The sequence below is a fragment of the Lolium perenne genome, chromosome 2 (assembly GCF_019359855.2).
Source record: "Lolium perenne isolate Kyuss_39 chromosome 2, Kyuss_2.0, whole genome shotgun sequence".
Taxonomy (NCBI): Eukaryota; Viridiplantae; Streptophyta; class Magnoliopsida; order Poales; family Poaceae; genus Lolium; species Lolium perenne.
The window spans coordinates 246,928,012-246,999,112 of record NC_067245.2 but is presented as its reverse complement, the minus strand read 5'-3'; the positions used below and the strand labels follow the sequence as shown (position 1 = coordinate 246,999,112).

The window sequence follows — 71,101 nt, the reverse complement described above, 5'->3', positions numbered from 1 at the left end:
TAAACGATAACAAAGATAATTTCTGGAGTGACATGCCATCATAACCTTGATCATACTATTGTAAGCACATGTAATGAATGCAGCGATCCAAACAATGGTAAATGACATGAGTAAACAAATGAATCATAAAGCAAAGACTTTTTATGAATAGTACTTCAAGACAAGCATCAATAAGTCTTGCATAAGAGTTAACTCATAAAGCAATAATTCAAAGTAAAGGTATTGAAGCAACACAAAGGAAGATTAAGTTCCAGCGGTTGCTTTCAACTTGTAACATGTATATCTCATGGATAGTTGTCAATGCAAAGTAATATAACATGTGCAATATGCAAGTATGTAGGAATCAATGCACAGTTCACACAAGTGTTTGCTTCTTGAGGTGGAGAGAAATAGGTGAACTGACTCAACATAAAAGTAAAAGAAAGGTCCTTCAAAGAGGAAAGCATCGATTGCTATATTTGTGCTAGAGCTTTGATTTTGAAAACAAGAAACAATTTTGTCAACGGTAGTAATAAAGCATATGTGTTATGTAAATTATATCCTACAAGTTGCAAGCCACATGCATAGTATACTAATAGTGCCCGCACCTTGTCCTAATTAGCTCGGATTACCGGGATTATCATCGCAATACACATGTTTCAACCAAGTGTCACAAAGGGGTACCTCTATGCCGCCTGTACAAAGGTCTAAGGAGAAAGCTCGCATTGGATTTCTCGCTATTGATTATTCTCAACTTAGACATCCATACCGGGACAACATAGACAACAGATAATGGACTCCTCTTTTATGCATAAGCATGTAGCAACAATTAATTTTCTCATATGAGATTGAGGATATATGTCCAAAACTGAAACTTCCACCATGATTCATGGCTTTAGTTAGCGGCCCAATGTTCTTCTCTAACAATATGCATGCTCTAACAATTAAATGAGTGGTAAATCGCCCTTACTTCAGACAAGATGAACATGCATAGCAACTCACATGATATTCAACAAAGAGTAGTTAATGGCGTCCCCAGGAACATGGTTATCGCACAACAAGCAACTTAATAAGAGATAAAGTGCATAAGTACATATTCAATACCACAATAGTTTTTAAGCTATTTGTCCCATGAGCTATATATTGTCAAGGTGAAGAATGGAAATTTTAAAGGTAGCACTCAAGCAATTTACTTTGGAATGGCGGAGAAATACCATGCAGTAGGTAGGTATGGTGGACACAAATGGCATAGTGGTTGGCTCAAGGATTTTGGATGCATGAGAAGTATTCCCTCTCGATACAAGGTTTAGGCTAGCAAGGTTATTTAAAACAAACACAAGGATGAACCGGTGCAGCAAAACTCACATAAAAGACATATTGTAAACGTTATAAGACTCTACACCGTCTTCCTTGTTGTTCAAACTCAATACTAGAAATTATCTAGACCTTAGAGAGACCAAATATGCAAACCAAATTTTAGCAAGCTCTATGTATTTCTTCATTAATAGGTGCAAAGTATATGATGCAAGAGCTTAAACATGAGCACAACAATTGCCAAGTATCACATTATCCAAGACATTTTAGCAATTACGACATGTAGCACTTCCCGTTTCCAACCATATAACAATTAACGAAGCAGTTTCAACCTTCGCCATGAAATTAAAAGCTAAGAACACATGTGTTCATATGAACCAGCGGAGCGTGTGTCTCTCCCACACAAGCATTTATTCAAATAAAAACAAAAACAAACAGACGCTCCAAGCAAAGTACATAAGATGTGACCGAATAAAAATATAGTTTCAAGAGAAGAAACCTGATAAATTGTTGATGAAGAAGGGGATGCCTTGGGCATCCCCAAGCTTAGACGCTTGAGTCTTCTTGAAATATGCAGGGGTGAACCACCGGGGCATCCCCAAGCTTAGAGCTTTCACTCTTCTTGATCATAGTATATCATCCTCCTCTCTTGACCCTTGAAAACTTCCTCCACACCAAACTCGAAACAAACTCATTAGAGGGTTAGTGCATAATCAAAAATTCACATGTTCAGAGGTGACACAATCATTCTTAACACTTCTGGACATTGCTCAAAACTACTGGAAGGTAATGGAACAAAGAAATCCATCCAACATAGCAAAAGAGGCAATGCGAAATAAAAGGCAGAATCTGTCAAAACAGAACAGTCCGTAAAGACGAATTTTAAAGAGGCACCAGACTTGCTTAAATGAAAATGCTCAAATTGAATGAAAGTTGCGTACATATCTGAGGATCACTCACGTAAATTGGCATAATTTTCTGAGTTACCTACAGAGAATTAGGCCCAGATTCGTGACAGCAAAGAAATCTGTTTCTGCGCAGTAATCTAAATCTAGTATCAACTCTACTATCAAAGACTTTACTTGGCACAACAATGCAATAAAATAAAGATAAGGAGAGGTTGCTACAGTAGTAAAAACTTTCAAGACACAAATATAAAACAAAACTACTGTAGCAAAATAAACACATGGGTTATCTCCCAAGAAGTTCTTTCTTTATAGCCATTAAGATAGGCTCAGCAGTTTTAATGATGCACTCGCAAGAAATAGTATTTGAAGCAAAAGAGAGCATCAAGAGGCAAATTCAAAACAACTTTAAGCCTAACATGCTTCCTATGAAAAGGAATCTTGTAAATAAACAAGTTCATGAGGAGCAAAGTAACAAGCATAGGAAGATAGAACAAGTGTAGCTTCAAAAATTTCAGCACATAGAGAGGTGTTTTAGTAACATGAAAATTTCTACAACCATCTTTTCCTCTCTCATAATAACTTTCAGTAGTATCATGAGCAAACTCAACAATATAACTATCACATAAAGCATTCTTATCATGAGTCTCATGCATAAAATTATTACTACTCCCAACATAAGCATAGTTATTCTTATTAATTGTAGTAGGAGCAAATTCAACAAAGTAGCTATCATTATTATTCTCATCAAGTGTAGGAGGCATAGTATAATCATAATAAAATTCACTCTCCATAGTAGGTGGCACCAAAAGACCACTATCATTATAATCATCATAAATAGGAGGCAAAGTATCATCAAAGAAAATTTTCTCCTTAATGCTTGGGGGACTAAAAAGATCATGCTCATCAAAACCAGCTTCCCCAAGCTTAGAATTTTCCATATCATTAGCAACAATGGTGTTCAAAGCGTTCATACTAATATGTTCCATGGGTTTTTTAATTTTCGGATCAAACCATCCATGTCTTAAATCAGGAAATAGAATAAGAAGCTCATTGTTGTCCATTATGCCTAACTAGTGTAAACAAGAAACAAAAAGATGCAATTGCAGGATCTAAATGAAATAGCTTCGAGCACACACACAACAGCGCCAGAAAAGTACTTTACCTGGGACCGGAGTATGAGAGCCTTTTACCTTTCCTCCCCGGCAACGGCGCCAGAAAAGTGCTTGATGTCTACGGGTGCTTCTATTCTTGTAGACAGTGTTGGGCCTCCAAGAGCAGAGGTTTGTAGAACAGCAGCAAGTTTCCCTTAAGTGGATCACCCAAGGTTTATCGAACTCAGGGAGGAAGAGGTCAAAGATATCCCTCTCATGCAACCCTGCAACCACAAAGCAAGAAGTCTCTTGTGTCCCCAACACACCTAATAGGTGCACTAGTTCGGCGAAGAGATAGTGAAATACAGGTGGTATGAATAAATATGAGCAGTAGCAACGGCACTTAAAAGTGCTTTCTTGTCCGGGACTGGCGTGTGGTTGATGGTGGTGATATTGTAGACAAGTACAGATGCGATAGAACGAGAAACAAGCAGCGATAGCAGTATTTAGGAACAAGGCCTAGGGATCATGCTTTCACTAGTGGACACTCTCAACATTGATCACATAACAGAATAAATAGATAGATGCTGGACTCTACACTCTCTTGTTGGATGATGAACACCACTAACTGTGTAGGATTACACGAACCCTCAATGCCGGAGTTAACAAGCTCCACAATATTCGATGTTCATATTTAAATAACCTTACAGTGCATGACAGATCAACATAACCAAACCAAGTACTAACATAGCATGCACACTGTCACCTTCACACTACGAAAGGAGGAATAGATCACATCAAAACTATCATAGCAATAGTTAACTTCATAATCTACAAGAGATCACAATCATAGCCTACGCCAAGTACTGCACGATGCACACACTGTCACCATTACACCGTGCAGGAGGAATAAACTACTTTAATAACATCACTAGAGTAGCACACAGATAAATTGTGATACAAAACACATTGCAATCATAAAGAGATATAAATAAGCACTTCACTATGCCATTCATAACAGTGAATAAGTATTCTGTGAAATATAGCCTAAGAGACCCACACGGTGCACACACTGTCACCTTTACACACGTGGGACAAGGAGTCTTCGGAGATCACATAAGTAAAATCCACTTGACTAGCATAATGACATCTAGATTGCAAGCATCATCATATGAATCTCAATCATGTAAGGCAGCTCATGAGATTATTGTATTGAAGCACATAGGAGAGAGATTAACCACATAGCTACCGGTACAGCCCCGAGCCTTGATGGAGAACTACTCCCTCCTCATGGGAGACAGCAGCGGTGATGAAGATGGCGGTGGTGTCGATGGAGGAGCCTTCCGGGGGCACTTCCCCGTCCCGGCGGCGTGCCGGAACAGAGACTCCTGTCCCCCAGATCTTGGCTTCGCGATGGCGGCGGCTCTGGAAGGTTTCTCGTACCGTGGCTTTTCCGTATCGATATTTTAGGTCAGGGACCTTTATATAGGCGAAGAGGCGGAGTCGGAGGGGCGATGAGGCGGTGACACACTAGGGGGGCGCGGCCAAGGCCTGGGCCGCGCCACCCTATCATCTGGTGGCCCTGTGGCCCACCTCTGGTCCTTCTCGGGTGTTCTGGAAGCTTCGTGGAATTTTAAGACTCTGGGCGTTGATTTCGTCCAATTCCGAGAATATTTCCTTACTAGGATTTCTGAAACCAAAAATAGCAGAAAACAGGAACTGGCACTTCGGCATCTCGTCAATAGGTTAGTTCCGGAAAACGCATAAATATGACATAAAGTATGCATAAAACATGTAGATATCATCAATAATGTGGCATGGAACATAAGAAATTATCGATACGTCGGAGACGTATCAAGGTTCCCCACGGCCGTGCGGCAGAAGTTCGCTGGAGGAGTTGGCTCCAGCGGTGAGCGGCGGCGCGAGAGCTCGAGGGGCAGTGCTCGTCAGAAAGGAGAAAGTGAGAGATAAGACGGCGAAGGAGAGATATAGGTGGTGTTGTGTCGGCAGAGGATCGCTGGGGGAAATTCCTTCAGGAGTGAGCAGTGGCGCGGGAGCTCAGAGCGCGGTTCTCTGCAAAGGCAAGAATGGCGAAAGTGGGAGTGAGATGGGGACGACGCCGAACCGTCGCCCCTATATACGCGGGGAACTTACTGGGCCAGAAACCACTCAGCCCACGTCTCTTCAGCTGATGGGCTGCCACGTGGCACCGCAGTACACGCCGTTTTGGAGTGACCACACCAAGGGTCACACGGATCAGGTGCGGCACATTAAATATGCGCGGGAGACGAGGGATTTGACCCCCTGACACTGCGGTGTCAGTTACAGTGCGCATGTCACTGACAAGCACAGTTATCGAGATATTCTTGACTTCGTCGAGGATAACTTAATGACAAAGGAACCGTCGAAAAGAAGTCGGAAAGCCTCTGATGAGTTCGGTTGTTCGGAATGGGTTCGGTAAAGCGCCGGCTAAGTATAACTTAAAACCGGAATGATTAATCCGGTACGTTCGGAATGGGAACCTGGCATGGTCCGTCGGATGAATCAGCCGGACCACACCAGCTTCGGGGACTAGTGTCGGGGGGATGGCCCCCGGTAGGCCAAGACTATGGCAAATATGCCATAACATATCATTCATATACCAGATTATAGATTAATCGGGATCGTGAGAGTTAGGCTTAACTGTGTTAAGTTAGTACGGTCCGGTATACCAGGAGGGGTATGCCGGAGTGCCGGACTACATAAGAGATTGAGATACAAAGGCAAAGATGCCGGAGCTCAAAGGTAAAGATACCGAAGATCCAGCATAGGCTCAAGTGTAGCATGTCGGCATTCCAGTCAAAGATTTCGTCAAGGACCAAAGGACAAGATGAGCCAAGCACTTCAGCTTTAATCGAATCCCTGATGCCAAAGCTAAAGATGACGTAAAAGAAATCGGACGAGGTCATCAGCCTCTGATTAAAGACAGAAGCATCGTCACTGGAGCCAAAGAAGCTTTATAAAGTAGCTTAGCTCATCAAAGATGCCATTAGGGTTTCTTCCCTTGTAAGCCACCTCTCCCCTATATAAGGAGAGGAGGCACACCCCTGTGCGGGACGGTTCATTTGACAATCGATCTAGGGTTCGGTAGAGGTTCTCACCTTGTAGTCTGTACATATTCAACCTCTGGCCCTTGGCCAAGTTCCTGAGAATCAATACAATCTTGAGTGCAATCTCTCTATCCCTCTTAACCTTCCTCTCACCGGATCCTCAAGCGTACATCCGGACCCAACTTAAGCCTACCCATGGCATCTGTTGTTCCACCACGACGACAAAGGCTGATGGTATCATCAGAAACTACAATGATCCTCTCCTCAGCAATGAAATCACTGCTGCCATCATGTTCTTGATGCATGAGAAACATGATCTCGTCTAGTGCAGTAATTTTTCCCTCACTGACACTGTACTATCATTTTGTCTCTTAACTTTCTTTTTTTCCTTTCTTTTTGTCCTTCTTCCATTGTTCGCAGTGCCACTAGATGTGTCCCTTCTCATGGCAGTGATGTTACACAAAATCGGCATACTTGCTTTTTGATTTGCTTCTACTTCTTCCTTCTCCCTTACTCGGACCTATATTGTTGCTTCTCCCCGTAACTGAGTTAGCAACACTTCTGAGTGTGAGGAAGAGTCGTCTTTATCGGCAAATTTTCTAGACGGCTCATTTAGTACCATGGTCTTCACAAGTTTCCAAGTGACAACATCATTAGGTGCTAAATTGCATACATTGACCTTAAAGGTCTCGAAAGTGTCCAATAATGAGCCAAGAAGCAGCAAGGCTCTCACTTCATCTTCAAATGTGATTCCCATTGAAGATTGCAGATTAATTAATAATGCCCTAAAATTCATTCACATGATCTGCAATTGGAGTGCCCTCCTTGTACCTCAAACACATCAATTTCTTGACCAAGAACATATTGTTGGCACCTTCTTTGCGAGCATACAACTCCTCTGATCAAGATCATCCTTATGTAATGCTACATGTTGTGTTTGTTGGGATCCGATGAATATTGTATACTATGTTGAGGCCGATTATATATTCATGTCATATGTTATTTGTGATCTTGCATGCTCTCCGTTGCTAGTAGATACTCTGGCCAAGTAGATGCTTGTGACTCCAAGAGGGAGTATTATGCTCGATAGTAGGTTCATGACTCTAGTTTTCTGGAAGAGTGACAATAACTTCTAACATTGTAGATGTGTTGTTGCTACTAGGGAGAAAACAACAATTTTTTATCCGAGGGAAATTCTATTGTTTACTTTACACACATTGCTTAATGCGATAATATGTTGCTTGAAACTTAATACTGGAAGAGGTTCGACGATAACCGGAAGGTGGATTATTAGTCATAGACGTAATTGGATTACGGTCTATGTATTATGTTGTAATACCCAAACGAATCTCATAGTAATCATCTTGTCATGTATGGTCGATATTCTGTCAATTGCCCAGCTGTAATTTGTTCACCCAGCATGTTATTTATCTTTATGGAGAGACACCTCTAGTGAACTGTGGACCTCGGTCCTTTCCTTTACATTGATAAATTCAACCACTGCAATCCTGTCCTGTTTACTTACTGCAAGCTCTGTTCTCTTTAAACTGCAAACATCTCTTTCCACTCGATACGTTTAATCCCTTGTGTTTAGCGAAACCGGTGAGATTGACAACCTCACTGTAAGTTGGGGCATAGTATTTTGGTTGTGTTGTGTGCAGGTTCCACATTGTTGCTCACGCCGGCAGTACGCCCTACCAATAGTCAGCTAGCAACACCTTCAGAAGTCACGCCTTTCTCTTACTGGTCGATTAAACATTGGTTTCTTACTTAGGGAAAACTTGTTGTTGTGCTCATCACACCTTCCTCTTGGGGCCACGCTGGGGACGAAGTCTCCTGTCGTCAGCGCGGGCGCGGCCATCTCGAGCTTCGCTGCGATGACGGGGATGTCGTCGTCCTCCGCATACTCGCCGGGGTCAAACCGCGGCGGCGGGGCGAGGCGCTTGAGCTCGAGTCCTAGGAGAAGGTGAGGCGGCGCGGGGGCGGGGCGCTGAAGCTCGAGCAGCGTGGCGCGCTGGAGCTCGATGCCTCCAGGTGGTAGGAGCTGGAGCGGCACAACGGTGGATCCCGCGACCTCGACGCCTCGATCTCGCGGTAGTCCTGCGACTCCCGCCGCGTGAATGCGCGCGGCATCTTCATCCCCTGGTGCTTCCAGCGGAACGACCCGCGGATGCGGGCGGCGTCGGAGGCTCGCTGCTGGTGCTCGAGCTCCTTGGCGGTCAGCTTGCGCGCGGGGGCGGATCCAGCGCCACCCACCCTCCCTCCGTCGTGCCCTCCTCGACCTCCGCCGGACACCATGCCGCATGGATTGCTCGCCGGCGCGCGCGGATTTCTCGTCGGCGGGAGCGGAGCGGGCGGAGAGACGGATGGGGTTCGACCCCCATCCGCGGCCGCCGACCGCCATATATAGCAGCTCGCTGAGGGTTTGGGTCGCGGGCTGGAAAATTTATCCGGGCCAGACCATCGATGCGGTGTCTGGCCTGGCCAAAAAAGGGCGAAAACCCCATATTGGCCCAACATGTCATATGCGGGCCAATATGGAGGATCTGCTAGAGATGCTCTAAGTGATCATCGGCTTGCAGCAACATGAAACAACCACAACATCCGACTACGAAAGAGTCTCTAACAGTAACCGTATGCAAAACCCTATTGTCGGCACCATGGTAATGATGGTTGATGTGCACAATGGTACTAACAAGCGACGATGCACACGCAACCATTGGATGCCAAGCTGGAGCCGCATTGCTCGTGCATGGAGATCGACGGTGTCGAACTCGAGCCACTTCTAATGATTTCGTATTTTGGATGTTAGTTCCTCATGCAGACTTTGATTGGGGTGTTTTTCAGGTCATTGGATTCGTATGGACAAGGGATTCAGCACCATGGCATTGCATATGCAACGACCGATGAAAAAAAACATTTCTCTGCACTCCATATAACTTACCTATGGTGCCCGCGACTCCTAAAGATGGAGCATCATGATGAATTTTATATTCATAAAGTAAGTTCAAAATACTATATAAATGTATTCATGCATCTCTGCTAGTCTTCTACACCATATTAGAGCATTGTCGGACATGCATCTACATGCCATGTCGTTGTGTCGGGTGGCACGCCTCGTAGCTGCATCACCAAGAGTGAGAGGAGGCCACAACACACATCCAATGAAATCCATGGTTTTCGGGTGTGAACGTATCACCGCGTCTGAACATCCCTAGAGAATCGATACACCCTTGCGCTTGCCGTCACCGACAACCACACCTCTACGCCCTACCGCGTGCCAGTATGCTTTCCCAACACACCGTTCTCCGATCGACGTGATGTAGATGTATCCACACGATGTTGGCATCCATCAACAACGGTGAGGAAACACTAAATGATTAATCTCTCAGACTCCTCTGGCAAAGACAGTAGTCTAGCCACGATGGACGCCACGCCAAAAGAAGACCCACCGCTGCCATCAGCCGCTGGATTTGCCCACCAGGGACCCCTTGTGGCAATAAGGAGGAGATGTCCTTGATCTTAGTCTAGACAACTCCAATAAGAGGCCGCCCCGAGCAATCAATTTTTTTTCTTTATTCTTATGGCACAATTTCACCTCTCATGTCTCCACCAACTATGATTGCACACAACTTTTAAAGCACGACTACAATGATTTTATACTTAGTTACACAAGGACTCTCGTTTCCGGTATAAATTGCTCGAGGACTAGAAGGTGAATCCACTTGAACCCAAGTGTTGAATCCATGCATCAAACTATCCACTCCCATAGTGAGGTAGCTTAAAGCATCTCTAACAGAAGGAGTAAAATGACTTACAATCCCAAAAATCTGATGAACACCCAAAAAAGAGCAAAAACAGTGACTCCCTAAAAAGCGCCCAATCCTTCAAAAGAAATTGGAGGGTGAAGAAACACTTAGTTGGCTCCCTCCAAATATTCTCCATTTGTCCCTCTCAAAAACGCATTCGACGACTCAAGAAAGCCTAACTTCCAATTCGGAAATTTCAGCACCATATCGGTCGTGTTCTCCATACTTAGGCATGGCTAGGTCTGTCACTCCTCTTGCCCTCTAGGTACACCGCGACGTGTGTCTCGTCCTTTGGCACACGCACCCACGGTTGCGCCTCGCCGCGCGATTAGGGTGGTGGACTAAGAGGTCGCGAGCGGGATGGTGACCGATGTTAATCTAGCGAGAGGTCAAGGTGCGGCCCGAGCGGGTGTCATGGAGGGTGAGACATGAAGGCACACAATTGGAATGGGAGGCGCGAAGACAGACGGGTAGAGCGGAGTATGGGAGAAGAAAGGAGCAAAGGATTGAGGGAGAATGGCAGGCTCAGCAGGTTAGTTGTTTTTGGAGCCAAATTTAGTAAGTCAAAAACCTATCTCAACCTTTTGTGTTCCATTTTGCAATTTTTTGGAAGTCAAATATTTCCTTGTACATAAGATGCTCTCAGTTGGTAGCCTCGGAGAAATGTCTTCCTCCGGTGTATCATTTTGCTATGTATCATCGCATTTTATTCCACTTAAACATGCATTCTCCAGTTCATATTAATTGGCTCAACTTTATCTAGATATAATTTGTCGACTAGATATATCTGTATATAAGTAAAACTGAATCAACTAATATGAACCAGAGTGAGCACACAGTAATTCATGAAAACTCAATAAAACTTGATGAAACCTTAGAGCACGAAATCGACGTCTAAAACATGCACGAAACTCTCATGCACAGGAGAATCGTCGTGTTCCGCTGGTAGTTAAAGTCGGATAAATGCTCAGTTTAGAGTTTTTTTTACATGACATGATGTTGAGTTGAGAGCTTTGCAAAATAGGCCCTCAGCCCTCGGTTTTCCCCTTCCATCCTCTTCTTTACTCGGTCAATCTCCACCACCATGGATTGGCTCCTGACTACCGGCTTGTCGGCCACCGCCGACGCATGGGGCGCCCACGCCGGCCTCGGCGAGGACGTAGACAGACTGCGCTCTACGCTGTCCCGCGTGCACGCGCTGGTTGAGCGAGGGGAGCAGTGGCGGTTCACCAGCCCAGGCATCGCCGATCTGCTCACCCAGCTCAAGGACGCCGCCTACGACGCCGAGGACCTCGCGGAGGAGCTCGCCACGAGCGAGAAGCAGTCAAGCCAGAGGCTCTTCCCTTCCGTGCGCAGCTTCCTGCGTGGACTGGTCACCGGCGCGGCGGATAGAGCCAGAGGCGTCAGGTCGCGTCTCGAGTACGCGTCCGCCGACCTGGAGCGGGCCGGCCATCGCCGCGCTGGACGCGCCCGGCGGCAAGGCGGCGGCGCGGCGCACGCTCCGGGAGACAAGCTCGTTCACGGGGAGGCCGGTGGTCCTTGGCAGAGACCGGGAGCGCGAGGATGTGGTGCGTCTACTTCTGAACCCAGTCCGTGCAGATAGTTCAGGCGGTGACGACTGCGGCAACGCGAAGCGACGGAAGAACCGTGACGGGAGATTTGCCAGTGCCGTTTGCGTGGGATGGGACGAGAGCGCGCAATTGGCCAGCTGGGTCGCCTACGGCTCCTCGCGCGGGACAGAGATCAGGTGACATGCAAGAGGCATGTCACGGATGAACAGTGCTGTGACATGCAACCATGTTCTGATCGTTGGATTGAAAATGGATGGCCAGATGAACATGAACAGTAGCCGCTACAGGATAAATCGACAGTGCGTCACTACAGTACATCTGCTACAGGGTCGTCTACAGTGCAACGCTACAGTGCTTGATCTTGTCTATCCATTTTCGATCCAACGGCCTGCAGCGCATGTTACGGTACTGTTCACCGGTGACATGCCCACAGCCCTCGCGCGGTGCTGGGAAGGAACTGCGCCCGCCGTCGCGAGGAAAAGGATCGCGCTGACCCGTTCGAGTACGGCAACGCTGGTAGCAATCGCGCTTTTGCGTGGGACCATATCGCGCAATTTATCCGTTGGGAAATTAATTGGCTGGAAGGGAAAGGAGGAAAAGCATTTTTAGTCCTTGGTTGCATGCTGTATCTGTGTTGGCTGGCGTCCGTTAGAGAAAGACCCCTGCCACGCCCACGTCCATACATACACACAAACAAAAAACCCAAAGACGTCCATACATGCCGGCCTCCCGAATTAAATCTCCATCTCTCCGTTTGGTTCAAGCCTTGATCCTGCTGTACGTTGCATGTTTAATTCTTGCCGAGTTTCACGACCCAGCCAGCCGGGGAAGGAGAATTAACGTTTCATTCCATCGCTACTTAATTAACGTTGCCACGCCTCCATCACCAAATCAATCAAGTTACGTACCAAAACTGCACCCTACTACCACGACTGTTGCATGCTTGAGGTGCAAATCAACGGAACCAACTCATACATTTTTGACGCATATTTAGCCCACGTTTGTGTCAAAACGAACGCTGCGATTATTTTGCGTCTAGCCGCTGGAGTGCGTTTTTTTGTCCGCGCAGACCCAAACGGACGTTTTCCCGTTGGAGATGCTCTTAGAACACATAGCACCTCCACGGAGGGAATTTAATACACACAAGCGCCCGGGTCTTTCTTTTTTATTCCCGTCCACAGCTACACGGGCTATGTACTCCTACAGTCCTACGTCCGCATGAATGCACCTCCTCGACCTCAAGCTTGCCATGATGAAAGACGTACCAACACCGAGTTTTTTTTTTCTTGCGAAATACGTACCCACACGAGCTATGTCACTGCTTTCATCGCGACCGTGTGCATCTCGCGCGCGTCTCGCTGACTAGTAAATTCGTACGTACCAATGAATGAATGGATCCAAAACAAAGAAAAATCGATCGCGCACCGCCAAACACGAAAAGCCGAGCTAGTGCTGCCGATCTGGGCAACACGCCAACACCTCCCCTGTTTTTCCCTGTTTGCCTGTGCTGGAAATCTAGCAAACATTGCTGCAAATCTGCTACACATAATAAGTATGTATATAACTAGCTAAACAGAGATGCTCGTTCTATCAGCAACAAATACGGACGAACCGTTACAACATTTCTTGTCTGCAACATGAGCTCACAGGAGGTGAGTGCCACCGGATCAGGAACCGGCCAGAGGCGAGCCGCGCGCGCCCGTATAAGAAGAATGATTTCACAGGACCCAACCGACCAAGAAAAACCAACCAATTTAAGGCTCCATTTCCACACCCTATACAGCAAAGACAAAAAAAAAAATTAATCAATCAGGTTGTAGCAAATGTGTGGACATTTTGATTGTTAAGTCAACAATCAGATCAAGCCCACATAAAAAAAAAAAATCAGTTCCTCAGGTTGACATTGATTAAGTCAACAAAAACAAAGCCTACACTAGAAGACACGTCTTTCTCTTATCTATAAAACATTTAGACCTTTTCTTAGACCTCACGCCAACATCCTGCCAACAGCCCAGGCGAGAAAAAACCAATAAATAATGTTGCTCTTCTCAGTTGGATACAAGAATAATGCGCTGGTAAAAATGTTGAAGTTGTACCGACAGAAAAATACCTCCAAGTAACACAGAAATCACATTTCGCTTTTAACAACAAAGACGTAACATCATAATCAAACAAATATGTTCGCCGTTGGAGACAGCACACAGAACACGGCTCACGGGGAGGGATCGATCACATTCAGTTATGTAAGCTAAAGGGATCACTGGAAAAAAGAATAGGCCATGATTCTTCTCAGGTTTAGGTAAACCACCACCACTCAGTTTTTCAGTGCAGCAAAACAGATTGAAAGGGAGGGATCGATCAGATTCAATTCTAAAATCTCTACCTCCTTGCCACTTCAAGTGAACTGCACCAGGTACATATCATGTTGAGGATGATGCTCTTCTCCCTAACGAGAATCTGGTGCAACAATGTTAATGAAGCCATTGCCCTGCAAAACAAGAGAATATGAGACTCGAAATTGGGAGTTTGTTCACAGACTAATATGATTTCGAAATCTGCAACAAAAAAAGCTTGACTAGAAGCTCCATTAAACATCCGACGGAAAGCATGATGCTTAATGTCAAAACTTAGTTCTTTGCATAGCACTACACGATGACGTGAGAAAAATAATATGAAGGGCATGATATTTCAAATATAACTACTAATGTAAAGGGGTCACATGAAAATTAGGCCACGATTCTCTTTTGTTTTAAGTAATACTCCCTCCGTCACGCAAAAGATGTCGGACGCGTAATACAAATGGTTTTTTATGAAAACCCCCTTGTTAGTTCCTTTCTTCTCCAACTAAATCCTGTTCTGTAAATTTCAAATACGGATCTTCTCTCACCGTCGACGTCCGCCGTCGTCCTCGACGTCCGGCGGCGCCGCGCTCGACGTCCGGCAGAGCCGCGCTCGATCTCGCGTCTTCCTCCCTGCTGCGGCACCGCAAGCACTCCTCTGCTCCGTTGGGACGTCATCTTTGCTGCGGAGCCCAAGCTCTTGTCCTGCCTGCGGCGCGCCGTCACGCCCGAGCTCGTCGTCATCCTCCCTTCGCCGCCCGAGCTCTTGTCCGAATTGCAGCGGCCGAGCTCGTCGTCGTCCTCCCTGCGGCCGCGCCCGAGCTTGCCGTCGTCTTCCCTGCGGCCGAGCCCGATCTTGCCGTCGACCTCCCTGCGGCGTGCCGTCACGCCCGAGCTCGTTGTCATCCTCCCTTCGGCGCCCGAGCTCTTGTCCGAATTGCAGCGGCCGAGCTCGTCGTCGTCCTCCCTGCGGCCGCGCCCGAGCTTGCCGTCGTCTTCCCTGCGGCCGCGCCCGATCTTGCCGTCGACCTCCCTGCGACGTGCCGTCACGCCCGAGCTCGTTGTCATCCTCCCTTCGGCGCCCGAGCTCTTGTCCGAATTGCAGCGGCCGAGCTCGTCGTCGTCCTTCCTGCAGCCGCGCCCGAGCTTTCCGTCGTCTTCCCTGCGGCCGCGCCCGAGCTTGCCGTCGTCCTCCCTGCGGCCGCACCCCAGGTCCTTCCGTGCGCCGCTGCGATTGCTCTGCTCGCGGCGCCTTACCCTCCTCCTTGCGCCGTCGCGCTGCTTGTCCTCATCTGCTTGGGCGCTCGCCGGCTGCGGCTCTGCTCCGCTGTCTCCTCCTCGGCAGCGCATCAGTGCAAGGGGCGCTGCTCATCCTCGGTAGCGCACAGGTGCAGGTGGAGCTCCTGCTGCTGGTGCGGCTCCCGTGCCTCAGGTGAGAACCAAAATTCAGTTGATCTGAGTGTTACCTGAAGAAGATTGACAGATACATTGAGTTAGCCATTCTAGAAGGAATGCAAATCTTGACAATTCTCGATCCAACAGATACAGTCTATGTATTTCTACAATTCTGACTATGTTCTTGAGCAAAGTAATTTTGTTTGAATCTTAAACAACACAATATTAATGGTAAGAGTTTCTTGTACCAAGGCTAAAGGTAGATTCTATAATTTCAAAGAACAAATCAATTGAAGCTGCGTTCCAGGTTGCTGTAAGTTGAGATCAATCAGCAGGGACTACTCCAATAGAAATGGACAAACAACTGCAATAGTACTCGTCTCTGATGTGGCAGCAAAATAATCAACAGGGAAGACAGATGAGTGGACAGATTGCATGTTAGAGGGATGAAAAAACAGAGCAAAATAATCAAACCTGTATGCATCTTGCATATTTTAGATGAAATCAAAATTGCATATCAGGTTCTTGCATATTTTAGATGAACTCAAAATTTCATATCAGGTTCTTGCATATTTTAGATGAACTCAAAATTTCATATCAGGTTCTTGCATATTTACTGCCTAAGCTTCCAAACATTGTCTTCTGGCTAGTGAATTCAGCTATTTTACTCGAGAAATTTATATGCCTTTGAAAGCACCAAAAATTTGCTTCGAAGTAAGGATCCACAGCTCAACTGCTGCTACAAGTACTAACCAAAACTACCAAAAATTACAGTACTAATAGGACTATACAGTATGTACCAATTTGTGGTTTCAGTTTAAACATCAGTGATCCCTTTTTAGCTCAGGATCCATGTGGTGAGTTACTGAATTTTATTCACCTACACCTAGCGTCCATTCACAAGTTTAATTCCCCATTTCCCAACCACAGGTAAGCATGGAAGCTAGCAGGATCCATGGGAGGAAGCTTGTCATCATGGCCTACTGAGAATACTCGTAGTGCTCACTTTGATAAGCAACAGTGTCACAGTCGAAAATATTAGTGCCTACTGAGAACAAAACAGTCCTTAAATCCCATTCAGTCTGGTGAGTACAAATATCTGTGGTTTCTATCTACTGTGATCACAACTAATTACTCCATGACACCAATCCAGTTTGACTGAATTAGGCCTGTAATATTGTGCAACATCCAAATCTATTCATGTAATGTTGTGCAACATCCAAACCTAATTTCTTTTGTTCGTTCATGTTGCTGGAGATAGATAGTGATCTACACTACTGCCACGGTGATGAGCTTGCATATGATGAGCAGGAGTATGTCCAAAACAGGATTGAACTAGTGCTATACTTGTTTATGCAGATTGACTTTCGTGCAAGAATATACAGGATGCCCAAAACTAAGAGCTGGAATGAAATCTCACCAGCCAGATCACAGACTGCTCGCAGGAGAAGACGCGGATCGAGATGTGAAGTTGTGGATGAGTCAGTGCTGCAGCAGAACAAGGCGTATTCCGGCCTGCCGGCCGTCGGCGGAGGCAGGCGCTCAAATCGGCTCCGCGTGGTCGTCGCGCCGCGCCACAGCCTCCATGGATGACGAAATCAGCTACGCATGGTCGTCGTGCCGCGCCGCAGCCTCCATGGACGCCCAAGGTGGAATCTTGGGTGGCTAAACTTTTAGCTCCTCGAGCTACACGGGAGAGGGCGCGGTGGCCGGCGAGGGAGCGGCGCGTGGGACAGCATGGTGGCCAGAAACGGAGCGGCGGCGAGCGGCGAGCGGCGTGGTGGCCAGAGAGGGAGCGGCGCAGGCGACGGCGGCGAGCGAGGTCAGCGGCGCGGACACGAAGCGGAGACGGTGGGGATTTGGGAAGGAGGGACTCTACTTTTGGTCGGGAATTCGTGGAGGGGTTTTTTGCAAAAACGGCGCCGCGACATCTTTTCCGTGACGGAGGGAGTACAAAGAACTCACTAGGTTCACCTACTATGTATAAAATGGCATAAAAAGATCAAAACTGGAAGTTTGACACAAGAACACTAAAGATAAGACAATTATGAAACTGGTTAATTGGTTGTCTGCCAGTTGAAGGATAGAATAGTATGCATCACCACATGTGCACTGTCTCCATACATGCCAGAGAGAATGAAAATAACCTAACCACCATGTTTTTAGAAGCAGCCTCACCTTTCTGTCATGAGAGCAATTCAGAAAAATAGATATCAACATAAGAATTTAGAGGATGGACACTAACACTAATCCATGTCTAGATTATGGAATTCAGTAAAATCACACCCAACTGCAGTTATGGTGACGTCCCAAATATCAAATGACCACAAATTTCAGAACTGATCGCCTCTATGTTCCGCATGCAGAGAGCTAGCCTAGCACAGAACATAGGTGATGAAACACACCTAATAACATACAGGAAACTCTCCGGTCGAGCACCACCATTAACGAGTACATCAAAAGGATCCTATATCATATATTTTGCCAACCATCACTAGCAAGAATGCAGAAATGGTAGCCAATTAAATTCACGATTTCTCGATCAACGCATCAAATAAAATGGACCACAGAGTGCATGCAGAACGGAAGGTGAGAGTGCTCACCGTCTAGTTCCGTATGCAGAATGCATAAGCAAATACTGTGGAGTGTTATTTGACGATGGCATATGCAAATAACGTGAAGTTTTATTCGACGGACAATGCATATGCAAATATTTTCTCTCGGTAATCTGCTTCTTATAAGATAAGATGGAGAAATATATATACATATGAACATAAGAATTGGGAGAGTGGACGATCAGATTAATAATCATTGTTCAGATTATGGAATTCCATGGAATAACACCTAGCTTCAACGACTGTCACGTCAAATATGAAACAATCACGAGTTTCAGAACTTGTCACCTTAATTCTACATATGCAGAAAGCTAACCAAGCACAGAACAGAGGCCATGAAACACACCTAATAAAGTAGGCCGAGTGCCATCATTAACGAGTGCCTCAAGAGGGTCTTATCATATATTTCGCCAACCATCCACTAGCGAAGCGAGAAGGCTGACTGCTGCACTGTAAAAACGCAGACGTGGCATCAAATTAAATTCATGATCTTCTCAATCGATCAGCAAATAAAAAGGATCGCACAAATGGGCGCGAGCCGGGATGGGACGATGGGGTGACCTTGACGATGACGGCGGTGGCGGACTTGTTGGAGCAGATCAAGACGGTGCTGCTCCAAGAAGCGACATTTCCACTCCTCTGGGTGCTGGGTAACGAATGGAGTTTGATTAAATTCGGGAGGGAGAGAGAAGACGATTTAGTAGATTTGGGATGTCTCCTACCTTGAGCGTGTGCCTGTAGACGGCCGCCGGGAAGCCGACGGTTGCATCAACGCCGGTGGGCGGTGGGTGGACCGGACGGAGCTGCGTCGTCCGCGACGCCGGGCCGGTAGGGTTTCACGGGTGCGCGAACGTCGAGTGTTGTGGCGTTAGCGAGGGAGTGGACCAGGAGAAGGGCTCGCCGGCGAGGCCGGTCGGCGGCGGCGGCGGCGTTGTGTGGGTGGATCGCATCCCCGTCAGGGTCAATCTGGAATATATGCCGTTTCAACATTTTTTTAGGGGAAAGTTTGAACTAGATTACCGCGCAGCCCAAAACTAAAATTGTGGCGCTGTATTAAATCCCAATCGATCCAATTAATTGCGATGTCTCAACTTTCCCTACTACGCTGGACTTCCCTTATAATTCCCTTATTTCCCGCTACTAGTTGAATGCCCGTGCGTTGCTACGGTCACATAAATTATTTTGTCATCATACATACTATTATGTCTTTGTGTTATGTCATCTAGCATAGTGCATGTCGTTTTATTCAACATATCAATGCAATCTTTGATACCGTTGCGCCACCCATTTGGGTCATCTCCCTGACCCGTCTCACCCTGATCATAATAAATTGCCAAATTTCTTTTCACCTTTTTTCTACTCTTGCATTGGCCATATTATATATCCTCTTACTCTACACCATGACATTATGCCATCATGTGTGTGTATTAGTATGTGCCTTTTTTAAAAAATCTACACCAAGATTAGCATTGAAGATTGTCCTCTTACTCTTCACCAAGATTGTTGGGTGAAGATTGACCAGAAATGTTGATGGTCCTCTTACTCTACATCGAGATCGACATTGAAAATTGAGCAGAAAAAATGAGGAAAATACAGAATATTGGGCAGGGAATCAATCATGATGAACACCAATGGACACATATTGGAAAAATCTATGGCCTGAAAACAGTCCTCAATTTTAGCCTTGATCAATGTGTGCATCATGGTCCTATACCAGTTGTGGTTGGCGAGAAATGATGCCAGGGACGAGGCTCAGGTTACTTCCCCACATGCGATCATACAGAAATCGTTGCATCTGCTGGAGGAGTGGCAAGGACTGAGACCGGCGCGTACGGCGGGTTCAACACAGGCGATGGAGCACTGGCTTCCCCCTGAGGAGGGCTGGACTAAACTTAATGCCGATGGTGCTTTGGCGAAGGATGGTTCGGGTGGGTGCGGCGTGGTCATGCGTGATCATGATGGCAGGTTCCTGACGGGAGTGAGCCATTTTTTCCACCTTATCTCCGATCCGGAGAGAGCTGAGCTATTGGCATGCAAGCAGGCGCTGGTGTTAGCGAGAGCAAAAGGTTTGTCAAGGGTGGTATTGGAGACTGATTGCCTTAGTGCGGTGGCAAAGATTGGAGGCAACGACATAGACAGGTCTATCCATGGACCTTTAGTCGAGGAAATAAAGTCGATGCTGGAGGACTTCGCCGGACACTCGGTTAGGCATGTGCGTCGTACTGGTAACAAAGTAGCGCATATTTTAGCTCGTTTTGGCTGCGAGAATAAGTGTTGTGAGGTATGGGAGCTTGATCCCCCAGACTTTCTTGTACCCGTATTAGCACCTGAGTGTGCCGTTTAATATATCGCAGCAAGTTATCTCAAAAAAAAATTAGCCTTGATGGTTTGAAAGTTATCATATTTCTAGTTAATTTCTATAATCTTTTACATAGTAGTTAACAAGAAATATCACCGGGTTGTATTGCTCTGTGGCACAGAGCAGGTGAGGCTTGCTACTCGTTGGTGTAGGAAGCTTCAGACCATCCAAACCATACTTGTCGTATACAAGTTAGATTAGTGTAGGAATCTACCTTCCAGCCCTCAAATGAATATGAATTAAATTAGGACGAAATTATAGGAAGGAGTAGCTCACGCAAGAAGGTACAACCAGAAGCACTTCGCCTTTCGATTCCACTGGTACCACATAGTAAATACACCTAAAATCAATATTCTTTTGAACCTAAAATCAAAGAAAGTGATCAGTAATCGTGAAGCTGAAACACAAGCTCTGATATCCACAGTGGCACAACACAAATCATGAGGTATTCCAATATACATGCATTCGAATGCATGATTTACCTGATGGATACAAACAATGCTGATTTTCTCATTAACTGCTATAATCGCTTACATATTTCTCTCTCGGGTAAGCGTTTGATGCCTATACAGATATGATACTATACATCGATTGTTTATGTACCCGATCGTCCAACTCAAGCAGTGTTGCGGCACGACCAAATCCACACACAACGCTGATGTAGTTAAAGCGGTTGCCACCAAGCGTCGGCGACAAGATCCGGTAAGGATTCATGACTACGATGTCGAGGCGATTCAGTGATTCACATACATGATGCCTGAGAGTCTGTACTTACGCTCATGCTGACAACAATGAAAGACAAAATTGTGATACAAATATGTACATTTATGTGAGAGAAGCGACACGAACCATAGAGCATGAAAGAGTCGGTGGCGGCTTGGCACACCGTCTGAGTTGTATTTTCTTACCGCTCCTTGTCGGCGGAAGATGCCACAATGTGTCACGGGCACGCCTCTAGGGATCACCCATCCATGTGGATGCAATATATCGTATTTCATCATATACCAGTCAAATGCTAGGCGAAAGAAAAATATGTATAAGATTTAGAGCTACCTAAAATCAGGCATCATGCACTTTGAGATTAAGAGCGCCCCGCGTGGTTCATTAGAGTTGGTCCACGCTAATAGGATTTTGGACCAGGTCTTATATAGAAATTTTCCGATCCATAACTTCCCAATTTGCGAGCGAGATTAAAATATCGATGCATGCAAAATAGAAACGCATGCAGCAAGAGAATATTTCTTTCCTTTTACGTCATGGAATAAAAGGCTGAGATGTTAATTACAGGTGATTTTTTAGCGCTAATAATTAAGATTTTTTATAATGGGCAAGAGATTATGGGAAAGGTTAAATTTTTTGGCAAGTATTTTAATGCTTGTGCAGATTTGATTGATATCACGCCTAAGATTGTTTCCTCATTATATAAAGGACGAGAGATTGTGGGAAACATTAATTTTTTTGGCAAGTATTTTAATTCTTATGCAGATTTGATTGGTATCGTCTGAGATTGTTTCCTAATTAGGTCCGACGAAAGCAGAGACCGTGAGATTGATTGGACGTACATGATGCTCTCAATGACGACCACCAAAGTGCGTTGAGTGTCAAACGACCAACTCCCATTTAATAGTAAAGATGTGTAGCCAGGCAGCATGTGTATGTATGCACAAATGAATTAGATAGGTGATGATATACTAATTCATACTCTGCAAACCGATGGACCTTCTCATCTGATCGACCTGGTCCATTTGAGACACAAAAACTGCAGTTTATTACGAGAAAGAAACTAAGCTAATAAGTCAACGCAAGTTTAATTATCCATAGTGCTCAAAATTTTGCCATCTCCTTTACTTCTTTTGCAACATCCAAACCACAGATCAAACAATATAGTAGTAGAATAAATGATCGTACTTCGTACATCATACGATCCAACCTTGCTCACAGGTCTAACCCAAAGAGAAACGCGAGCTAGGAGCAATGGTCACATACGTGCACATTTACCAAATAGTTACAACTTCCGAAGCCTGGAGCATTACACAAATGGATTTTACAACGTCAAGTACTACTGATTAGCTTAGTTTCTAATAAATCAAAGTGTCGGTGTCATGGCTACCCGAGTCCTCACCTAAACCCACGGAGTCAAAGAAAAAGAACCGCTGCCTGCCGGCCAGATCCGGCGGCCATGGCTACCTCCTGGGCCAGCTCCACTCTTCCCCTGAAATACATAAACGAAAAGACAGATTATTTTCGAGCTCAAGTTACATGAATCAGGAACTAGTCTGATTCAAAATTTCTAATTTACACAAGGAACTGATAAAGCTAGAAACAATTTTCAAGAAAGGCAATAGTTTCTTATTAATGATCGATTCTGCTTCCTATCTAGCACTTGTCAACAATTGCTTCTTTCTACTTGTTTACAAAGATCAGCAGGATTTTGTTTAATAAATAGAACTAGTCATTAAGCTACTGAGTAGCAAGGATGTCCGAACTTAATCAGCAAGGGAGTGCTCAAAATTTTGGCATTACCTTGCATGTTTTTTGGACATCGAAACCTACACACCAAATATCATACTTCAATTAAGACAATGGCGCATACAACACAACCCAAGTGACACAAACATATAATCAACAAAAACCTCCTCAACAACGGACAATACCGGGCAAAGCTAATGCACAGCGGCATGCAAGTTACATGCAACATAACATGCATCAGAACCATATATACCACAGAGTTCATTAAGGCGCTAGAAAGGAAGCCGACCAAGCTTGTCCCCAGGGTCTTCCAGCTCCCTTCCAAGTGATGGCCCGCAGCCACAGGTTCCAGCTGCAACACATGTCTCCCGTTTAGTCCTCGTTTTCCATGAACAAGGACAAAACATGATGGTCAGCTAGGACAGATTTAGCAAGAAGGAACAGATTTCGAAATTGGCCTAACATGTCAATAGAATTGCAAAACACCAATACAAACATGGCTTGATGGTGTCACAGATCATCATATCAAAAACAAGACTTGTGGAGGCTTGAATGTACTATGTCATCCATATCATAAAATCCACGGAGCCTAGTGTCATGGATACCCAAGGACTCACCTAAACCCACAGTGTCGAAAAAGGAGGCCACCGAAGCCTGCCAGCCAGATCCAGCAGCCATCGGTACCTCCTGACCAGCTCCAGCTCCACTTCTCCCCTGAATACAAAAACAAAAGCAAATTTATATTCGAGCTCTTGTTGCATGAAGCAGGATCTATTGTGCACAGAACATGACTAGTGGGCAAAGATGTTATGTCGAGCACATGCCTAATTAGCGAGAGAACTACCCAACAATCAACGCCATGGCAAAGCTGATGCATGGCAGCATGCAAGTTTCTGCAATCTCATCCCGGGACTGTTACATACAACACATGGCAAGTGGGCGAGTAAGAACTTAATTCTAAAAAGACTATACACATCACTAGTGCTAATTGACTATATACAGCAAACAACTTAGCAGAACCTACACTTCCACACATCATATATATAAAGATATTACCAGAAAACTCTATACACGGAAGAAATGAGGATAAAAATTTACCAACTGACTCTATCATCTTATCACACTCATCAAGGATGAAATGCCCCACATTCTTCAAAGAAAGGTCCTTCTCTCTAGCTAGAGCTACAATCCTTCCAGGTGTGCCCACCACAGCGATGGCAGCAAATTAATCATTAGTGTTTCTTAATGTCAACACCTCCATAGAATAGAGCAACCTTCAATCCAGAACATAAAAGCAATGAGATGATCAAGAAAAGGGAGAGAAATATACACCAAACAGAAGTGCAAAACCCCTGTTTTACAAACCTGGTAAGCCAGCTCTCTCGTGTGGTAGCGTGGCACAATACAACAAGCAGTCTTCTCCATCCCTGACTTTTGCTTGGGACATGACATCCCTCCAACCGGAAATGTCCTGCATATCAGCAACACAAGAACTTCATTACCACAAAGAAATCATAAGGCTTGACAAAGGCAAAGCTGAGAACCATATGAACAAACTTAATTTTGACTCTTGTCATATCAACTATCACACCAGGATGGAATACATTAAACAAATATCAGATCGATAAAAAAGTAACAATGCACATCATCATACAACAAAGAACCATGGTAGATACAATATTTTGTACAGGAAGGTATGCAAAAGCAAGAAAGACTATGCAAAGTGCAACACCGCAGCGATAGCACTAATACACACGCATGTGCATGAACCAGCTATTATATGGTCATAGCGAAATCATGAAGATGATACTTTGAGCAGCATAAGATAGGTGGTGGACATATATATATGCAGAATTGGAAAAATATTACATGTTTGTCCAAGTATTAGCAGAACAAGCACTACATTAATCAGCTAGTACAGTAAACCAGACATATTCTTTATCTATCCACTTAACTGGAACGACCAAACAACAATACAGCCTAAATATTTTGCATATGTCAGGAACAGAGGTGACAACATCAGGAACTCTAGCATAATCAAATAATAAGAATGAATCCAATATCAGGAAGCATTAACAAGTTGGTCAATTCCTAAAGTAACTGGGGCAATCAGCAGCATCACAGGAGACCAACATTTGTCGGGACAAATATGAAGAGAATATGTACAACAATATGCTCATGTGTGAGAGGTGCACAGAAACATGTCATCGTGGGGAAAAACTAGGTTAGTGCACGGCAAGAAGAGGGGGGGAAACAAGGTGAGGACCTTATTCTGTGGGCGTCATCCTGGTCGGCCGATCATGTCCAGGTCGCCGTCTCCTTGTGCGTGGTCGTCGACGTCCAGGCCCAGCTGCAGCTTCTGAGGAGGGCCTCTCCTTGGCCGTGCTGGCAATGGCAAGCACACACCAGCAGAGTAGCAGCTGGGGGAGGCCGGTCCAAATTTTCTGCACGGGACAGAGCATGAGCAATAGGAAGAAAATCGAGGTCAGGAAGCGGAGATGGGGACTTTTACCGTGGCGCTCTAGGTCGACGCGGAAGTTGTGGAGGAGGTCCAGCACCGTCTTGAGCCTCGAGCGGTGCTCATCGACGGCGGGTGCAGGGGGGATGTTTCTGCAGCGGGTGGGACAGGGGGGCGGAGGGGATTTGGTGGGTGCTGGCCCATCATCCGGCGTCGAGGGAGCTGGGTGGGCGGCGAGCTGCGGAGGGGCTGGTGCGGCCGGCGTTGAGGCGGCGGAGGGGCTGGTGCGGCCGGCGTTGAGGCGGCGGCGCGGGGAAGTTGGAGGAAGATGCGTTCAGTTTGGCCCAAATTGCTGATGAGACATGGCCCAACTCAATAATTTCGATGGCCCGATCCAAGTCGTGGTCTGCCTTTCCTTTCTTCATGTGAATTTTGGAATTTCAGATAGTGCGGGTTCTCTCAATTAGACATGCGCACGAATTTGCAGCTGGTCACATAACATAGGATAATACTATCTATCAAGAGAATCCTCCTCGAAAAAGGCTTTCGCCCCGCTATATTAATATAGCAAACGACTCGATACAACGAACGCGCTGGGGCCGCAGCACAACCAAGCCCAAAAGAAAAGAAAAAGAAAGGAAAGAAGAACTAATGCCGACACCGGCAGATCGACGAACACGATGATGACCCGCAACCGCTGCGCCCTCCGGAGAAGTACCACCACGCTCCTAGCACGCCGAGGCGCCGCATACCAAGCAGCACCTTCACCAAGGAGACGACGATGACGTCGCTGCTGCCCGGACTAGTCCTAGGGTTTCCCCCGGTATGCGGAGGGGATTTGAGGAGGAGGTACACCCGACGCCCTTCAAGAAGGCAGGGTGACACCCGCAGGCGTCACCGCGTCGATGTCGAGCATGCCGACAAGGATTTCTCCCGACCTCCACCCCGACCACCCCAGACGCTCCGACGTGCTCCACCTATCATGCCGCCCACCAGCACACGCCACCACGGTCTTGAAGCCATCCTCGCCGCCTAACTGTGGTCACCGGAGTAGGGCCTAGATGAAGAAAAGGGATGCATCGGGGACGGGGGTAGCAACACCGCAACCACGCGGGAGGGAACTGCCTCCACCGCTTTCGCGGTAGCCGACCGGACGAGGCTCCGAGGCAAACCAGGCCCGAACTGGCCCGGCCGGACCCAAGAGGGCCCGTAAAGCCCCGCTGCAACGCTGCAGCTGGCTGACCGGAGTGCCGCCGCCGCCCACCCACCGCGGCCCTGCCTTCTTGAAATGTTTTTGTTTTGTCGGTGAAAAGACATGCATGTGGAGTGGCTTCGCCTTGTTGGTTGCTTTGTCACTAGCCAAAAAAATCTTAGCATCAGTATCACGAATAAAAAATTAATTAATGTCAAGGATGAGAATTTAGTTATTATCAAAATTACAATCTTTACATCATACCGGAAGTTCCGCTTGAGCTAGTTGCAAATGGTTGAATAAACTCATGCTCCTTTTAGCTAGCCCGTAAAGTGGAGAAACTAGTTAGGCACTTTTAGGAAACAAAATCGTTCATTGAATTCACTAATAATTTAGTAAATTCAAAAGTTATAAACATGGATGGAGTTTAGAGATTTACCATATTAAAATATTAATTCATTGATAATTAAGATTCCGGATTTATGATGCAAAAAAACCCCAATTAGACGCCACCGACACCAATTCTCGTAAGAACTGGACATCTTTTTTGGGGGTTTCATATTCATGTGACCTATCATAACACAAACAAACAAGAAACTCACATGAAATTACCACTCTCAGCAGATAGCTAGGGTTACATGTTGTGGGTCCCATGGGACATCGTTTCGATTCAAGTTGCGTGAGGAATGGTCAAAACAATTACTCTCGTTCATGGGAGAGTGATATGGATATTTAAGTGTGGTGTAAAAAACCAACACACAACTTTGAAGTGGCACTTCGTTCGCAAACAGGACTATCGTGGGTGAAGATTCTGAACTCATAGTGTGTTACCCCCATTGTGAGGCAGTGACCGATCTCTTGTAAGTATTTGGCCTCTTATGGGGATTTTCATGTTCCAATGATCCATACTAACACAATAAAATAGGAAAGTTACATTGAATCACCACTTTCTATGAAAAGCTAATGGGTAATATGAAACTCACATGAAAACACCACTTTCGATGGATAGCTACAAGGTAGACATCCCGGGTCCCACGGAATAAAGTTTCCCCTGAGATTGCACAAGGAAGGTCAAAAATCTTATCCTTTTGATTGTGATCATGATATGAGTATAGAAGGGTGGTGTAAAAAAATACAGTACAAAACTCTGAAGTGACACTTCCTTCACACTTAATTAGGACTATAGGTCACGAAGATTGTTGACTTGTAGTGCAAAAAAGCTCACTCCGTAACCACTGACTCAACTCTTGTAAAGTGGTACCTGGTTCACAAACATGATTGCCCCGAACGAATATTATAGGTGCAAAACGCCCACTTCGAAGTCACTCACACAACTTCTGTAAGAACTAGGCCTCTTTTGGGGTTTTTTTCATGGTTCTGCGACCCATTATAACACAAAATAGGGAAGTCACGTGGAATCACCACTCTCGACTAAAAGCTAGGGTAAACGTCGCGGGGCATGCAAAATAGAGGAACACATGAAATCACGCCAAAAACCATCGAATACTATTCCCCCCCCCCCCCCCCCGTGGTATGTAGGGTCATAATATGAGTATACATGGGTGTTTTAAAGAGGAGAAGCCAAAACACAACTTTGATGTAGAAACCGATTGACAAATAGGATTATTTTGCGCACTAGTTCTGGATTAGTGGTGCATAACCTCACTTAGAGGCCACCGACCCTACTATCGTAAGAACTTGTTTTTTTTTGTTTGTCGTGTTCTTATGACCTATTCTAATAGTGCAACAAAAAAATTCACATGGAATCCCTTGTTTTGATGAGAATCTGGTGGGTAGATGTCATGGGGGCCCATGGAATAGGGTTTCACGTGATATCGCGACAACAACGGTGGTAAACCCGTCCAATTTGCAGGGTGTCCTAATATGTGTATATATGGATTCCTAGAATACACGCCAATTAATAAATAATATTTCGTTACCTCTCACCTTCGCCCGACACTGATGATAGCACCAACAAACGAAATATGGAGAGGAATCCCACCAATCAATGGTTTCCACCTCAAGCAACCAGAGTCCGACACTCTCCTTCCCTCCACAACCCCAACCCCATACTCCAAACTTGCCCTTTGATTGTAGCGAACATTTTCGGTGACTTGAGGAAATATATGTAGTAGGTCAACCGAAAGATTTATAATCTTTATGTATACAAGCATATGTAAGTAAGAGGATATATAAGACTTCCTACATAAATAAAAGGATAATGATCTGAAACAGTCGGAGGTTCACATATCTTCCAACCTTCGGCGTGTGCCCCGATGGCCCACTTTATCTCTTTCCTTGACATCTTGTTTTACTTTCTTCCTAACGTGAACACGACGCGTCTAACACTATATCGTCATCGGGCCATCGCACCGCCACCACGCCGGCTACCCTAGCCCCACTACTTGCCGGCTACCAACATCCCCCCCCCCCCCCCCCCCCCCCCCCCGCTTCTTCTCCCTCGTCTCCCCTTGATGGAACCTGCACCGCATCCTCCCCTACACCCGAACGGCCGCTAGAGCCCCGTGACTCCATGCTGGTTGGGCAACATCGCCTCACCACCCATGCCCAGATTCCTGCATCATCGCGTTGTGCTCCACCGTGTGTTGATTATTGCGTGACTCCGCTTTTCCACGCGCTTCCACATGGCGCCACCACATCGGACCTCCAATTCCTCGTCGTCAAAGTGCTCCTGCGCGCGCCTCCCGCAAAATCCCGCTCGGCGACGACGCTACTCATCGAGGTGCCCCGCCACCACGGCGCCGCTCCCCCACAATGCCCATCTCCCACCTCCGGTGCGGCCGTGGCTGCAAAGGATGGGGCGTTGCACGGTCAGGCCGCATGTGGTGCGATAGCAGTCTGACGCTGCTTCGAACGACATCAATCGATGCAAGGACCTCGCCGGAGATCTCATAATTTTTTTTGGTGATATTACAATAGAATAAATTCTTTGATATGATTGTTATGTTGTTTTGCTATGAGGTTTTGGACAATATCTCCGACGAAGGTCGGGTTGCTATGAGGTTAGCCAGACATGTTTGTCCAAGATGAATTGGCCATTTCCTTGGCCACCGACATGCCACAAAAGTAGAGGCTCAATCAAATTTTACTCCATGAATGAAGAACACTCATCAACCTTATATGTCGATCACGTCCTAGCTAGTAGCTAGCTAGCTCTCGTGGTACACAGCTTGATATAGCTAGTACTTGGCAATTGGCACCTAGGCGAGTGAGTCATTGAAGCAGAACGTAAACGCGAGGCACTAGCAGATGACGCACTAATCGCACGCCATGCAAGACGCCGGTTCTCTGTAATGTGATGCTCATGCTGAGCGTTCACCTGACTACCTGAGCGCGGGGCGGCTTCACGGTTGATCGTCAGCTGTCGAGCTGTTCGGCGTCTTTGGCGTCGGTAATTTCGTTTGACGTGGTAGAAAAGGAAATCCATGTGAGGTATCTCCTCCGTGATTAAGGCAAACCAATTAAACCAATGCAAATCTCATATCCTCCACCTCCCTCTCCATCCGATGGCTGCCGGCTCACCTCGAGCTCGTCACGCGGATCGTGCCCCCCATCCACCGCCTCTCCGCGTTCTCCGCTCGCCCCCATGCTCGCAGATGCCCGCGCTCCCTCCCTATAAGTTCCCTGCGTTGGTTTGCTCTTCATCCTCCACCAATGTCTTCTCATCCCTCCCCCACAAAACTCGTCTGCTTCCACCAATAGTCGCTGCACGGCATGGTGAGGCCGGATGGCCATGCATGCCGGCGGACATGACGCCTGCTGTGTGCCAGACATGGTGGCGAGGTCACACTGATGCTCGTCTCCCGGCGGCCGCAACCTGAGACATCTAGATCGCCCTAACAACTCAGTGGTTTTCTTGATCTAACTTGGCACAATTCTGTTTTGTCTAATAAACCATGTACTTGTGGTGCAGCGCTGGGAGATATGGTGCTAGATAGCTAGCTGCTGGGATTGGAACCGGAGGGTGAGATGCAGGCATGTTCCTGAATAAGATCACTTGCCAATCAACATTCAGGTTCTTGTCTTTGCCTTCTTATTCAATCCAATCCCAGCATTCATCTTCCAAAATGTCTGTATTAACAGTGAATCATGTCCCAGTTACGTAGCAGATGAGATTGCATCAATACCCTGAACAAAGCTTCATGAGTACGTCATCAATCAATCAAGAAATAAATATAAGAGGAAAAACTGTATAACTAATACTGTACTGAAACCTCGTTGTCTCCCTTTGTAAAAGTTTAAAGTAGTCAGTACATGTTCACTTGTGCACTTTTGTTTGACGATTAGAATCTGCGAATTCATCTATTTAAAAACTCTTATCATATATAGTCATGTTTTGGACTAGTTCTTGATCTCTGAACTTTGTCCTTTTAAAACCTTGCAACTCTGTAAGCTGGGCGACGTGTACAGCTAACTGAACAAAACTCTGATCTCTAAACCTTATCTCAGCGCTGCTGCCTGCTACCTTTCTACGCCGACGCAAAAAAAAAGTTTATCATACAATTGTATGATAAACTTAATGTTCAAAAAAAAAAAAGACCAGTCATGCGCATATACAATTATACATACATACGTACTGCGCACTAACATTTGTTCCTGTAGGTCCAGCCAAGTGCCAATGCATACCGCGGCCTCTCCTCTTTCTTCCCAATTTTCTCGCGTCATCCTGTGACGCCGATACTCACCTCGCCGGCATGACCTCCGCCGCCGACTCATCTCCCCCAGCCCCGGCACCTCCTCCACTCCGCCCCCGGTGTCCCGCCCACTCTCCACTCCGCATCAGATCCACCAATGCCACCCAAAGGCTCGCCGATTGGAAAGGCGGCGCCGGGCCATGGCGTCGCTACCGGAGGCGGCAACGCAAGCCTGGAGGATCGTCGTCGCGCCACGCTGCGAGGAGCATCTCCTCGGACGAGGGGACGCCGGTGTTAGTTGGTATCCACCTGGGCAGCTGCCGGCTTACTCTGCCGATGATGTGTGACGGCCGGGAGGCCGTGGACGCGATTCGATGGTCGGGTGGGGTGCGAGGTCGAGCCGGTCGTCCGCAAGGGCCAACAATGGCATTGCAAGGTACTGACTTTAGGCGGGCTCGATTGGCTTGCTGCTCGATGGAGACGTAGTTTGGTTTTTCTCTGTTCGTCAAGATTTAACTAATAATAGTTTCAAAAAAAAAGATTTAACTAATAATACTGCTTTGCAATTATCTAGCTCGGACCTTGTATGGATAGTGCCATCATAACTCTGATAATTAGTTTGTTTACTGCATTCCTCATAATTATGTAGTTTATTTATCATCACAGCTGATATGTGTAGTTGCCCAGTGGTCACGTTCACGTCCTGCCATTTCACCGTTACATGCAATAGAAATCATGGCCTCTAGGCATATTTAAAAGTATGAAAGATAGTTCAGTTATATGTGCATGCTGCAGTTTTAATTAATACTAAAATACCCTTCTCATTCAGGGATGCCTTGCTGACCATAAGGAGCTCCTTTGTGCCCTTGTTGGTAATTAATCTTTCGAAATACACTCTTCTGCGTATATATATCTAGGCATTTTCTTATGCCTCAACTTCATGATTTGAATTTAAACTAGGCATTGCGACGACAAAGGCTGCCGATGGAGCACAAGGGTTTTCCCAAACTGCTCTCATGACAGAAAGGTGAGTCTGCTTCTAAAGACAAGGTTTTTAGGTTATTTTCATTCTCTGTGTCGTGACTCGTGTGTATGGAGATAATGTACTTGTGATGACGCATACTATTTTATCCTTCAACTTGCACATAGCTGATGAGTTTCATAATTGTCTTATCTTTACTTGTGTTGTGTCTGACTGCTACTTTTGATCACTTTATGCAATTCTATATAGATTAGGTGAATCTTGTGAGCTCTTTGTATTACCTATATCAAAACTGAATCATTGGCTAATTTTCATGTGACCCCTTTACCTTCGTAGGTATATTTTAAATATCATGCCCTTCATTTTTTTTTTCATGTAATCGTGTTGTGCAATGCAAAGAACTAAGTTTTGACATCAAGCATGGTGCTTTCCGTCAGATTTTTAATGGAGCTTCAAGTTCAGCTTTTTGTGGCAGATTTTGAAATCATATTAGTCTAGTGTGAAAACTTGGTTGATTTGATTTGCTCGTGTCTGTCTGTGAACAAACTCTCAACTCTGAGTCTCATTTGCACATTTCTTGTTTTGCAGACCAATGGCTTTCATTCACATTTAGGTACCAGATTCTCGTCAGGGAGAAGATCGAGCACCCTCAGCACGATTTGTTCCTGGTGCAGTTCGCCCTCAAGCGACAAGGAGGTAGAGATATTAGAACTGAATCAGATCGATCCCTCCCCCCAATCTGTTTTGCTGCACTAAATGAATAACCGAGTAGCGGTGGTTTACCTAAACCTGAGCATAATCATGGCCTTTTTTTCCCGTTACGCCTTTAGCTTACTAGATATATTGGAAATAATATGATATGTTATAACTTATGTTGAGATCATAGTTTGTTGACCTACTTGATGTGCCAAGCATGTGTTTACTTGTGAGCAGAAGATTTATCACATATACTGCATATTCAAGTTTCAGTTGAAACTAAAAGACCATTTTCATCCAGGGACGACTTGCTGACACGAGGAGCTCCTAGATTCCTTTCCATCCAATTAATAGTTTTAGAAATATACTTATCTGATTGTATATAACTAGGCTTTTGCTTATGCCTCAAGAACAGCTGTTTCACAATATCAGTTGTTTAGAAGGTTCGTGTATACATTTTTACAAAACAATGCAAACAAGCGTCTTCTAGATTTCATTATTGGCAAATAATATTTTTATATATATCGCGTCCAGCATATTATTTATTGGGTCAGCGAGATTATAGTTGAGAGATACAATTGCTTTTACTACATGTTATTAACTGTTTCCTCACCTTTGGTGTAGGGATCCATCCTCCATGCATATTTCCGTGTGTGTCCCTACGTTCTGTTGTAGTTTAGCTATCTACGACATACGTAAGTTGTGCGATTCATCATCACTTGATATTTGACATGCTTTTCTGCTCACCCTTGCTTAGCTGCCGCCGGAGAGGACGGCACCAGGACTTCCTCGAGCATTGGAGGTGTCCTGGGATGGACACACTTGCAGGGTACCAGTGAATGTTTTGGCTGGCTGAACTAGGTGGACTCACCCACGTGCCCTGCGGCTAGTTCTCCCTCTGGTGGTTCCCCTCCGGTAAGCGTTCGGCAAGTCGGCCCTGCGAGCCGTGTTTTGTGTGTTGTCTCCAGCGTCAAACAGATTGTTTGATTTTGACGCTACATCTTTGTTATGAAAAGCGGTCACTAATTAGTTGGTTACTGCTGGTTTTCGGCCAGACCGTTTTATAGCATAAAAACAAACATTGAAATGTGATTTGTGTTAGTTGGAGATATTTTTCCCTCCGTACAACTTCTTTACCAGCATTATTCATCTGTTCAACTGAGAAGAGAAGCATTATTTGTTGGTTTTGTCTCGCCTGGGCATTGGGCAGAATGTTGGCTTGAGGGCTAAATGTTTGAGAGAGAAAATCGCGTCTTTCTACTCTTGGCTTGCTTTGGTTGACTTAATCAATGTCAACATGAGCTACTGATTTTTATTTCATGTGGGCTTGATCTGTAGCTGATTTCCAAAGTGCCTTGTTTTAGCTCTTTGCATAAAATGAATTTTGTATGTTGACGGCTTGGTCTGGCCATTGCGGCGAGTTTAAAAATGATAAAATTTACTGTCGGGGCCTCCCCTATAGTTTTCAGCTCAAAAAAAAGTAAAAAAATGATAACCTGTCTTGCCATGGCTGAAGTGTGTTCATGGAATTCAGGCAATTTGTTATAGTTTAGTTTGAGGATGGTGTTCTTGTATAATAGTGCCATGGTCATGGCACTAATAGGTGTGGTGGTAGCTAATTCTTTGTTTGGTGATTGGGAGTAGGGACTGTGTTTTTTTTTATTTGGAGAGCAACACCTGCTGTTTTTTTACCTACATTGTTGTTTGTTGGCTGTACTGCAATATGAATATTGAATGTTGTTTTCGTCTCTGTGCAACAATGAAAATAGCCGCACATTGATATAATGTGATTCCCTTTTTTATTTCTTGTATAGGTTGGGGAAATTGAGCCTTGAATTGATCGATTTTCCTCGGTCTGTCCGGTCCTCTCAAATCATTCTTACACGGGTGTGGCTTCACTCATCACTCGTGAACTAATGTTCTAGAGAAGAAAAGTTGTAACGGTCCATATTTGTGGTACTTATAGTTAACCAACATCTCTATTTAGTTAGTTATATGTACTTTTTAATGCTTTTCTGTGCGATGAAAATGTCTGAAGAAGAGGGGAGGTCTTTCCCAGATTCCTGCTACTCTTTGCTAGATTGGTTAGCTTGTGTCCCCTTTTTTTTTTTTTGCTTGAATAGAAATCTGGAATCTTCTCCTGCAAGAGAAGGAAAAAAAGAAGCAAAATATAAGAAATCGATTAGCTAGTCCCGTGCGTGGAACAACTCAGCTATGTGATATTTTTCTCGAGGCAGTTGAACTATATTATATCCAAATGCCTGTAGAGCTATGCTTTATTATTTGGTTTGGTGGTTGTTAACCTTGAATTTATTATTTAGCATAACTAGTAGTACCTTTAGCTTTGTTGGATGGTTTTACAGTAATAAGGTGAACCCTGTGTATGTCATTGACAACCCACATTTTCTCGTTTCTTGCGTTTGCAACACATGAATTGATTTATTAACAAATTCATAATTACTCGCACAGATAGATGTAATCAATAACCCCCAAGAAACAGAGATAGCTGGCCCCAATTAATACGATACTAAATTTAGGAATGTCCGAATGGATTGCTGCCCGATGTATATGCTGTTTGGTTTTGCTTTGTTATGTCTGTGTTAGGTGTATCCATGGCAACACTATCTAATTTGGACAAAAAACTCTCTTCAACAGTTGCGGCTTATTTTCATTTCTCTTACACTTCAAGAGAAGTTTATGTCATGGTATAATTTAGTCTTTTCGATTTATGTCTTCAGGTGTTGAGCAAAGAATGCAAGGAACCCGATTTCCTCAGTACAAGCAAACTGGAAATAACCTTGAGATCGCCAAGGTTACACGTCCTTGTAAATCTTCTCCTTGATTGAGATTCATGGCTCCTTATTTTCTAATTTGTCTTTTATGTTTTCTTGTGTCAGTAGGAGGTGTAACCAAAAGGTCCACTTTTAGAGTAAACCCCACCAACCGTATCACAAGTGGTGTTACTGGCCTCAATGGTCCATTTCCATTGTATAGTGTGATATTCCTGTTATGTTGGTGCTATCTTATGTCTGGATTCTCTTATTACCAAGTTCAGAGTTTCAATATGAATGCCACCATTTTCATGTGTAGGTCAATGAGTTTGTCAAGCATGCTAGAGGTGCAAAGGTACATTCTTTTACATAATTGGCCATCTGAAAAACGAGATTCCTGCAATCATGGTGGAAGCCAAGGCTCAAAAGTAGTATTAAAAATTCTACACAGCCACCCAGGTGTCCATCTATGCTAGCTCTTCCCTTTTGGTTATGTTGAGGCCTCTCTCTCATGTATTGGTGAAGTTCTTATTTTCCTTTGGAGCAATAAAACTAATTCAAACTTATGCAGAAGTGTTGTGTGATGGTTGGCTTGTGAGATGGGCCAGATAAAAAACTTGTATAGCTTGCTGCTCATCAGTTCGCTCTCTCTTAGTAGCTCAACTTTGTTGTAATACACTAAGACTGCTTTTGGTTGCAACAGAAGGAGCTAGTTCAGCTTAAGCGTAAGTCCTGGTTGAAGGATGGATTTTATATCAGGCTTGAAGCTAAGTTGCATTTTGTTGTCCGCATCAGTGGGTAAGTCACACAGCTTTGCCAATATGTGTCAATGCTCCCAGTACAAACTGGAGTGTGCTAATGATCAATCCGTCTAGGGGAATTTCTGATGCTAATTTCATTTTTTAAAGTTCTTGCATTTCATTGTCTCTTCTCTTGCGATAGTATTTTGGTTTAGGTGCTCTGTGGCTCTGTTCAATACAATTTGAGCTTTTTTTCTATTTTGGGGCACATTTACGGTTGAGTTAGGTGGATGCACTCAACTGTCAGCCTGATGATTAGCATGAAGCACGGAGATTTGAACCCACTTCCCCGTTGAAACATGCTTGGCTGTTGTGCTGCTCGATATGTTTCGTTGTTTCTTGGTTGGGTTTCTCTTAGTAGTGAATCCCAAACCGGCACACACACGCATATTTACGCATGCTTGCGGATGGGTTTTGCACAAAGCTAGCTAAATGGGCTCCTGGAATGGATGCGTTGAAGCGAAAGTTATAAAGGCTTTGGCAGGACCCCACTTTGTTTCCATATGACTCCACCTTGAGTCTGCATACATTCCATGGTTTACTACCAGGCTTTTGCTGCAGATATCACAATAGTTAGCTTTGTTGGGATCTCAATTCTAGAACTTCCACTATTTTGAAATGACATGTCACCACCATTGTTGCTACCTTGAACTAACATGTGTTAGTGTATAAGAAAAGACTTCGCCGATGAGACACTATATGTGATCAAAGATCAGATGGATTTATATATATGCATGGTTGGAAGTTTAGTATACCGAATTTGTAAGTATCTATAGTTTCAGTCCCAATATGGAATTCAGTAAATGTAAAATGTTGATCATTCTCTTTAAGAAGATTGACTGTCGTTATTTTCTAGTAGTTTTTTTCCATGTTTTGTCCATAGAACACCCATGTTCCACTCTGGAGCCTAAATATTTTTAGTCAGTTCCGCAACGGTGGTGTGTTGCTCTTGTTGCCGGAGAGGACGTTATTGTCCTGCGCTTCCACGAACACAAGGTGTCTAGCATGGACACGCTTGCTGACATCACCAACAAGTACATCGTTGAGGTACCCTCTCTAATCCTAGTGGTTTGTTAGGTATGTTGCTCAATGCAGACGGTGATCTGTGTGCATTATATTTTCTTTCCAAATGCGAGGAATAGGTTAGGGGATTACATCGCTAGTTTGTAATTATAAATAAAGTGGTTCATGATTTTTTTTTATTACACTGCCCTTTTTAGCAATTACATGAACTGGTTTTGAGAGGCCAAATAGACTGTCATGATTTCTTTTTTTGCTGTCATCTGCTTGAATTGGTGCATATCTAGGATTGGTGCTTTTTGATACAGTTATGATCCTATTTTGCTATTCTGATAAGCAAATGGTGCTATTTTGCTATTCTGATAAGCAACTGGTGAAGTCTGTACTATTCTTGGTTTTCAGTGGCCTGCTCGGTTTTTGCTACCATTTGGTGCACTTGAATTCTTGTTATCATTTTTCTGCACCTGAATTGTACTTGAAGTATGTACTATTTTTGCAAGTACCAAGCATTGCTGGTGCCACCAGCGGAAGAGCTTACCAAACACTGAACTCTTGTTATCATTTTCTTTTTAGCTGTTGCGCGCTCTGTTTTCTTGGCTATAGGTTTAATAATTTGCATGTTACAGTGCGTCAGGTTGATGTTTCCGTGGATACAAATGCTTGAGTGATTGCAGGTTTACCAGAATTACAATTTGTAAACCAAGTAATCAAATACATGGTACCTTTGTACTTTAGGCCTTCTTCTCCCGATAGATGAACGCAAGAAATTGGTTGCTGCAAATTTTTGTTGTTGTCGAGGAATTGCATAGGAGTGGTTCATTTTTTAACTGTATATATGCATGCAAACCACTAGCTAGTTGTCTTTGCCTGTTTACTTGGTACGTTCCGAAAAGCAGGGTGGCTAAGACCAGTTGGCATGTTGTTTTATAAGTGCTACTTAGGCTACAAAGTATATTTCAAAATAAATCTACTATCGATTCATATTATGGTCAACCAGAAAACCAGTTGCTTATCTTATTTCCTTGTCATGGTATGTAGTAGTGTTGAATCCAGCAGGATCAACTAGCTCTAGTTTGAGCCACAAAAGAATAAGATCAGAAATACCTTGGTCTGAAGATGATGCCATGCCTCCTCTTGTTTAATTGCTCACACCAGGATGGAGCAATTTGTGCTAGGTTCTTCCTAGTGCTTTAGTGCTAGCCTGATCGGTGGCTTGTTCTTGAGAGAGAGTGTGTAAGAGAGAAGGCAGAGAGCAGCAGCCATCTTCCACTTCTCCTCTTCTAGGTCATTTGACCCCTTTTATATGTTTAGCACTATGCACTAGGGGAACCAGCACCGTTGGATCAAAATCGATGTCTCCGATCAAGACAACACATAAGGATAGGTGGCCATTTACTGTAGCACCGCCCTACTGTAGCACCGTCCTACTGTAGCAACCCAAAAAGATCTGACCTAGGAGAGCAGCCTAGATCACCAAAATATCCAACATTCTCCCCCTTGATCGTAAGGCTGATCATTATAAGCTCATTTTTTCAACAAAATAATGCACTAGGACGAAAAGATTATAATGGTCTGTTAGGTACCATTTAATCTAGTGACTATAGCACATTACTTCATATCAAAATGAACCTCTTTAATTTATGAGCTCCATAAACTTTATTCACATCATATATTAACTTAATTTACATAATTCTTTACATAAACATCATAAACATTACAGACTCATCTTTTGATAAAATGGTACACCAAGACAATAGGTTACAACAGTCAATTAAGTACTGCTAAACCAAGTGACTATGGTTCCCATCCGATCTCAAAATGAGCCCCTTTTGGGGAGATGGTGCCATAATAGTTCCAACTTCTCCAGGATTAAAAGCTTTCAACCAAACCCATGCCGGCAACATGCTCTCTAAATACGCTGGGTGGTAAGCCTTTCGTGAGCGGATCCGCTAACATAAACTTAGTACTAATGTACTTGATATCTATTGTTTGATCCTGGATTCTATCTTTCACAACAAGATACTTAATGTCAATAAATTTGCCAGCCGCACTTGACTTGTTGTTACTCGCATAGATCACTGCGGGTTGATTATCGCGATATAGAGTGAGAGGCCTGGAAATGCTGTCAATCACTCTTAGTTCCGGGATAAAATTCTTCAACCATACCGCCTGCCCGGTTGCCTCATAACATGCTACAAATTCTGCCTGCATTGTCGACGATGCAGTGACAGTTTGCTTTGAGCTTTTCCATGATATAGCTCCTTTTGCAAGGGTGAAGATATAACCTGATGTGGATTTCTTAGTATCAACACACCCCGCAAAATCAGCATCTGAATAACCCACTATTTCGAGGTTATCAGATTTCTCATAAGTAAGCATGAGGCCTTTAGTACCTTGCAAATAACGCAAGACCTTTTTAGCAGCCTTCCAGTGATCCAGACCTGGATTGGACTGATATCGCCAAGCATCCCGGTCACAAAAGCTAAATCGGGCGAGTGCACACTTGTGCATACATAAGACTCCCAACAATTGAGGCATAAGGAATTGATTTCATCTGCGCAGATTCATAATTATTTCTTGGGCACTTTGGAAAGTCCCAAATTTATCGCCCTTAACAATAGGAGCAAAGTAGGCCGAGCACTTATACATATTGTACTTTTTCGTACCTTTTCAATATATGCTCTACGAGATAGCCCCAAGATCCCTCTGGATCTATCCCGGTGAATTTCAATTCCTAAAACATAAGTTGCTTCACCGAGATCTTTCATATCGAACTTTGAAGACAGGAATCTCTTGGTCTCCATCAACATATTTTTATCACTGCTGGCCAAGAGTATGTCATCAACATATAATATCAGGAAGATAAAATTACTCCCCCGAACTTAACATAAACACAATTGTCCTTCTTATTTTCCTTAAAGCCAAATTTCTTTATGACTTGATCAAATTTGAGATACCACTCTCTTGATGCTTGTTTCAAACCATAGATGGATTTCTTCAGATGACATCCTAAATGTTTATTTTCTTCCATAACAAAACCTTCCGGTTGTGCCATGTAAACATCTTCGCGTAAGTCACCATTTAGAAATGCCGTTTTGACATCCATCTGATGTAGCTCTAAATCATAATGAGCTACGAGTGCCATAATTATTCTGAATGAATCCTTCGAAGAGACGGGTGAAAAAGTTTCATTATAATCAATCCCTTCTCTTTGAGTGAATCCTTTTGCCACAAGCCTTGCTTTAAACCTTTCGATATCACCCTTGGAGTCACGTTTGGTCTTATAGACCCATTTGCATCCAACTGTTTTGGCTCCTTCAGGGATTTCTACTAAGTCCCATACATCATTAGTGCTCATGGACTTCATTTCATCTTTCATAGCATCAAGCCATTTAGACGAATATTCACTTTCCATAGCCTCCTTAAATGAGGTGGGATCATTATCCAACACTGGCTCATTTGTATCCTCACTCATGTAGGTGAGATAATCATCAGGAATAGCGAGGCTTTCTAGCCCATTGTGACCTTCTAAGAGGCTCATTATTCGGCACATTAATAACAGTTTGAGACTGCTGATTATTTTCAATAAGAGCATCATTAGATGTGACATACGGAACGATCGCCGGTGTATCGGCGGGTGTTGCATTAGCAGCACGTTGCCTTCTTGAATACACTCGTAATTGCCGTTCTTGGTCCTTTTGTTGTCCGATTATGTGAGCACCATCAGCTACAGGAGCTGAAACTTGAGGTGCAATTTCAGTATGTACTGGAAACACTGGCTCTTGGATTACAGGCATCGGGACACATTCCTGTTTTTCCTCCAAGACTATTTCTCTGGGAGTCATGCTCCCCCTCATCATATCACTTTCCAAGAACACAGCGTGTCTTGTTTCAACAAATTTCGTTGTCTGATTTGGACAATAAAATCGATATGCTTTAGATTTGTCAGGATAACCAATAAAATGGCAAATCGACTGTCTTGGGGTCTAATTTTCCCATAACCGGATTAAAAATCCTTGCTTCAAGAGACAGCCCCATACATGAAAATAATTCGGGGTTGGCTTTTTCCAGTCCATAATTCATACGGTGTTTTGGGCACCGATTTATCGGGAACCCTGTTAAGAATATGTCTTTCTTGTTTTAAGGGCTTCCATCCATAAATTCACCTAAAGTGGAGTGGCTTAACATACTCCGCACCATATCCATAAGTGTGCGGTTTCTCCTTTCACCCACCCCGTTTTGCCGAGGTTCACCCGGTCTTTGAGTATCGGGCGGCAATGCCATTTTCCCGTAAGAATTTTGCAAATGGTCCAGGAATTTGACCATAAGTTGCATGTCCGCCGTAGTATTCACCACCACGATCAGATCTTACAACTTTAATTCTTTTATTACATTGATTTTCAACCTCGGCTTTGAAAATCTTGAACTTGTCTAATGCCTCCGATTTTCTTTGATTTGATAAATATATCCATAACGGGAGAAATCATCGGCTGAACGTTATGAATGAATTATAACCGTCCACCGATCTCACATTAAACGGACCACATATATCCGTATGAATTAATTCCAAAACTCCCGTGCTTCGGTTTGCACCTTTCTTAATTTTCTTGGCATATTTTCCTTTGATGCAGTCGATACAATGATCAACATCCGCATCCGAAAAATCAAGAGAAGGAAGAACTTGATCTTTAATGAGACGCTCAATCCTCCCCCTCGAAATATGGCCTAAACGGTAGTGCCATAATTTCGAAGAAGTCTCATTATCATTACGTTTGCGTTTGGTACCGACATTTATATTTGAGGTAGAACCCACATTATTTATATCATCACAAAGGGAAATTACATAAAGTTTGTCGTGTCGACAGGCAAGGCCAACATTATTATTGTCATACATAATTATACACTGCTTATTCCCAAAGTGACACTCATAACTATCATCATCTAAACATGAGACGGAAACTAAATTCCATTTCATCGAGGGTACATAGAGAACATTATTTAGCTGAAGCTTAAAACCGCCATGAAGTGTAAGAGTGAAGTCTCCAAGCGCCTCGGCATAAGCTTCAACACCATTAGCAACTCTAATTGTTCTTTCCCCTCTTTTTAGGGTCTTCCTCATATTGAATCCCTGCAACGAATTTACAACATGAATTGTTGCACCTGAATCAATCCACCAAGTATTGGTGGCATAATTAACATAAAGGGATTCTTCAACAACAGTAATTGTGTCGGTACCTCTTTCTTTGAGCCATCTCTTGAAGCCAAAACAATCCTTTCGCCTATGTCCACCTTTTCCACAAAAGTGGCAAGCATTGGAATTATTTCCTTCGGCATTAGGCGCTTTTTCAGGCTTCTTTTGCTGTGATCCTTTTGAGGATTGGCCTTTTTCCTTGAACTTATAAGGCTTGGGCTTCACATATTCATTCACAAATTTTCTATACTTCTTCTTTTGTGAATGACCAAACTGATTAACATGATCAATTCTGTCAGCCTTAAGCCTTTCTTCTTCTTGCACACATCGCGCCATCATTTCATCAATCTCCTATTTAACATCCATCGCATTATAGTTGATCATAAATGGATCAAATTGGGGAGGCAAAGATGACATAATAAAATGGACGAGGAAACCATTAGAGATTTCCATCTCCATTGACTTTAGTTTGGCGGCCATGTTGCACTTTTTCATAATATGCTCTCGAAGACTTCCAGTGGGATCATATTTTTCATCAATTAGCTTTCTGATAAGACTTGTTGCATAAACTTTAGAAGACCCTTTAAATTGATGCTCAATTTTTGCAAAGTACCCTTTTGCTGTCTCACAATCAGGAAGGGCTCCCCTCATACTCTGTGTAATGGAGCCCTTTATCATCATAAGGCACTTGCGATTAGAGTCATCCCACTTAGCCTTAATAATGTCATATTCCTTCTTGAGGGCTTCATAATTTTCATTATTTTCTTTAGGCACCTCAGGAGGATCATTAAGGAGAGCATAATCAATATTGAGTAAGACCATAGTGATCTCAAGCTTCTCCTTCCACGTGACATAATTGCTGCCATTTAGCTGTTCGATGCCATTTAGCATTCCAGCAATATTAGAGACATTAGTTGCTGCAAAAGAAAAATTCAAAATGCTTTAGTAAGCATCATCATAATCATCATTAAATTTTATTGATCAAATTCAAATCAGCTTTGGCCAGAGATGAAAATGAACAACAAAATTTTGTGGACAAATATTCATCAATTATCTTTGGCCAAATTGATAAATAGAAGCCACACATTAATAATCCTCATTCATTATTTTCTTTTACCGACCCGGTTCACATCAGCTTTGGCCAGAAGTGAAACAGACCAATAAAAGAATTTTGCAGTTAAAATGCCCGTCAAACAACTTTGGTCAGAATGACAAGGCATAAAACCACACTTTATTTGAGGATCCATAAACTTTATTTTGCAGCGAAAGCATTATCACATAATAATTATAGTGATAAATATCACCATAATTCATTAATCATAAATAAACTAAATAATAAAAGTAATATCAACATGTAAATTAACTAAGCATGACAATTAAAATTGTGGCCTAAAATAAACATAATAAGCATAATCAATTTATCCAGAAAAATAGCCCTGAAAAGATATTTATTTCAGCCCTAATAATTTTTTTTTATTAGCATAATAATCCTGCTGAACTGGGCCAAAATTGGCCCAGCCCAGCACTTTAACTCCCCCTGATCCCCTCCTGGGCCTTGGCCCATTAGCAACGTGCCAGGACGACCTGGACCGTCGGATGCAATCCGACGGCCAGGAACGACTGCAGCTGGAACAAAACCAGCCCGCCGTCGCCTGGCCCCCGCGAAACCCTAGCCCATTTCATTTCCTCCTCTCCTCTCCCGACAGCGGCGGCAACGCCGAGCGACCAAGAGACAGCGGCGGCGAGTACCACGCGACGGGGAAGAAGACTCGGCGTCATCTAGGCCCTCTCGCCGGAGTTGCGTGCAGCTTTGGCCAGCGCGCAGCTCCGTCGAGCGGCTCGGGCGGCACCTGCGCGAGGCGAGCGAACGCGTGCGGGCGTCCCGCGACAGCGTCGACCGCCAGCGCAAGTCCGGCACCGCGGCGGCCTTCAACGGCGACGTGCGCGCGAGGAAGGAACGCCAGGGCCCGGTGCGGTGGTCGGCAGGTTTGCTCGGGTACATGCCCGGGCAGAACCGCCATCATTAAATGGTGGCACCGGCGCCGCCGTGGCCAGTGACGGCGACGACACCCATAAGGTAAATTCCACCGCCATGATTCTTAAGTTAGGGTTAGGGTTCCTCCAAAATGGGGGATTTCATGATTTAGGGTTTCGGTAAATTGGGGATTTTGCTTTAGGGTTGATCACGGCATCAAAACAATCCATCCCCACTTCAATTCACACTTAGCCGAAACCATAAACATCAAAATAGGGGAAAATTTCATCACTTTAGGGTTTCGAATTGGGAAAAAACATCAAGATTTATGCATAATTAACTTATTTCCCCTTAAATCTTAATCAATCTTAAACCAGAAGCTCATAATTGAGGAGGGGAAAAGAGGACAACATTTCTAGGGTTTCTGGAAAAAAAATAGGAATTTAACATAAGGGCTTTAATTCCTTTAGTTAATAGCTCAAATTGAAACCCTAGAGTGTCACATAATCTGTTAGGGCTTAGAGTGTGAGAAAACAGGGCTTAAACTTAAGGCATGATTAATAACCAGGAAGAACAGCCTTTAAACATAAGCATAAAATTCTTTCACAGAAGCAACTTGGGCATATGCCTTGACTTGGTGACAACATAAACACATGGGTATGTGCATATGCCCTTAATCTTGATCTTAACTTGATAAATCAAGCATGAATCTTAACATAAGAGGGCTCAAACTTAAGAGCTAGATGCTCTGATACCATTGTTGAATCCAGCAGGATCAACTAGCTCTAGTTTGAGCCACAAAAGAATAAGATCAGAAATACCTTGGTCTGAAGATGATGCCATGCCTCCTCTTGTTTAATTGCTCACACCAGGATGGAGCAATTTGTGCTAGGTTCTTCCTAGTGCTTTAGTGCTAGCCTGATCGGTGGCTTGTTCTTGAGAGAGAGTGTGTAAGAGAGAAGGCAGAGAGCAGCAGCCATCTTCCACTTCTCCTCTTCTAGGTCATTTGACCCCTTTTATATGTTTAGCACTATGCACTAGGGGAACCAGCACCGTTGGATCAAAATCGATGTCTCCGATCAAGACAACACATAAGGATAGGTGGCCATTTACCGTAGCACCGCCCTACTGTAGCACCGTCCTACTGTAGCAACCCAAAAAGATCTGACCTAGGAGAGCAGCCTAGATCACCAAAATATCCAACAAGTAGACGTATAGTAGGTATTCAGCACAAGGCTCCAAAATTCGGATTTATTGTTCTGCAAGTTTTGACCAACAAAATGATATCAAATACAAAGGAAAAACAATCTTGTAGTTATTATTTCTAGCAAATTGATGTTGATTTTTTTTTTGCAGGTTTGTGGTAGGACAACTCGAGGGCCTAGATAGCCTGCAGGATCTATGTACATGGATTGAAATCCTGCAACATGAAGCACCCATCGTTGACGAACGCCCCAAGAGAAAATGTCGAGCTCGTGTGCAATAGTAAAGCCATCCCCTGACCTGTATCTCAAGAGCGCAACGCTTCACCTGTTCACAAGTACATATTTGAGGTGATTGAATATCACATACCTAAGGTTCTAGTCTGGTTTCTTTCTCGGCGTAGGAATGCACATCCTAGTGTTAATTTGTTTGTTTTGTATGTTAGGGCCAGTGTTGCCGCTGCCGTGACCTTGGAAGGGGCAATCTTGCTGATCGAGGATTTCTAGGACACCAAGCTGCTTTGCCATGCTTAAATAGGTAGACCTGCAGTTGTAGAGAAGCAAGGGTAATGTTCACGATTGATGAGAAGTAGCGAGTAGTGCACGGTGATCCTGATTTTATCACTTTTCATCATCCGATATGGACCTACCATAAGCTAAGGTCACATTATTTGCCAAATGCCTTGTTGTTACTCGTTTTCTAGCAGTCTAATATGATTTGGCTGGCTGGCTTTCTATATATGATGTAACTTTTGGTTGCTTGACTTTAAATTGAGTCACTTGTTATTTGACATAGACATTCTTCTCACGTGGTTGTTGTGTGCTACGCCCGGAGCTGAGCTGCTGGAGAGGTACGGACGGGAGCTTGTTCGAAACTGTAGTTGGCTGAGTGCTACGTCTCCTAGGTCTCTGACAGGGCGTGACCCTGCTGGCGGTGTTGCTGCGTTTATGTGTTGTGTATACTATTTCAACAATTTTCAAACTGTAACCACAAGAAGTTGTAAATAAATTTAACTTTGTGCGTTGGTGGTAATCTTGACCATTTTGAACTAGCATTTCTGCCAAATGGAACCTATAATATATAGTTGAATTGTATATTTAAATGTGTCTAGAGCTATGCTTTATTGTTTGACCTGAGATCTAAAAGTTGAAACAATAGGAAAGATGTTGCCAAAAAAAATTCCTGATGATTAACCTTGAATTAGCTTAGCTAATGCAATACATTTTTGTTAGAGAATTTTGCTATTTTTTGTGTGTAAGAAAACAATGCGGAGGCAGTTTTGCGTACACGCATGTACAAGTTGAGGTCTTGGATCGAGTTTGACCCAAACAACCTATTTAGCTATGGAGAAATGCGAGTCTGTGGTTACATTATTGGCAACATTGGCCGTTGTTACATATTTTGCAGCAATTTAATATGATTCGGCTGCCTGGGTTTTGGTAGCTTAACACTAAATGGTATCGCTTTGTATGTGACATATATTTTCTTCATGTCTTTGCGTTGTGTTTGTCTGATGATGTAATAATATATGTTGAAACTTTTATTAAACATATTATCTACCATTTAGTATTAAATTAAACTAAAATTAAACTTTTATTAAATATTGACTGTATGGGAGAGAACACAAAGAAAATAATTCCCTATTTAACCATGGCAAGTTTTTTATTCGCCTTCCCGCAAGGAAAAAAACAAATAAAATCATGGCTATTATAAGAAAACAAAGAAGGAGAAAATTTGTCATGGCGACTATGTAATTATTTCTATTGGAAAGACTCCATCATGTTGCTGGTAGTTTCCGTAAAATACTAGTTTCCGTTGGTAGTTTCCGTGAAATACTAGCTACTTCCGTTGGAACCGAACATGGAAGAGATTGCTCCTTGAAAAATGTAGTTATTATTATGAGGGAGGGATGAGAATAGTTCCATCCGGAGTGTGTTAATATGGATAGAAATCATCCCCAGCAGGCCTCCATGCACGCCCACATTAATTTATCATTTGGGAAGCAATGGAAAGCCATGTATGCAATAAGAAAACAAAGAAGGGAAAATGTCATGCCGAGACTCCAAATCTAGGTGTATTAATATGTGGTTATTTCCATTAGAAGCAAATATGGGAGTAGTTTGCTGGGAATATGGAGTGATTTAGTGTAAAGCAGTTATGAGGGCGAGAGGAGAGTGGGTACTAGTACTACTAGTCCTTGAAATATGGAGTGATTAGTGTAAATCAGTTACGAGGGTGGGAGGAGAATCGGTCTATGCGGACTCTGTTAATATGGATATAAATCAGCCCCCGGATTCCATGCATGCTCACACCCATATTAATTTGCAGTTTCACACCACCGCCGTGGCCAGGTCAGCGATCCGCGTCCATGTCCATCCGAGCCGTCGATCTGCCTCTTCATCTCTCGTATTAACAAGCAGCAAAGAGAGAGACAAAAAAAAAGTAGTGGGAAAGTTTGGCGCCAAGTTTTTTAGAATTCGAACGAAAACTCCTCAACCTTAGTCTATAAATATGAGGAGGGGTGGAGGCAACGCGTGCGTCCCGTGTGACTTAGACTTTGACTCTTGCTCGGCGAGGGGAGGGGAGGGGAGGGGAAGGTGATCCATGGATGGTCATGAGACGAGATCGGTAACTCTAAATCTCCACTAATATAAAAGGTCCCAGAAGGGGGCAGATCCATTAAATCAGAACCAACCAAAACAGATCGTATGGTCTAGATCAGCCCGGACGGACAACCGGACAACCATCTCCAATCGTTACATTAATTGAACAATCCGGACGAATCTCCACTAACGCATCTCCAAATAAAACCGTTACCAAAACGTGCCCACCTTCATCCCACACGTCCGTCGCCTCGCAGCTCCCCGGCCGACCTTCGTCCCCTCGCCGATCTTCACCCGCACGACCGTCGCCTCGCAGCTCCCCGGCCGACCTTCGTCCCCTCGCCGATCTTCATCCGCATGACCGTCGCCTCCCAGCGCCCTCGCCGACCTTCGTCCCCTCGCCGATCTTCATCCGCACGACCGTCGCCTCCCAGCGCCCTTGCCGACCTTCGGCACCACGGACTAGCGACAGCGTCGGCGCCCTACACATGCCAACTCGAACTGCTCCATGTCCATCAACTCACCATGGTCAATAGCTAGACCGTAGTTGCCGCCAACCGCGCCAGCAAGTCCTTCACGAAGGATACCATCGCGGATCATCACCAACGAGACGTCACCGCCGACACCATCGAGGATGCCGCCCAGCACCTGCCGTCGGCAGCTGCTCCTCCAACTCCAACTGCTCCAAGGAGGCTGCCTCACATCCCTGCACACGCGGCTTCACATCAAATTTCAAGGTACCGGAATGAAATAGCAATGTACAACTTACATCAAATAGATTAAATCTTGTGACTATTAGAAAAGCACTGTACCATTTAATCATACTGACAATTTGTACGTAACAAGTTATCTTGTTGAATGAATGATAGATGAAGCTAATTCCCCTCAGTGTTGTCCAATTGAACCACCTTTCCTTCACATTTGGAATCTAACCAGAATTATAGAAAAGAGTTACAAAGAAATACAGTTAATTCAAGACTCAACTACGTGTTGTGTCAAACAAAGACTAAATCTGTGTCTATAATTCAAAATGAAATAGAGCTAACATAAACTTCAGGCTTATGTACAACAAAGACACACAAGCAGCAGCCCTGCTTACACCTAAAGCCCCAAGCTATAGTTTTACTTGGTGCATACAGTTCATGAGACGATCAAGTAATAAAACAAATACAAGCATCCTCTTTCTTACATCTTTGCATGCTAAAAGGAAATAAATCGTTATCATAGAGCTATTACTAGGAAAGGTTGGATTGCATCATATCCATTGTCTACAACCTACAAGTAGTGTAGGCAAGGAAGAGGAGGAGCAGAAACCAGCAAGTATATGTATGTGTACATGAGGAAGACGAATGGCCATGGTATATGTATGAGTACATCTCAAGAATCTAAAACACAATAACATAATCTTATGAATTTGATTGCCACCCCTCACCTCCTCGATTTTCTTGAATATTTTAGGCCGGTGGTCACTGGTCATGTCCTCGCACAAAATCAACATCTCTGCCTTAACTTGGAGTTGCATGGCATGCCTGATAGAGATCGGCATGCTGTATGGCCCATCAGCATTACTACCTTGAGCAGCAGCCATAAAACAATTTTAGGACAATGCAATGATATAAAAGAACTCAACTATATGTTTCAGAGCCACAGTTTCATACACATCTTGAAAAAGTAATAATTACACATCGATCATGTGTGTGGATGTTCCACCTGCAAATTCAGTATGATAAGACGCACCTATTCTTCAGATCACGTGTGCATATAAACTATTATGTCAGCTAGCAAAATCGTTGATTAGCACAAAATTGGAAACCCAGGGATCTTTTCTTCTCTACTAAAAGAAATAATTAACCATGGAAGGCGATTGATAACGCACCCAAAAATTAACTTCAAAAGGAAATTGATGATTCATCCTCTCTTATGAAAGAAAATAATATTAGCCATGCGAGTTCATTGATAACACAAGGATTTCCCATCAATAATAAATGTGCAACAAAAGGATATAACTCATTAGTTCGACCGATACACACAAGGTTAAAACTCGACATGACACGACAAGACGTATGTTACCTCATAAGTTCATTTCTGCCATGTGAGATCTCTTCTTCCCTCATTCTGGCCATAAAGTCTCACTGGACCAAGAATTCCAGCATTCCAAGTCTTGAAAATATTTTCCAACATTCTATGACAGAGAGTGGAATAAAAATGAGTATGAAGAGTATATGGAAGATTACCCTTGAGCAGCAGACAAATGCATCTCAACTTCAGGCATGGCTCCATTTGTGAAGCAGACAAATGCATCTCAACTTCCTCAACCAGATTCATGGCAATCCTATGCAGATGGTTCGCTCAACCATAAAGCAGGTAGACTAATATGCGACATTACGGAATTTACTTTACAAATATAAATATTTGGGATAACCATGTCACATTAAAATGGTACATAAAGCTCATTGAAGTAGAATTTGGGATAACCATATAAGAAAGCTGGGTAGCAATTTATCCAATTCATGCAACAAATTATAGTATGGAGAGTATATGGAAGATTACCCTTGAAACGTAGTTCACTGATTTATGTTTTCTTCTGCCTGCTCTTTGGTTCCTCACCTGGTTTGCTGCTTGCTCTTCCCTCCCTGAAATGCCATATTACTTTGAGATGGCAAACGATTCATGTACAAGCATACACTAACCAACCTATTTACATTTTGGAGAAGGCATATGAACTGAAAAGATTCAACTACTGTTATTCAGATAAAATTATCTCGCATACACAGGAAGCACAAAGCTTTCTCTGATAACCGTCTAAGGGAACTCACAGTAGCAACATCTCAACTCACGTTACAAACACAATGACATTACCATCGCAGATTCTGGCATATGGGTAGTGTTCCCTATCTTTGCATATCAGTTTTTGACTTTAACTTAGCTGAAAGATAGATTAGCTGAAGATTAGAATTCCTACGGCACATTAGATTCATTAATTTATTTTCACCCACAGAGAGAAGAACCCATTACAGTACATGACACAAAAAACAATCTTCAGTGCGGAAAATTGAATGCCCAATTTCCTAAACAGAGCAAGTATAGTGCAGCCAACAAATTAAACATCGCTAAGCAAGCATTACCGGGAAGACCCAATGCAAAACCGGAACATCAAGCACAACCTAGCACTGTATTATTATTACAATTCAATATTTACAGCAAGATGCAAAAGTTAGGAGCCAGGCAATATAGCACCAGTACCTTCAGGCGTGATGAGAGGGCCTGGCCCTGGAAGCGGCGACTGAGCTCGACAACTATCCATGTACGGGAGGAGATATCAGCGGAGGAGGACGGCGAGCGTGAGCTGTAGGCGCGCGGCGACGGCTGACTCGAGGGACATGCGAGCGGGGGCAAGCTGGGTGATCCACGCCTCCGCTTCCGCCGCTGAAGAGCTCGAGCACCTCCCAGTCGCGGGTCACCGGCCGGAGGTGGTCGTTGATGTGGAGGCGTCGGTCACACGGGATGCGAGATGGGGGAGAGCTGGAGCTCGGAGGAGGGATCAGGGTGTTGCAGGGATGGGGGACGGGGTGGGGGAGAAGTAGCACCGCCGGGGTTGGTCTCCGGTCATGGAGCCGCGGTCTGGTCGCCGGCGTTGGAGCAGATGTACGGAGCAGTGGGTGAGTGCGATTTTTTTTTTCACTTCAGTGCTATTTGCTCCAATGCGTGCAAATGCAAGGACAGGGAGAGAGTGAGAGCGACCTGGTCGTCTCGGGCTGTCGGCCTTCAGGTGAGCGTGGGCCGTGGGCTGAATATTTTTTCTTTTCATATACTATAAGCTATAAAGAGAAAAACATTGTTCTTCCCTAAAAAAAGAGAAAAAAATTGTTCTTAAATTTTATTCCGGCAATTTTGAAGGGTTTTTTCCGAATAATTATTTTCCTTATTGAATATATATGTAAAATCTTGTGTCATAAAAAATCTGTAATCATGCAGCTCATCGTGTGGTATCTGTATGTTAAAATTCATGGAATACTTCACGGGGAATATTTTATCCGACATTCCTGAATAGGTATATTTTGCTCCATATCGTGATACTTATTCCATGTTCTATCATTTTTATTTGAAAACTAAATTTAGTTATTGCTTCATTAATAGGTCAATATGATAGATTTTAGAAGCAAGCTACCGGTAATTTTGGTGGATTCACATTTAAATGATAATAATATAAGGAATCGAGACTCTACAAGATGATTCAAAATAATAATATTTTATTTTATCATAAATTATAATACGTGCGTGGCACGTGCACCTTTACTAGTCTGTACAAACAGTTCGCTAGTTTGTCCGCCTGCAGTCCTACTTCGGGCCAGGTTACACGGGCCTCAGGTTTTTGTCAGGCCGGGTTTGACTATTGCAATATTTCGGGCTTTGGGCCGATCTTGGGCTTGATTCTTGAAGGTCAGGGTTTTACAAGCCCGTCCTGACACCCAGCCTGGCTCTAGGTATGGCTTAGGCGTGATTACAGCTGGTATAAATGGTAAAGAAAATTTAAATCGTAGATTAGCCCATAAACGAAATCTGACATGGGTGTCCACACGCCATTGACTACATAGTGGTGCTCTTTCTTTCTTTATTGAACCAGTCCTGGGCGAGAGAGAGACCAAACATCAAGCAATCGCACCGAGATAATTTCAGTTGTAGGACCTCAACGTGAATCACCAACTTGAGATAGTGGTGCTCTTTCTTTCTTCATTGAGGATCAGTCCGGGGGGGGGGGGGGGGTCAAACTTCATCAAGCAATCTCACCGAGATAATGTTGAGTTATAGGACCTTAACGTGAATCACCAACTTGAGAATTTGTGGCGTACCATTTCCGGTCTCCAAGTGCCCATGTCCTCTTCTAATGATGTGTGCTATATCATTGTTTCCCATCTTCACAATACAAGAATTATCCGGTGTAGCCCGAGCTAACCCGCCGCCTCCCTCTCCAGCCACCCTCCCGGCGACGGCCGAGGCCCTCCTCCGCCTGCGCCCCACAGCCACCCGCCACCCATCGCCCTCAGCCGCTGCCGGCCGCGGCCCCGACCCCGGCGCTGTCCTTGGCCCTGCCCCCCGTGCCTTGGCCCCGGTCCCGGCCGGGCTATGGCGGTGGTGGCAACGCCCCTCCGTCGAATCGACGAGGGGGAGAAGAGGGTTTTCGCGGCGGCGTTCCATGGGAGGTGATGTAGCGCCGGTGGAGGAAGCCGGGCGGCACGACTACTTGGCCGGGGCCTGAGGCTCTCCGTCGGTAGCCATGGAGGATTCGGTGGAGCGGTGGCGGCCTCCGCCCACGGTAACGGTTCGGCGGCGGTACGCATGATCCGCGCCGCTGTCCTCTTCCTTGGTGATCCGGCAGGAGGGATTGGCGGCGTGGGGGCTGCTGATCTTGCTTTGTTTTTGGTGGCGGTCCTCGGGTTTCTCGCATGCGAGGATAAAGATCTTCCGGAGGTCAGTTTGCTTTGATCTGGCTGGAGAGATGAGTTCGGGAAAGCTCCGCTGGCGAATGGAACAGTGCATCTTTTGCCTACAGTTTGCTGGATCGGGTGGTATTCGGTCGCGCGCACCCATGTTTTTCTTTCGGCCGTTTGGTTCCGGAGGGTGCGGCGCCAAGCTCTATTCTGTGTTGACATCAGGTGACATTTTAGTCCATGATGAAGTCAGAAGAAGGAATATCATGAAGGACGGATTGGTGGACTGCCTAAAGGAGGTTCGAGTCTCCGTGATGCTGAGGGATCTGCTTGGTGTTCCGGGCTTTGCAGCAGTGGTATGCATGTGGGGACGGCAGCACAGGGGAAATTCAGAGTCAAACGGTTCACGTACCCACAATGCTGGCCGGGCAGCACGTGACTAATCATCTGCTGTATTAATTCACGCGCGCGCCGAAAATCCTGTACCCGATCGAACCTGACGGGGAGGCCTCGGCGCCTGCTTTAACGATCCGATCCAGGGGAATAGCCAGCGTGAAAAACTGATAGAGTCACGCATATTATGAATCAGAGCGGCGGTGCAACCATATCAAAACGCATCGCAATCTCATCTCATCTCATCAACGATGGTGGTGCATGACAGAGGCCGCCTGAGCACTACCGGACAATGCGCTCCAGCGGATCCTCTTCCACCTCAAGTCCGACGAGGCCGCGTGCACATCCGCGCTCTCCCATCGCTGGCGCCGAGTCTCCGCCTCCGTCCCTACCGTCGACCTCATCGACCCCAAGCTCAGCCCCCGCCGGTGGGACGACAAGCCCGTGTGCTTCGACCAGCAGGTGACGAGCGCGATCCTCTCCAAGGCCCCGGCGACGCGGATCCGCGTCCTCCGCATCCGGCGCCATCAGCCTGCCGCGTGACCTGCTCAACCAGTGGATCATCAGTTTTTCTTTATTGAATCAGTTTTTCTTCTACGCCATATTAGAGCATTGTCGTCGACATGCATCTACATGCCATGTCGTTGTGTCAGGTGGCACGCCTCAGGGCATCTCCAACCGGGCGACCCATCCCGCGCCCGCGCGTCCGGATGGGTCGAAACGGACAAAAACCCGGCCCAACGCGGGGACGCACCGCAAAAGCGGACGGCCGCGGCGTCCGGAACGACGCAAACCCGGCCCAAATCTGGGCCGGGTTTGCGTGGCCGCGGATGGCACGCGGCGTCCTCGCGTGTCCGCCCTGTCCGCCTGGCTGGCCCACTGTCGGTGCCCGGTCCTATTAAATGTGGATCGGGAAGGGGACCGTCCCTATCCGATCCCCACTTTCCACTCCGGCCGCACGCGTGAGCTCGAAGCTTCCGCGTCGCCATGGCCCCGAGCGCGAGTTCGAGCCGTCCGCCAACGACCACGAGGCCGGCCGCAGCCGGCAAGTCGCGCCGCCGGCGTTCGCAATGGGGCCGCCGGCGCCTCCCAGACGCGACCGGATCTACGTCACCGTAGCGGTGGCGCAGATGTTACGGGATGCCGGCGTCCCAATGCCGTGGGGGGACGTGCACCTCGTGCACCTCCCCACGGCCGGCACCTGAGCCCGATCGGGTTCCGGTGCCGCCCATCCCGGCTCCGCCGCGCCCGCTACGCCGAGATCCCGGAGGCGCCGCGCTCAGTGCCGGCGGACCTCCCGGCAGGACCCCGCGTGCGGTGACGCAAGTCCCAATCGGGACTTGTGGTTCGAGGTGGAGCACGATGCGCGCCGGCGCACATGCTTCACATCCGCGACGGCGTGGCCTCGCGCGCGCAGCCACCACACCGCTAGGCGGGCTGGCCGCCGCCCCGGCGGCCTCTACATCAACGAGCCCGCGCCCCAGCCCCAGCCGCAGCCCCAGGAGGAGGAGAACTACCCGGAGCTGCAGCGGCGCTCGCGGCGTCCCGCGAGCAAACGGGACCTCGACGAGCCGGCCAAATGGCCGCACCTCGCCGAGGCGCTGCGCACCTCCGCGCTGGAGGAGGCGGCCAGGAAGGCCCGGGAGGACGCCCGAGGCGGAGGCGTGGGCCTTCTGGAGCTGGCGCGCCATCGTGAGGAGGCTACGCGTCGTGCGGCGCTCCGGGAGGAGGAGCGTCGGGCCGCGCGCCCTGGTGGAGGAGGAGCGCCAGCCACGCGCACAGCGGAGGAGCAGCTCCGGCAGCGATCCGCGCGCAGGCACGGCTGCGCAGCCGGCGAGCCCGCCGAACCCGCGATCCGCCTGGGAAAGGGCGCAGTGGGAGCCCTGGCCGGAGTCCCCGGTGCCCTCCGGCGTGTCGAGCCGGAACAACGCGTCGCCGCCGGGGGGCGTCGTCGTCATCGACGCCGACGATGACGAGTACTACTGGGGGTAGTACTGCCGGCGGCCACCGTGCTCGCAAACCCTGTGTAGGGTTTTTTTTTTTAGTTTAAAGCCCATATAGGGCTTTCTTTTGTGTAAAAATTGCCCAAAATAGGGCTAAGTTTAATTAACCACTAGTTTAATGTTTTTTTTGGCTGTTTTCCTTTTTTATTTTTATTTTTGTTATTTTAATTACATATGCGGTGCGTCCGCGCGTTGGGCGCAGCGTGCGACCCAAACGGACACGCGGACGCGGGGCGCTGTCCGGGTGTCCGTTCGGCCACCCAAACGGCCCAAAACGGACGGCCCAGCGCGTCCGTTTGAGTCGCCGGGTTGGAGATGCCCTCATAGCTGCATCACCAAGAGTGAGAGGAGGCCACAACACACATCCAATGAAATCCATGGTTTTCGGGTGTGAGTGTATCACCGCGTCTGAACATCCCTAGAGGATCGATACACCCTTGCACCACCGGCAACCACACCTCTACGCCCCACCGCGTGCCAGTATGCTTTCCCAACACACCGTTCTCCGACCGACGTGATGTAGATGTATCCACACGATGTTGGCATCCATCAACAACGGTGAGGAAACACTAAATGATTAATCTCTCAGACTCCTCTGGCAAAGACAATAGTCTAGCCACGATGGACGCAACGCCAAAAGAAGACCCAGTGCTGCCATCAGGCTGGATTTGCCCACTAGCGACCCCTTGTGGCAACAAGGAGGAGATTTTTGTCCTTCATCTTAGTCTAGACAACTCCAATAAGAGGCCGCCCCGAGCAATCAATTTTTTTTCTTTTTTCTTATGGCACAATTTCACCTCTCATGTTTGCACCAACTATGATTGCACACAACTTTTTAAGCACGACTACAATGATTTTCTACTTAGTTACACAAGGACTCTCGTTTCCGGTATAAATTGCTCGAGGACTAGAAGGTGAATCCAGATATATTAAACGTGTTTGTTGACTAGATATATCTGTATCTAAACAAAACTGAATCAGCTAATATGAACCAGAGTGAGCACAGTAATTCATAAAAACTCAATAAAACTTGATGAAACATCGTGGCATGAACGTCTAAAACATGCACGGAACTCTCATGCACCGGAGAATCGTCGTGTTCCGCTGGTAGGTAAAGTCGGATAAATGTTCAGTTGAGAGTTTTTTTTACATGACATGATGTTCAGTTCAGTTGAGAGCTTTGGTAAATAGGCCCTCAGCCCTCGGTTTTCCCCTTCCATCCCCCCCTCTTTTGCCTGGCCACTTCTTTACTCGGTCAATCTCCACCACCATGGATTGGCTCCTGACTACGGGCTTGTCGGCCACCGCCGACGCATGGGGCGCCCACGCCGGCCTCGGCGAGGACGTAGACAGACTGCGCTCTACGCTGTCCCGCGTGCACGCGCTGGTTGAGCGAGGGGAGCAGTGGCGGTTCACCAGCCCAGGCATCGCCGATCTGCTCACCCAGCTCAAGGACGCCGCCTACGACGCCGAGGACCTCGCGGAGGAGCTCGCCACGAGCGAGAAGCAGTCAAGCCAGAGGCTCTTCCCTGCCGTGCGCAGCTTCCTGCGTGGATTGGTCACCGGCGCGGCGGATAGGGCCAGAGGCGTCAGGTCGCGTCTCGAGTACGCGTCCACCGACCTGGAGCGGGCCATCGCCGCGCTGGACGCGCCCGGCGGCAAGGAGGCGGCGCGACGCACGCTCCGGGAGACAAGCTCGTTCATCGGGAGGCCCGTGGTCCTTGGCAGAGACCGGGAGCGCGAGGATGTGGTGCGTCTACTTCTGAACCCAGTCCGTGCAGATAGTTCAGGCGGTGACGACTGCGGCAACGCGAAGCGACGGAAGAGCCGTGACGGCGTGGCCGTGCTGGCGATTCTGGGCATGGGCGGCGTGGGGAAGACTACTCTGGCGCAGGTTGTGTACAATGACCAGAGGGTGCAGGACCACTTCGACCTGAGGATGTGGGTTTGCCTGCCGGAATCGCTGGACGTGACGCTGGCGACGAAAGAGATCATAGAGTCGGCGAGCAAGGGGGCGGCGGCCCAACCTGGTCTTGTCAATTTGGACTCACTTCAGGTGGTTGTCAGAGATTTGGTCAGGTCCAAGAGGTTCCTTCTTGTCCTTGATAATGCCTGGTGTGAGGACAGTGCAGAGTTTCAGACGCTCCTTGCGCCTCTGAAGTATGGGCATCCTGGAAGTGCCATTTTGGTGACCAGTCGATCTTGCAAGGTTGCTGATGCGGCCGGAGCGTCGGAGCTGGTATGTCTGGATGGATTACCAGAGGAGGCTTACTGGGAGCTATTCGAGCAGTATGCATTTGGTGATGAGGACCCTGCAGGTCATCCTGAATTGGTGGCCATTGGGAAGAGGATTGCCCATAAGCTCAAGGGCTCCCCTCTTGCTGCCAAGACTGTCGGTGTGGCACTGAGCTCTGACATGAGCGCAAAGCATTGGAGCGTAGTCATGGAAAATGGGTTGTGGGAGCTTGAGCAAGGTGCAGGGGGCATTCTCCCGGCTCTCCGACTGAGTTACCAGTTCCTCCCGGCACACCTCAAGCGATGCTTCACGTTCTGTGCAATATTTCCGAAAGGCTATATCTTCAGCAAGGAGACTCTGATTGACATGTGGGTTGCAGAAGGCTTCATCACACCTCAAGAGGACTTTGGGAACAAATGCTTGAAAGAATTGCTAGTCAGGTCCTTTTTTCAGCAACACATGTTCAGTGACTTATGCTATGTCATGCATGACCTGATGTCTGATCTAGCACAGTCACTCTCTGTAGATGAGTGTTTTTGTCTGACTGATGAGAAATGCCTTCCAAAAGTTCCTCCCACGGTCCGCCATCTGTCAGTGTGCACCAAGCATCTTGAACTGGGCAAGTTTGTTGAACTGGGTAGATACACAAAGCTGCGGTCGCTTTTGATCTTCGGTATGTTTGGGCAAGATTTGAGCTATTCACTAGATAACTTGTTTGGTAAACTCAGTAATATCCGCTTGCTGGTGCTTCGGGGTTGTGTGATCAAAGAGCTCCCTAGGAATATTGGCAATTTAAAACTTCTCCGGTATTTGGATGTCTCTTACACAAAGATCCAATGGTTGCCTGACTCCATTTGCCAACTAAGCAGTCTACAAATTCTGAATGTACTGAACGTCCCTCTGAAGAACCATCCCAAGGGCTTGACTAGATTAGCCAATCTGAGGAAATGTTACACGAATGAACCGATTACTTCGCTGATGAGCAATATCAGCAATTTGACATCACTTGAGAGCTCTTCAGTATTTGAAATTCCGATAGGACAAGGGCACAGAATCGCAGAACTGAAGGACATGACACAGCTGACTGAAATCTTACATGTTACGAATCTTGAGAATATTGTGAAGGATGACGCTTTAAAAGCCAAGATGAACACAAAAGCACACCTACACCGGTTGATTATGGAATGGTCTTCCAGTCATGTTGGTGATGCAGAATTTAGTGAGGCGGAGCGGTCAAAAGCAAGCATGATTATTGAATCACTTGAGCCTCATTCCAACCTTGCCAGTTTGAAATTGAAGTACTACAGTGGCATCCAAATACCATCTTGGTTACAAGCTGGTACTCTTTGCTGCTTGAGCGAACTCAGTCTCTCGAACTGCCCTTTCCTAACTGAAGTTACCAGCATCCCTTCTTCCCTTAGGAGGTTGCACATCATACGATGCATAAACTTGAGGAATCTCGATGAGTGTCTACAACCACAGAGCTTGCAGGGAATCAATGAAATAATTGTTATGAACTGCTCAAAACTAGGATTGCTCCCTGTGGATAGATTCGGGGGCTTTGCTTCTCTTCACATATTGGAGATACAAAATTGTCCAGAGCTTCCACCCACAAGGAGATTGACACTGCCACCATCTACGAAGGAGTTGCTTATGAGGTCATGCGGCTATGTTGATGCATCACTTCCGTCCTGCTTGCATAATCTGCCTTCACTCTTAAACTTGTCTTTAAGTAAATGTCCTAATTTACTATCCCTCCCAGCAGAAATAGTTTCTCAGCTGCAATCACTCCAAGGGATGTATATCGATAACTGCAGTAGCCTGCAATCCTTGGGTGGGTTGCACTGCCTTTCATCACTTATCAATTTGCATATTGTGAACTGTCCTAGATTGACAGACCTTGATCCCTCGATGTTTCTCGACATCTGTGAAGGCCAGGGATTGCAAAAGCTAGAGTGCGTAACCATAAGTACCACCTCTCTTCTTAGCCTGATGATGAGAAGTTCAGTACCTACTCTTAAAACCCTTGTCCTGTACCAGTCCACTGACTCCGTGGTTGTTCATGATCCGCGCAACAAGTTGTGTCAGTGTTTTCCGTCATTGCAGGAGCTGTTGTTTCAGGACTGTGGAAATCTGCTTGCACTCCCTGAAGAGTTGCACACTCTGTCCTATCTCCAATTCCTACGGATATTCAACTGTCCGAAGATTCAGTCGCTGCCACATAAGGGCTTGCCGGTCTCCCTGAGAACATTGTCGTTCGAGAAGTGTCACCCATTGCTGGAGGAGCAGTTAAAGAAGCTCAAGTTTTCCTACAATACAGCCTAGTCTCCAAAACTCCGCTATCAGAGCGGAAATCAGTTTGTGTGCCTGAAATTTACTTGCAGCTTACTAAGTTAAGCTTGCATCTTTGAGACATTGTAACCATATTATTTCTATATATATAATTTGTCCTGTCTCAGGAACTCAAATGACACCAAATGTGTGGAGTGTGTTCAGCTTGTGTAGTACTAGAAATCTGCATATGGATAACTGCATTAGCTTTCGGATTTTGTCAGTGTGTATCAGCGTAACCAGAATCTTTGTTGAAGCCCTGTTGTTGTGAATTCATCAGGATGAGCTTTCAGTCTCAGGAACTCAAATATAACACCAAATATCTGGAATTCGTTTAGCTTCAGATCAATTCACCAGCTTTCTTGTCCTTGGGAGTGTAACCATTGCTGCAGTTTTTGCAATATCATTTGGATATTTGTTCTGCCTCTGGAGCATAAATAACACTAAGCATTTTGAATTCATCTGTATATTGCTACCAGAATACACTGAAACTTTCTTTTTTGGAGAGAGAATGCATAGCAGCTTGGAGGTGGTGTTTTGGCTCCTAGGTGTATATGAACATATTAAGGGCTTACCGGTCTCCCTGAGAACATTGTCGTTCGAGAAGTGTCACCCATTGCTGGAGGAGCAGTTAAAGAAGCTGAAGTTTTCTTACAATACGGCGTAGTCTCCACAACTCCGGCATCACAGCGGAAATCAGCTTGTGTGCTTGAAATTTCCATGCAGCTTACTGTGTCAAGCTCGCCCCTTTGAGACATTGTAACCATATTATTTCTATAGGACTGCCCATTTCAATTTTATTTGGATAATTTTTCCTGTCTCAAGAACTCAAATAACATGAAACTGTGTGGGGTTTGTTCGGCTTGTGTGCCGGAGATCTGCATACAGATAACAGCATTAGTTTTCAGATTTTTTTTTTTGGTCAGTAGTTTTCAGATTTTGATAGAGTGTAACCATAATCTTTGTTGAAGCCCTGTTGTTGCCAATTCACTGGGATAAGCTTTCTGTCTCAGGAACTCAAATATAGCACCACATATTTGGATCATGTTCAGCTTCAGATCAATTCATCAGCTTTCGGGTTGTCGGGAGCATGGGGAGTGTAACCATTGCTGCAGTTTTTGCAATATCATTTGGATACTTGCGCTGCCTCTGGAGCATAAATAACACAAATCATTTTGAATTCATCTGTATATTGCTACCAGAATACACTTTAACTTACTTCTTTTTTGGAGAGGAGAATGCATAGCAACTTGGCATTCAGAAAGCCAGGCAAAACGTAAGCGGAGCTGGTGTCTTGTACGGCAGAGTGATTGATGGTACAAGGCCAAGCCAGAGGGCCTCCCTTGCTGTTGCGATTGCCGCCACAAAAAAGCAGAGGAAAAACAAAGGGAATCCTACCCTCCGTCGCAGCGATGAGAGGCTCCGGTCTGTGCAGGCAGCTGAGCAAACCTGCAGATTGCAAGACGATGGCGGTGCGGCCGATCCCCTCGCCGCCCACCGCCTCCCTCTCCGCCCCTCTCGTCTTACTGACGCCGATTTCTCAGAAGCCGTCGGCCTCCTTCCGCTTATCCTGCAGCAGCAGCAGCAGAGCACGCCGCGGCGCCGCCCGATGCTCCGCCGCAGACAAGCGGTCCCCTCCCGCCGGTCCGGGCAACGAGGTAAGGTAGCCGCCCGTCTTCTTCATCTTCTTTCTGCTTGACAACCGATGGGCTCTGGGCTCCGGAGACTCGTTGTTCATCCGGCGGAGTCGCCTCGTCCGATTCTTGCAGCGGCAGCAGCAGCAGCTCCATCGCCAAGATACGGAGCGAGGTGCTATCCCCGTTCCGGTCTCTGCGGATGTTCTTCTACCTGGCGTTCATGGCCAGCGCGGGGCTGGGTAGCCTCATCGCGCTGACGCAGCTGATCCCGGCGCTGGGGAACCCCGCGAGGGCGGCGGGCGCCGCGGAGACGCTCAAGGGCCTGGGCATCGATGTCGCGGCGGTGTCCGTCTTCGCGTTCCTCTACTCGCGCGACCGTAAGGCCAGCGACGCGCAGGTGGCCAGGCTGACGCGGGAGGAGAACCTGTCCAGGCTGAAGATGCGCGTCGGCGACAGGGTCGTGCCGGTGGCGGTGAGCGAGCTGAGGGGCAGCGCGCGGCTCGTCATCGTCGCTGGCCCCGCCGAGTTCATCGCCGAGTCGTTCCGGCGGAGCAAGCCGTTCCTCAAGGACCTCATGGAGAGGGGCGTGCTGGTGCTGCCCTTCCCGACGGACGGGAACACGCCGGCGCTGGAGTTCGACGATAGCGACGACATAGAGCAGGAGGACGATGCGGAGATCAGGAAGAAGAGCAGGAGGCTCTGGCAGCTCACGCCGGTTCTTACCGCCGAATGGGCCAAGTATGTCACTCTGAAGCAGCTCAAGCTGAGCTAAATTACGCACTTGCTCGCACAGGAAGGACAAGGTAACAATGGCGAATTGTGTTAGGCTGATTGGTCCTTTACGTGTTGCAGATGGTTGGATGAGCAGAAGAAGATGGCCAATGTGACACCTGATTCCCCTGTGTGAGTAGTAGTTCCTCTAACTTGTCTGAACATCTAGCTCACGCTCTTGGACCATCGGGATTGCTGAATTATCGTGATGGAATTGCTGTTTCTTGCTATTCTGATCTTGTACGCAGGTACTTGTCGCTGAGGTTGGACGGGCGCGTCCGGGGCAGCGGCGTCGGCTACCCTCCATGGCAAGCGTTCGTGGCGCAGTTACCGCCGGTGAAAGGGATGTGGACAGGTCTTTTTGATGGATTTGACGGCAGAGTCTAGTTTTGCAGGGTTCTTCTCTTTCTGAACCAGGACTAGTTTTGTTGCAAGTTTGCGAACTAGACCTGCAGTCTCAAGGGTGACATGGCTTAACGAGGATCAATGAAAAGTTGTACTCCCTCGATTATAAATAGATGTCTTAGATTTACCTAAATTTTGATGTATCTGAACACTATGGACAGAGGTACTACTACTAATTTGGAGCAAAAACCCATAATGTGGTGGTATGATCGACACAGTTTGGTAGTCCCTGTTTGTTCATCATGGTGGCCGACGTCCTGCAGCGATCATCGCCGCATTCTCAAATCAACTCGTTGTGCACCCATCCTGTCGCCAGACGTGCTCCAGCACGTCGATGACACGGTCATCCTAACTCGTGCCTCTCTCGAGGCCGCCGAACCTCTGCCCTCCATTCTTGACGTTTTTGTGGCTGCAACTGGGCTAGCTATCAACTTCATTTTTTCGATAAGGGAGGCTTTATTACTCAAATAGTTTTAAGTATTACACCCAGCCTCTGCATAATCAGGATGCACACAGCCGATCAAGAGTCTAGGATCCATCAAAAAGTGATACAAAAAAGAAAAAAGCCAACTACTATGACACTCCGTTGGCTTCAATCCTCCAACTATGCAGCCACCCATGTTGGGAAATAAACTCCGTGGCCGTGTTCTCCAATCGTGTAGACACCTCCATAAAGAGGTCGCGATCCTCCAAAAGTTGAAGTGGTGACCATGAACGGAGCAAAGCCGTACACCGGTAAATGACCTGCATAAGAGAAGAATTTTTGTCATTAAAAACCTTGTCATTTCTACATAGCCAAATCGACCATGCAACCGCAACCTCTCCCACTCTGATAATCGTTTTGTACCTAGAATCCACACCATTAAGCCAATTGCCAAAAATGTTTGCAATGCTACGGGGAGGGTATAAGGTAGAACCTATCTGAATGATTGACCATATAGATCGAGCAACACGACAGTTGAAGAAAAGGTGTTTTATTGTCTCCTCCTCGTGAAAGAACACACATTTCGTACAACCATGCCAGTTGCGCTTTACAAGGTTATCTTTAGTAAGAATCACACCTCGACGAAGATACCATGCAAAGACCTTTGTTTTGAAAGGTATCTTCATCTTCCAGATGTGTTTATTATTTAAAATCGGTTGTGCTGATAGGCACAATGCTTTGTACATGGAGCTAACCGAAAATATGCCATTTTTGGTGAGACTCCAACGGAATACATCCGTCATAGAACCTAACCGCTGAAGTAGTTCATTCCAGGAATCTAGTCGAGGACCGACAAGATCACGCCTGAACGTCATAGAGGGGAGAGAAGATTCCATCACCTTTTGTAAGGTATCCCCTTTGTGACGAACAATACTGTACAAGGCTGGATACTGTTCATGGTTCCCAACCAGCGATCCTCCCAGAACCGTATCTCTACCCCATTCTTGATGGAGAAAGAACCAAATGGGAAAAAGTGCTTCTTAGTTGCCATGATGCCGGCCCAAAAATGTGAATCTCCTGGTTTCCAAAGGACCTGAGAGATCGCCTTTGAGCCAACATACTTTTTCCGCAAAAGTTGTTGCCATACCCCATCCTCCGTTAACAACCTGGCTAGCCATTTACCGAGCAAAGCCCTTTCTTAACTTCAAGATCGTGAACACCAAGTCCACCTTGATCTTTTGGACGACATACAACACTCCATTTAGCTAACCGGTATTTTTTTCTTCTCACTATCCCCTTGCCAAAAGAATCTTGATCGGAAATAATCCAATCTATGCAAGACTCCTTTTGGTAACTGGAAGAAAGAAATCATATACAGTACCATATTTGTGAGTACCGAATTAATGAGAACTAGTCTTCCACCAAGGGATAGTAACTTTCCTTTCCAACTAGTAAGACGTTTTTGAAGTCTTTCTTCAACAATTTTCCATTCAGCCAAAGTGAGTCTCCGATAGTGTATCGGAATTCCCAGGTAGCTAATTGGAAAAGAACCAATCGCACAGCCAAATAATTCAGCATATGAGTTGGCCACATCGACGGCCTCAACGAAACAAAACAATTCACTCTTATGGAAATTAATCTTAAGCCCGGACAACTACTCGAATGCTGAAAGAATTAATTTCAGGTTTCGTGCCTTTTCCAAGTCATGATCCATAAATAGAATTGTGTCATCAGCGTACTAAAGGATGGATAAGCCGCCATCAACTAAGTGGGGGACTACACCTTCAATTTGACCATCGATCTTAGCGCGCTCTATTATAATTGCAAGCATATCCGCCACAATGTTAAATAACATTGGAGATAACGGATCACTTTGCCTCAACCCTTTTTTGGTCTGGAAGTATTTATCAATGTCATCATTGATCTTAATGGCAACACTCCCACCAAAAACAAAGTTATTAATAAAAGCACGCCAAGCCTCAGAAAAACCTTTCAACCAAAAACAAAGCTATCAACTTCATAGAAACAACATTCATCATACTGAATGTGGAACAAACACTATGGTAACCGATGTCACTTTCTTTCTGCAAAATTATCTCGACCTACATCTCTCCCCTTTCAAACTCCCAGTCTCAGCCTTTAAACCTTCCAGTGACTGGATCAAGAGCTATCTACCCAGATGGCCCGCACTTCAAAGGTGGTAGACACACTCTGCTTTCCTAGAGACCTTGACAATCTTCAGAATTACTATATGTCGTCTTTCCTGCTCCCTCTTATTACTATATCATCCAAAAATTAAACACATACCAACTTTTTTTAGGTCTAACCAGGAGTCGCGCTCTAGTGCTCAATGCCTCATGGCGTGGGATAAAGTTTGCACACCCAAAAACTATGGTCTAGGCGTTATAAATGGCACGCGCAAAACATTTGGCTTATTCTGAAATTTTGCTATGCAAACTTGTACATTCAGGACTTGCCATGAAGTCCCTCCGTAAACCGCTAACAAGCACCTAGACATGTTCAGGAAAATAATGATATGCTCTGCAGCACTACTTTCTTTTGTTCTAGCTAGATAGATGGCTCCTGCCTGAAACTCTTGCCACCGCATACCCTGCCATTTTCTCCCACCACCTCCAACCAAACACCCTCGTCATGGATGCTCCGCAAGATGGGATTGCGTCCAACATAAGTAACAAATTTACCTCTCCAGATCTTTTTGAATTAAGGGGCCAAATTCATATGAAACCGAAGAGATCCAGAGAATATTATTGAACAAAACCAACCCCAAAGCGACTACCAGAACCAGTCGTGGCTACTCAACGCCAAGTCACCAACCAACCTAGAAACAAAACTTACATCAACTAGCCTGGGCACCAGCCACTACTACCATAAGATTACAAATCAAGTGGTGTGCACGTTTCCTTTCACAACTAACCAACTCTAGGTTGCTTTTTTTTCTCTTTTCAGCCTGCATCGATTCTAATGATGATCTGATCACATGTGCTCATCCTGATCTTCTACTGAAGAACTCTGAGGAAAACTTTGACAACAGCTAAGCCATGTTGCGATGTTCCTGCAACACGTTTGTTTTATGCATATCAGCACGCCTATTAATTCAATGAGAGAAACCTAATATATCACAATATTTGGATCACACGAGTAAACATGATCGAAGAATGTCGTGTTCATGGTCTTCCAATTCGAGCACACCACAACAACAACCCCACAACAATGAGATTCTTAACTTTGCCTGATTTTTTTTCAATCCAGCCACTAACATCCTGAATCCTAGTAGGTAGAACCATCAAACCCTAGCACATTTCACCACCCCCCACACTTATCTATATGGGTTACAGTCACAAAACAAATGATGTATGGTTTCTAATTCATTGTAAGTTGCTAGTGAGTTCTCTTCTTTTTCTGCTTTGTTGAAGGCCACAACTCCACTAGTGTCTGAATATTGCTCCATGTTCTCCGACCATGTAGCATACTAGACTGCACCACCACCTATTCGACCACTCGTTCAACCCAATTTGGTGTTGGACCATGTCCCTCCACATGGAGGTGTGTTGGCATCCCAACATCAGCCCAGAAAATCTAACACGTATCAACCGTTGATCGAGGTTCGCATCCAATGGCTATGCTACCTGCTTGGGACGTATAAAGGAGAAAACCCTAGCCACCCATGGTGGTTGTGCGTGTGAGAGAGAAAGAGAAAGCCAGAACGTGGTTGTTGCTATGTGAGAGTGAGATATATAACACACCAGAACACCACAACCAAGTGAGAGGAACAAGATGAGCTGATATCTGCCCCTAGATTTTTGAGATATGACCGGTCTATCTTCAAGACGGCGTTTGGAGGTTCAAATATTCTTGGATCGGCTCCAAACTTGGTGAGCTTGTTGCTTACTTTGAATACTTCGATCTGGTTAGCTGGCTTGAGATTTGGGTCAGTGGAGAATCAAATTTGAGATGGGTTAAGCCAGTTTGCACTCATGCACTTCCAGCACATATTAGTTTTGGGAGACGAACAGTTTGGGCAGGCAAATTGTGTCAGATTGAGCTGATTTTTAGTCAGTATGTTGGAAATCATATGTGTGGATCTGCAGTTTAAGAGCAGTTTATTGGTTACCGAAGGGGACATAAGCTATGATATCTCTGTTTTGTTTTAGCTTGCCTCTTGTGGCTATTGTTGTTGTTTCCTGTGGGAAACAAGTTGTGTTGTAATCTTTATATGTTCTAGATAAGACTCTGCACGCATGTTGCTCATAGTGAAACTTACGTGGACTGATCGGTCCACACGTGTGTTTTCTCTCCTCATGTTGAGGAGGTTTTTCATGTAAATCCTTGTGCACTTGTGTGTGTGCTTGCGTTTGTTTATCCGCTGCATATATATTGGTTTAAGCTATCCTCAAAGTTTACATATTTCCCACAAGCTTAGTGGGGATGTGAGGTCGTCTATCATCCTCTCGGGTGTGCTTGTGCCCCAACAAAGTGGTATTAGAGTCGAGGTTCAGTTTTTACTCAAGTTTCAAAGCAACTTTTTTGGGCTGAGTGCATTTGCTTGTGTGAAAGATTGAAGTGGATACCAACATAATTCTATCATTGAATGGTACAAATTATCAAGCTTGGAAGAACAAGATGAAGGATTTACTAGATGTAAAGGAAAACTGGAAGCCACTGTTCTCCACTGAAATGCCCAAGGACATGAAGCATGATCAGTGGGATGTACTTCATCAACAAGCTTGTGGGTTCATTGACAATGGGTCTTTGACAATGTTTTGAACCATATCATTGCACATGCACACACGTTATGAAAGAAATCGAAAGAGTTGTATGCTCGCAAAGAAGGTACCAACAAGATGTTATTGATGAAGAAATTTATGTGTTTGAGGTACAAGGATGGCACTCACATTGCAGATCATGTGAATGAATTTCAGGGCATCATTAATCAGCAATCTTCAATGGGAATCACATTTGAAGATGAAGTGAGAGCCTTGCTGCTACTTGGCTCAGTACCGAACACTTGAGAGACCTTTAAGGTCAATATATGCAATTCAGCTGCTAATGACGTTGTCACTTTGAACCTTCTGAAGACCAAGGTACTAAATAAAGAGTCTAGAAAAATTGTTGATAAAGACAACTCTTCCTCACACTCAGAGGTGTTGGTTACTCAGTCACAGGGAGAAGCAACAGTAGATGTCCGGTTAAGGGAGAAGGAAGAACTAGAAGTAAATCAAAAGGCAAATATGCTGATTTTGTGTGCCATCACTGCCATGAGAAGGGCCACATCAAGTGGAAATGTGAACAAGGGAAGAAGGACAAAAAAGAAAGCAAGTTAAGAAATAAAATGGCAATGACAATGACATTGATGGAAGAATTACCGCACTAGATGAGATGATGTTTCTCATGCGTGAAGAACATGATGGAAGCAGTGGATTCACTATTCATGAGAGGATCACTGTAATACCATCAACCTTGTAGATGGTGATGAGATGACTTGGACACCGGATAGCGGTGCTGCCATACTACATCTCGTAGAGAGCTTTTCAGAATCTATTGATGACAACAACTCTGTGTGCACCAACTCGTTGGGACTGCAAGTGCATATTGTTGCTGAAAGGATCATATGACACCTAGAGGGGGTGAATAGGTGTAATCTCAAATTTTAATTCTTTTTCAATTTAGGCTTGACACAAAGGTAAATTCTCTAGATATGCAACTATGTGAATTCACCTATATGACAAGATACAAGCAACAATACAAGATACAAGTAGTAAAGGCGGTGAGAGGATAGAGGTAACCGAGGTGGAGCACACGGTGAGACGACGATATAATTCCCGTAGTTCCTTCCTTGTAAAGGGAAGTGCGTCTATGTTTGGAGGGGTGTGGTGCCACGAAGACCAACCAATGCCACGAAGGCTCACCCAGTTATCCGGTGAGCAACACCACAAAGGCCTAGCCCACGCTCCACTAAGCGGTTGCCTTGAGGTCGCAAGCGGCACCTTTACACAAAGCTTGGGGCACACATCCACAACCAAATTGGAGGCTCCCAAGATGTAACCACGAAGCTTTACATGAAGAGTAGCTTCGAGGTCACCTCACAAAGATCCACTAAGAATGTTGATGAAATACAAATTCCTTTGGTGTAAGAGTAGATCTAGGTCATCTCTACCAAATCCTCAAGTATGGTGGAGTTTGAGTGGAGGAGTAGAGAGATCTAGGCGTTTTGAGCTCAGCAATGGTGGTCTCAGATTTGCAAATTCGTTGGTCAAGACCATTGGAGAAGAAGGGGTCTTTTATACCCCCGTGAAGGGCGATCCTGCCGTTGGAGGGCATGTGACCGGTAGTACCGGCCAGGTTGGGCCGGTACTACCAGCCGTGGTCGACGTGGCGTAGAGGAGGAGGAGCCGCAGGCGGGGGAGGAGACCGGAGGCTCCAGCCGAGGGCGAGCGGTACCTCTGGCCGGGCCGGGCGGAACCTCCGGCCGGGCCGGGCGGAACCTCCGGCCTCGGTACCGGTCTGGGTACCGGCGAGCACGCCCAAGTCCCTGGATAGTTATTGCAAGGGTTTCTCCCTTAGCGGTACCGCGAGCGGTACCGTGCGTGGAGGCTCCAGCCGTGGGCAGGGCGGTGGTACCGACCGTGGCCGGTGGTACCTTTGGCTGTTGTCCCCTCCTCTCCATGTCCTTCTCTCTTTCTTTTCTTTCTTCTTTTCTTTCTTCCATCCAAGCCCATATGTGAAGATCATTTCATTTCCCTACCAACTTCAAGCTCTTCAACTTTTGGGCAGTATGATCATTATTACAACCTTCAATTCTTATACAAAATAATTAGTCGAGTATAACCATTGTCATCAACACCAAAACCACTTACTTAAGGAGATATGTTCTTTCAATCTCCCCCTTTTTGGTTTCTTGATGACAACCTAAGATTTGCATAAGAATTGAGTATGAAGCATGATTTATAAAATAAATATAAGCTCCCCC

The 71,101-nt window shown here is 45.6% G+C and overlaps 4 protein-coding genes and 2 long non-coding RNA genes across 17 annotated transcripts; 4 read left to right on the top strand and 2 right to left on the bottom strand.

Annotated features, from left to right (window-relative positions):
* The first annotated feature begins 19,962 nt into the window (after window positions 1-19,962).
* Window positions 19,963-20,454, top strand: LOC139835780 (uncharacterized). The gene has a single exon (XM_071825645.1). It carries the CDS (start codon window positions 19,963-19,965, stop codon window positions 20,452-20,454), a length of 492 nt encoding a protein of 163 aa, XP_071681746.1.
* A 1,881-nt stretch (window positions 20,455-22,335) lies between these two features.
* LOC127335512 (uncharacterized) lies at window positions 22,336-25,772 on the bottom strand. 5 transcript variants are annotated; one of them, XR_007872861.2, is made up of 8 exons: window positions 25,451-25,772; window positions 25,205-25,382; window positions 24,304-24,409; window positions 24,037-24,212; window positions 23,556-23,652; window positions 23,192-23,290; window positions 22,993-23,018; window positions 22,336-22,681 (listed from the first exon to the last, which is right to left on the bottom strand). It is a non-coding gene; the product is annotated as an uncharacterized lncRNA (long non-coding RNA). The 5 variants fall into 5 exon arrangements; XR_007872860.2 differs by lacking the exon at window positions 22,993-23,018 and having other exon boundaries at window positions 25,451-25,771; XR_007872863.2 differs by lacking the exon at window positions 22,993-23,018 and having other exon boundaries at window positions 23,228-23,290; window positions 25,451-25,771.
* Window positions 25,773-30,098: 4,326 nt separating this feature from the next.
* On the top strand, window positions 30,099-46,171 carry LOC127335510 (uncharacterized). Its single transcript, XR_007872855.2, has 11 exons — window positions 30,099-30,624; window positions 32,073-32,115; window positions 32,204-32,270; window positions 32,814-32,921; window positions 33,679-33,836; window positions 35,660-35,733; window positions 35,819-35,909; window positions 36,012-36,151; window positions 36,264-36,490; window positions 37,376-37,539; window positions 46,035-46,171. It is a non-coding gene; the product is annotated as an uncharacterized lncRNA (long non-coding RNA).
* Window positions 46,172-48,510: 2,339 nt separating this feature from the next.
* Window positions 48,511-52,197, bottom strand: LOC127335508 (uncharacterized). Of its 7 annotated transcripts, none has more exons than XR_007872850.2 (6): window positions 51,728-52,197; window positions 51,035-51,117; window positions 50,555-50,816; window positions 49,917-50,056; window positions 49,297-49,412; window positions 48,511-49,190 (listed from the first exon to the last, which is right to left on the bottom strand). XR_007872850.2 is itself a non-coding variant. In XM_051362179.2 (6 exons), the coding sequence occupies exons 3-6, from the start codon at window positions 50,605-50,607 to the stop codon at window positions 48,947-48,949; spliced, it is 549 nt and encodes a 182-aa protein (XP_051218139.1). In that variant the 5' UTR covers window positions 50,608-50,816; window positions 51,035-51,117; window positions 51,728-52,197; the 3' UTR covers window positions 48,511-48,946. The 7 variants fall into 7 exon arrangements, 4 of the variants coding, with proteins under 4 accessions (XP_051218139.1, XP_051218138.1, XP_071682707.1 ...); XR_007872849.2 differs by having other exon boundaries at window positions 50,555-50,666; XM_051362179.2 differs by having other exon boundaries at window positions 49,917-50,052.
* A 5,318-nt stretch (window positions 52,198-57,515) lies between these two features.
* On the top strand, window positions 57,516-61,132 carry LOC127335505 (putative disease resistance protein RGA3). The gene has a single exon (XM_051362174.2). The coding sequence runs from the start codon at window positions 57,580-57,582 to the stop codon at window positions 60,868-60,870; it is 3,291 nt and encodes a 1,096-aa protein (XP_051218134.2). The 5' UTR covers window positions 57,516-57,579; the 3' UTR covers window positions 60,871-61,132.
* A 1,078-nt stretch (window positions 61,133-62,210) lies between these two features.
* Window positions 62,211-63,904, top strand: LOC127335506 (protein LOW PSII ACCUMULATION 1, chloroplastic). Of its 2 annotated transcripts, none has more exons than XM_051362175.2 (4): window positions 62,211-62,539; window positions 62,646-63,251; window positions 63,366-63,416; window positions 63,533-63,904. In XM_051362175.2, the coding sequence occupies exons 1-4, from the start codon at window positions 62,289-62,291 to the stop codon at window positions 63,669-63,671; spliced, it is 1,047 nt and encodes a 348-aa protein (XP_051218135.1). In that variant the 5' UTR covers window positions 62,211-62,288; the 3' UTR covers window positions 63,672-63,904. The 2 variants fall into 2 exon arrangements, with proteins under 2 accessions (XP_051218135.1, XP_051218136.1); XM_051362176.2 differs by having other exon boundaries at window positions 62,212-62,534.
* Window positions 63,905-71,101: the final 7,197 nt, after the last annotated feature.

Excerpts from the sequence above, each read along its gene's own strand:
- LOC127335506 (XM_051362175.2), top strand. The coding sequence starts at position 62,289 with ATGAGAGGCTCCGGTCTGTGCAGGCAGCTGAGCAAACCTGCAGATTGC. Across the intron at positions 63,252-63,365 it reads CTTACCGCCGAATGGGCCAA|ATGGTTGGATGAGCAGAAGA; the intron begins GTATGTCACTCT and ends TACGTGTTGCAG. Across the intron at positions 63,417-63,532 it reads GTGACACCTGATTCCCCTGT|GTACTTGTCGCTGAGGTTGG; the intron begins GTGAGTAGTAGT and ends TCTTGTACGCAG.
- LOC127335505 (XM_051362174.2), top strand. The coding sequence starts at position 57,580 with ATGGATTGGCTCCTGACTACGGGCTTGTCGGCCACCGCCGACGCATGG.
- LOC139835780 (XM_071825645.1), top strand. The coding sequence starts at position 19,963 with ATGGAGCACTGGCTTCCCCCTGAGGAGGGCTGGACTAAACTTAATGCC.
- LOC127335508 (XM_051362179.2), bottom strand. The coding sequence starts at position 50,607 with ATGGCCAGAATGAGGGAAGAAGAGATCTCACATGGCAGAAATGAACTT. Across the intron at positions 50,053-50,554 it reads GGCAGAAATGAACTTATGAG|TAATGCTGATGGGCCATACA; the intron begins GTAACATACGTC and ends TGCTCAAGGTAG. Across the intron at positions 49,413-49,916 it reads TATTCAAGAAAATCGAGGAG|ATTCCAAATGTGAAGGAAAG; the intron begins GTGAGGGGTGGC and ends AATTCTGGTTAG.